Raw genomic sequence first — 71,027 nt, 5'->3', positions numbered from 1 at the left:
CAGCGGCCATGGCTCACGGGCCCAGCCGCTCCACGGCATGTGGGATCTTCCCGGACCGGGGCATGAACCCGTGTCCCCTGCATCGGCAGGCGGACTCTCAACCACTGCACCACCAGGGAAGCCCCTGATGGAGATGTTTTTATTTTGACCTGGGTTTCTTGCTCTATAATGAAAGAATGGTATTTGGTAGCACATAATTATAAAACTTGAAGTTGTCTCCCAATATCAATGGATACTCTAAAGGTGTGTTTTCAAATGAAAAGATTTTTAGTAAAGTCACAAAGCCCTGTTACAGTTCCCTGATGAATAATTTTATAATATTTTAAAATCATATGCATATCCAAATATCATAGAGGGAAATATTTAAGTACTAAAATCCCATTGAAGAGGCATTGCTAAAATATATGCCGGAGGCACAGGTTTCAGAAATGGTTATATTTAATATCTTTATTAATTAGCTAGTACATGACTAAAACAGTATTTTAACGACAGTCATGAGTTTTGTTCCACTGAGAGATGAAGACACTAATGAATACTGAAATTACCCAAGAGATGCACTAATATAGCTCTAAATATGTTACTTATATGCTGTTTTTTTTAAATGTCCGCTATCTTGAGCCACCATCTTGTTTCTCTTTTATTTGAAATCCTTTGAAATACAGCATTTAAGAAAGTAGCTTGCTCAGATCAACGTACTTCTAATTATCTGTACACCCTAAGTCCAAATCACAAGATAAAGGCTGGGTTTGCATTATAGCTTTGCCTAGGAAATTGCTTTAGTTTTTAAATTTATTTGAACTGTAAAGAGGAAAACGGATGTGTGTTTTTAGCTGTACTCCTCTAGACTTCTGCAGGCATCTCTGGGTCATTGCTCTCAGCCCCTGTCTCTATTCCCTGCCTTTGTCTTTCCCAGATCAACTATGTGTGTCTTCTGCAGGAACATGGCCTGCACCAGTTTCTGAACTAAACACTGTAAGAATAGCAGAAAGAATACCAATAACCTCAATCCTAACATCTGGAGAAGTCCAGAATCAGGTCTTTTGAAAGACACAGTACCCTGTACCACTTGGATGAATTGCAGGCACTTGTGTAGCTTCCTTATTACTGTGTTCCCCTGCCACTTCCACTATGTAAAACCAGTTTATAAGATAGAATTTCTCCCTTGTGGTTTCCAAACATTCCCATTCTCCACTGAGCCTGAATACCTACCCTGTAGTCACACCTTTATTTTATTTTTTTTTATTTTTATATTTTTGCGTTACGCGGGCCTCTCACTGTTGTGGCCTCTCCCATTGCGAAGCACAGGCTCCGGACGCGCAGGCTCAGCGGCCATGGCTCATGGGCCTAGCTGCTCTGCGGCATGTGGGATCTTCCTGGACCGGAGCACGAACCTGTGTGCCCTGCATAGGCAGGCGGACTCTCAACCACTGCGCCACCAGGGAAGCCCCACACCTTTTCTGATTAGGTCCCCTACAGCTGGGCTAGCTCTAGCATATTTTCCCCCTGGAGGTTTGGGTACTTACAAAATACTCTCCTTTAAGTAGCTGTAACATAGTAGTATTCTTTGGGAAATTTAGGATGACCCATGTTTAACATGACGCTTAGAGTATGTCTCTCAATGATCAGGCATCTCAAGCAAGTTTTGGATGTGGTTGCATCCTATTGACTCTAAATTGAAATTTTGGAAAAGTATCAAGAGTTGATATTTCATGTCACTTATTAAGGTCTTTGTGCTTTAGATATCATCTTTATTGGCACTAAGGCAGCCATTTTGTTTTGAAAATGTGCCTGGCCGGTCTTCCTGCCCCATCCAAGGGCCACTATACTGTAACTGAAAACATTCAGAAAAACATAAGCTGAGGATCTGCCAGGAACATCATAGACAGCATCTCCAAAATGTTCTGTGTTGAAGTCCTGAGATTCGATGTGAAAAAAAAAATGGCAGGAGGACATGCTTTTCATGGTCAAATATGTTAAGAAAACTCATCATGCTATATTATCCCTCTTGGAGTTTCTCAGTGCGTATTGGCATATTGAGGGCTTTGGGAAGTCTTGCAGTGAAAACAAAACCAGAAACTAAAACTTACTCAACTTTATTTAAATAATTTGCCTTTTTTGGAAGAGCACCTATTATTACTTCACAGGCCCTGTTTTTGAAAATACTGATGTAAACACCACTCCAGCACTGATTAGGGGGTATATTTGATTGCCTGTAACAATGTCTCAGCAAGACATGCAGGCACAGTCTGACGTTCCACCTGTCATTTTTGTCACTCTCTCCCCAATAGGTCCCTGGCATGCCCTCAAACTTGCTTTTCACTGAGTACCATGATTTCTCCAAATACCTCCCATATGAACTGAGAATAATATAACTCCAGAAGAGAGGAACCCCAGAGGCCTGCTGCACCCCTGCCCCGAGACCTGGGAGGCCCAGACAGTTTCAAGCTAAGGACCCTTACTTCGCCCTCAGGTAGGTTTGCCAGACATCCTGTTAATAAAAAAACAGGTCCTATATTTCTTTGTCCAGTGTTATTTTCTCCTCAGACGACTCAAGGAAGTGAGGCCTGAAGGGGATGAATGACCCCAGTTAGGCAGAGGGAGGAATTCCATACTCTGTCAGGAGTCAAGGTGAAGAACCGGCATGAGCGGTGAGGGGACTACTTACCCCAGAAGAGAGGGTGTCCCCCAGAGTCAAGGCCCTGCTGTCAACCTTGGGAGGACCCAGACAGAGGTGACCATATGAGATGTCTCCATCACTTCCTTGTAGGAGTCTCAGAGAGATGAAGGCCTCGATCTGAAGGGAGATGGCCTCAGGTCAGTAGACTGAGTGTCCCAGGAACTGCTAGGAGTCACAGTGAGGACCCTGAGTGAGGACTGAGGGGAATACTCTAATACCAGTGCACCTAATAGAGCCCATTTCTCCCTGCCCTACTGTGAACCCTGGGAAGTCTCCAACTGGGTTGGCCGGCTGAGCTGTGAAATGCCTTCTCAGTTCCTTCTTCAAGTACTTGTGGAACAAACAGGACAGGAGACTTGTGAGGCCCTAGAACACTGCCCTTAGGAAAAGTCTGGTGGAGTTGGCCTTCATCAGAGCAAATAAAATTGAGTTTACCAGCTGACAGCACTTATATCTTCCTCCTCTTCTTTAGCCTGTGGTGGCCCATTGCCATGCCTTCTACCCACACTCCTGCCTACTGGTACCAACAAGAGCGGTCATGCCTCAGTATCAGAAGCAGTGGTGCTGCACGCATGAGCAATGCTTTCAGGCCCTCAAGGAGACCCAAAGACTCAAAGTCAGGAGTGTTCATAGGCATCTCATCAAGCAGGACTCCAGTGGTCAAATAGAGGAACAAAGTCAGAGAACCATACACTTTGCCAGACACTAAGAAGTTGCCCAACACACTCTTGCCTAGAAAGTGGTTTTGGTGGTGAATTCCCTGGTTCTCAGTTATCGAGTTAAAGAGCCCATCACAAAGCCAGACATGGTGAATAATGCCCTAAAAAATGATGAGGAGCATTTCACTTCCTGGGATCCTTAGGGGAGCCTCTGAGCACATGGAGCTGGTCTTTGAGGTTGATGTGAAAGAAGTGCACCACTCCTATGTCCGTCTCAGAAAACTGGACCTCACCTAAGATGAGAGGCTGAGTTATGTAAAGGGCATGCAGAAGATCAGCCCCCTTGTGACTGTTCTGAGCCTATTCATGAAGGGCAAGTGTATCACTGTGCGAGGGATGGGATGTGTCCTGTGCTCTTGTGCCAGAGCAGGAGAACACAGTATGCAAATTAAATGTTTCATTCACATCGTCTTCAGGGAGTTTCTGAGAAATAAGTGTAATTCTCCTTTGAGGCAAGATGGTAAGAAGCCACTGGGCACCTTTGCACTGGGCTGGGAGGGTCAGAGCCCTCTCCTTCAAAAGGGCATTCAAATTAAGTTATCGTGTTTAATCTGATAAACTCTATACGAGTTCTGGGTTTTTGGTGATGGTTAAATTAATGAAAAGAAGGGTAGTTTAGATGGAAGGGCTGCTTGTAGGGAGGGAAGTTGGTGATCCTTGACACAGACTTAGGGGGTTTGTGTTGTATCTAACTGGGAAAGTATATCTTATACCCATATTGAATAATTTATCATGTAATAGGGAAATATTACTTAGCTTTTCTTGCTAATTGGCATTTTGGATGATTGGGTTTTCTTTGTTCTAGGTTGCCACATATTTTCTGGCTTCTCCTGGAGTTTTAAAAAAAAAAAACAACCCCAGCAGAGTGGGTGGTATCATGGGGTCCAAATTAATCATAGTAATAAATGCCACGTTGAAGTCTCAACACAGGCCAGTCACTGTGCCAGACACTTAACACATATTAACCACCTTTCACTAGTTCTACAAGACAGAGCTTGGCAAACCCACTTCATAGATGCAGAGCCCGGTGCTCACAGAGTTTAGTAATGCACCCAAATTCATATGGCTGTTAAGGGACAGGTTTGAAACTAGATCCTGGGTCCGGATTAATCAAGAGCCCACACTATTCCAATTCTCCAAGGCTGAGGCCCACCTTGTGTTTCTTATATTCAGTTTTCCTCTTTCTTCTTAAAAATGCATCTCAGGCAATAAATAAAAGAAAAACTGTGCTCATGCTACTGGGTTGGAATACATTCCCAGAGCAATATGAATACCAATGTAAACGACAGGCATGAATAAAGAAAAGAAAGGTAATACTCAGTGACTGATCATCTTCATATGCAGTGTCAGATAACCTCAAAAGATCAGGGGCTCACAAAATCATCCTGGACAGCCCCTTCCCCATAAAATATAAATCTGTCAGAACAGAATTTACATGAGGCTCTTGGGTCTGGCTGCTGAAGAGAAGGAAAATATCAGTGTATTTTTCCCCTGATACAATACCACCTGTCTGGAACTCCTGCCTTATGCTTTAGCTTCCCCATCTCACATCGCTCCTAAGGCAGGGACCAAGGTTTGCAGAGGGGAAACTGCTCAGGTGTTTGCAAGGATGAGGTATTTCTCAGGAAACCTTTAATCCAAGAGCCAGGAGCCAAGCGGATTGCCTCAATACTAGAGGGCTTAGAAGACCAACACCCCAGAATACAGGGAGTCACACCTAGACAGGCTTCCACCTGCTGTTGGATTTAGAGAGCCTCAGATAGAGCTGTCAGGCTGAGCATGCCCTCACGTATTCTTCAGACTTCTCAGGGACTTAAGAGCCTTGGCCTAAAAACAATGGAAGGAGATAAGCAGAAAGAGTCCCAGTCTTCGATAGATATGAAGGTAGGGACCCTGACTGAGGAATGATGGAAGGACCCAGCCAGAACAGGGGGTTTTCTGTAAAGTCTGACTCAGGCCATCAACCCTTGGAAGTCCAGAACAGTCCTGGCTGGATGCGGCTCATCCTGGCTTCCAGCTGGAGGTCTCCAGAACGGGAGTACCTTGATTTGATGCGAGCAGCCTCAAGTTAGCAGACAGTGGAGTCCCTAGGCTGGTCAGGTATCTGACCAGACTCTGAATGAGAATGAGGGAACCACACACCCCAGAACAGAGAAGTCCCACAAATCCCCCGAATGCTGTCAGCCCTGGGATGCCCAGGACAGATGTTTGAGGTAGAAGAACCCCCTCAGTCTCCCTGAGGAGTCTCATGGAGTTGAGGACCCTGGACTAGTGGGACAGACACTGATCTACAGAGAGAAAACTCAGGCCTAAACAAGAGTCAAGAAAATTACCTGGCTGTTATGAGGGGACCCCCAAAAGCAGAGGGGGCCAAATAGAATTCTGTACAGGTCTTAGCCCTGGGAGACCCAGAAGAGCTACCACTGAGTCATCCCCTCATTCCACCCGTGTGTTGTAGTTTATCTTATGACAGGGCCGAAAGTAAGCTCATCACACGAGATGAATTGTGCTGAAGCACAGAAGTAGAGGGCTGCCGCTCGCTCAGGCAAAACAGCCCCGTCTGTCCTGCTGTGGTAGCTTTTATTAAAGCATTATCTAGGTTTACACTTTAAGACTTGTTTTCTTAACGTTTCAGAAATGCCAAAGCAGCAACCTATGTTTTTATTAATTATACAAGCAATAATTGGCTTTCTTGAGAACCTGCCGTGCTTCGTCCTTGAGCGCAAAAGCAGCACACAGTTCCCACCATTATTTTGATTATACTGAAGTAGCACAAGGACATTTCCTTGTGTTCCCACCACTCTGATTATACTGAGGACATCTCATGGATTAGTGCCCAAAGCACTCAATGCTTCTTCGCAGGCCCCCGGTTTGCCGCGGGGGGGCGGGGGGGCTCAAAGTATTCAGGACTGTTCACAGCTCTGGCTTATTCGCATGCCCCCGGTTTGCCGGGGGGGCTCAAAGCAATCAGGACTGTTTGCAGTTCTGGCTTATTCGCCAGTCCCCAGTTTGCTGGGGGCGGGCTCATGGGTCACGTCTCCTTTCCATGTCCTCACTTATTCCACTACACCGTGTGATCTCAGGGAGGGAAGGGCCTCATCTAGCAGGATCGGACTCCAGTTCTGCAGAGGGGGACGTCTTGGCCATAACCACAGTCAAGGTGAGGACCCTCAGTGCTAATGAGGGGGTCTCTCCCCCAAGGAGGGAGGCTCACAGGGTGGCGCCCGTCTTGTCAGGCAGAGATGGTCGGAGCAGCGCCCTGACTTACCCCCACTAGGGCCTCGGGGAGGTGAGGGCTTGGTTCGGAGGCTGGAGGACCCAGGACCGTAGAGGGAGGGGTCCCGGGCTCTGATGGACGGCACCGACAGGACGCAGGGACCGTTGACCCCTGAACAGTGGGCATCCCCGCAGAGTCCCGCCCCTGCCGTCAGCCCTCGGAGACCCCACGCAGCGCCGGATGCGGCTCCCCCCGACTTCTGCTTCGGAAGCGAGGAGCCCGACCGGGAGCCGCGGCGTTTGTTCGTCCGAGCGTGGATTTTCAGGACTCGTCCGGAGCCACGGTGAGGACCTGAATGTAGCCTGAAGGGACCTTCCCTCCCCTCTCCCCACTTAACAAAGGTAACCCCCCCGCCTCCCGCCCCTGCCTGCCATCAGCAGCGTGGGACCCTGATCTGACGTATATGCCAGAGGAGTTGCCGTCTGGAGGGCCTCAGAGAGTGGAGGGCCTTTGTCTGGAGGGGCCGGCTTCTTAGGCAAAGGGTGTAGTCTTGTCCCCAGCAGGTGGAAAGTGGGACCTTCAGAGCTGACGAGGGTCCCTCCTTCCGAAAGGCGTGACTGCACGGGGCCCCCTCCCGCCTTCACTCGCGCGATGCTCTAGAGTAATTCAGGCTGAGAGAACCCCTCATTTCTGCCTGGGGTGGGAAGTGGGGTTGGGGGCTAGGGGACGTTCGGGTAGAGAAAGGCCTTTATGGGAAGGGGGCAGGACTTCCCTGGCGGTCCAGTGGTTAAGACTCCTCGCTTCCACTGCAGGGGGCACACGTTCGATCCCTGGTGGGGGAACTAAGATCCCACATGCCACATAGTGGGGCCAAAAAGAAAGGGCGGGGGCGTGGACCAAGAGGGTGTTCTGTACTCTAAGTGAAATAAGTCAGACAGAGAAAAACAAATACTGTATGATTTCACTTACACGTGGAAGCTGAAAAAACAAATGAACAAACAACAGAACAGGAACAGTTATAGACACAGGAAACAAACAGGTGGTTGGGGGGAGGAGAGAAATTAGGTGAGGACAATTAAGAGATACAAACTACCAGTTACGAAGTAAATGCGTAAAGGGTGTGAAATGTAAAACAAGAGGTAGTTGGATGGATGGATGGATGGATGGATGGATGGATGGATGGATGGATAGATAAGGCAATCCCATTAAGCTTAGGGAGGAGACTTGGCCCTAAAAGAAGCAGAGGTAGGACCATCAGTGTTAGTAAGCAGACCTCTCGTGAAAACAGGGAACTGCACAAATCAGCAGCCCTGCTCTCAGACCTGGGAGTCCCCAGATAAGGTAGCCGGGATGTGGAGCCCCCGACTTCTCTTCTAGCTACTCAAAGAGGTGAGAGCTGCGGTCTGAGGCATGTAGATTCGGGTCAGTGGAGGGAGGAATCCCAAACCCTACCCGGACTGGACACCAGAGTCCTGAATGAGGACTGAGGGAGCCACCAACTCCAGAACAGTGGGGTCGGAGAGTCCCACCCTTGCTGTTACCAGGCGTAGCCGAGCCCCAGATCAGCTTTGGCAGAATGAGGCTCACTCTGACTGTAAGCTCAGGTCCCAGGAAGATGAGGACCTTTTCTGACGGTCATGGGCTCACGTCAGCAGAGGGCAAAGTCCCAGGCAGGGTTCAGAGTCAAGGTGAAGATCCTGAGTGAGGAAATGGAGACTGCTCCATACACAGTGGAGAGAGCTGCATCTCATGCCGCCCCTGCCGTTAGCCCCGGGAGGCCCAGGGCAGAGCTGGCAGGCTCAGGTGCCCCCTAACTTCTGCCTGTGGGGTCTGAGGGAGATGAGGGCCTTGGTTTAAGGGCTGGCTCCCCGGTTCAGCAGAAGAAGAGGAGTCCCAGGCCATGATCGATGTCAAGGCACAAATTCTATGTGAGGAATGAGACAACCGACTCCCCCAGAACAGAGGACACCCCACAAAGTGCCACGTCTGCCTTCGCCCTGGGAAGCCAGGTTTAGAGCTCTCAGGCTGAATTGCCCTCTCAGTTCCTCCAAGGGTGGTCTCAGGGACGTCAGGGTTTGGGTCTAATGGGAGAGGCCTCATTCAACATAGGGAAGAAGCCTGGTTCCTAACGAGAGTCAAGGTGGTAACACCGAGTGAACATGAGGGAGCCCCACCCAGAAAGAAGTGAACCACATAGAATCTCATCCCTACTCTCAAACCTGGGAGGGAGACTCAAGCATGGTGACCTGATGAATATCACTCATGTTTTCCCGGACCATGGCAGGGAGGTGAGGAACCTCCTTGATGGGAGTATGGGCTCAGGTGAGCAGCCAGAGGATTTCCAGGTAATGCCAGGATCCAAGGAGAGGACCCTGAGAATTGAGGGGACCACCTACACCACAATAGTGAGGGCCACAGAATCTCTTCCTGCCTGTCAGCATTGCAAGTCCACACACAGTTGTAGCTTGAGAGACAAGAAAATTTTCTTTCTAGCGGGTCTCGGGGAGTTGGGGGCCTTAGTGTGAGGGGATAGACGTCAAGTCAAGACACAGAGGATGTCCAAGTCCTGCTGTGCGTCAGGGTGAGGACACTGAGGGATGATGTAGATGCAGACCCACCCAAAGCAGCGGGGGCCCACAAACTCCCACCCCCCTCAGCCCTGGGAAACCCCAGGTAGAGGTAGCCTGATGTGTCACCCCTCACTTCGGGCCCCAGGGACCCAGCCAGATGTGGGCCTTGATCTGAGGCCAGAAGACTCAGGTGGGCTGAGGGAGGAGCGTAGATGCCGTCTGAGTGAGGGCGAAAGAGGCCAACGATGCCGCAACAGTGGGGTCCCGTGGAGTCCAGCCCCTGCTACCAACCCAGGGAGGGCATGGACGGGGATGACTGGCAGTGGCTCACCCTTTCTTTCATCTTGGGGATCTCAGGAAGGTGAGAATCTTAATGTAATGCAAGCGAACTCAGATCAGCGGAGGGAGGATGTCTGGGATTTGCCAGGACTCACGGAGAAGATGCTGAGGACTGTGGGGGGAAGTCCACCCCGTGCCAGCGGGGACCGCGCAGAGTCCCTTTCCATTGTCGTTCCTAGAGGCGCCCCCGGGCACAGATGTGAGGCACAAGTGCCCATCAGTTCCCCACTCGGAACTCACAGGGAAGTCAGCATCTTGGTGTGATGGGTCAGCAGAGGGAGGAACCGTAGACCCTCCCCTGAGTGAGAAATGGGGACCGTGAGGGAGGACCACACGTTATAGGGCCTCAGCCTGCCTGCTGCAGTTTTCAGCCTCTGGAGACTAGGGGCGCTGTGGCCAGATAAGGCCATCGTCACTTCCACTGTTCGGTCTCAGGGAGCTGTGGGCCGTACTGTGAGGAAATGTCCTCAAGTCAAGAGAGAAAGGAGCCCCCAGATCCTCCCAGGAGACCCAGTGGGGACTGTGAATGACGACTGAAGGTAGCACACCCCCCTTCCACCGAATCAAAGGCATAATAAAGAGTCCTGCCCAGGCCTCTGCTCAGCCCTTGAAGGCCCAGAGCATGGTTGTCAGGCGGAGGCTCCTCATTTCTTTGTATCATTTCTAAGGGAGACGAGATCCTTCGTCTGAAGGTGCCGCACCAGGGGCAGCAGGAGGGGTCCCAGACCCTTGGTGTCGACAAGATGAGAACACTGAATGGTTGAGGACCAACGAGTTCAGGACAGAGCAGGCCCCACAGAAGTGTCAGCGCTGTGCACCCCGACAGTGTCCATGACTCAGTTCCTTCTCGTGGGCCCCAGGGAGCTCTGAGGTGTCACCTTTAGAGCAGCACAGGAAAGAGGTCCCGGCCCTACCAAGAGTCGATGTGACAATCCTGTTTGTGAACGAAAGGGCCCCTTGGAACCCAGAGAGGGCCTACCCTACCACGATCTGTGGTCACCGCCGTCAGCCACAGGCAGGGCTGGCAGGCTGTAGCCTGAGGCTCACTCACTCTCGCTTCTTACCCTGGGTTCTCGGGACAGGCTGACCAAGAACAAGAGCCTAGTGGTTCCTAGAGCAGTGCCCTCAAGGAAACGTGCAGAGCGGCCTTCTTCAAGTCAGGGTGGGACCTCCCTGCTGAAGGTGCTCACACCCTCTCACCTTCCCTCCTCCAGGTTCCAGCATCACCTGCTCTCCTGCCCACTCCCCCGCTTGCTGTCCCTGCCCATAGTCATGCCTCGGGGGCAGAAGAGTAAGCTCCGTGCCCGTGAGAAGCGCCACCAGGCCCGGAGGGAGACCCAGAATCACGGGGGTGCTCAGGCCACTGCAGCACAGAGAGAAGAGTCGCCCTCGTGCCCCTCTTCTCCTTCTCAGGGTACTCCCCCGAGCTCCCCTGCTGCTGGCACTCGCCAGGAGCCTCAGGGAGCCCCAGCCACTAGCTCTCGTGCTGCAGGGGTTTCAGGCCCAGGATCTGATGTGCGCGCCAAGGGCCCGGTTCAGGCAAGGAAAAGTTCCTCCCGCGCCTCAGCCTCTGGTGAGAGCTTTCAGAGAGATCCTCTGATCAAGAAGGTGGGAAGGTTGACAGAATTCCTGCTGGAGAGGTATACAGTGGAAGAGCCCATTATAAAGGCAGACTTGCTGAAGCTTGTGAACAAAAGGTACAAGGGGAAGTTCCCTGAGATCCTCAGGAGAGCTGCTGAGTGCGTTCAGCTGATCTTTGGTCTTGAGTTGAAGGAAGTCAAGCCGGGTGGTGATTCCTATACCCTTGGCAGCAAGCTACATGTCAGCGACGATGGGCGTCGGAGCAGTGGCTGGCGGTTTCGGAAGAATGGGCTTCTGATGCTTCTACTCGGTGTGATCTTCTTGCATGGCGACCGTGCCTCTGCGGAGGAGATCTGGGAATTCCTGAATGGTTTGGGTGTTTATGTTGGAAGGTGTCACATAATCTTTGGGGAGCCCAGGAAGCTTATCACAGAAGATCTGGTGCAGGAAAAGTATCTGGTGTATCGTCAGGTGCGCGACAGCAATCCCCTGCGCTATGAGTTCCTGTGGGGCCGGAGAGCCCGCGCTGAAACCAGCAAGATGAAAGTCCTGGAGTTTGTGGCCAGGGTGGCTGGTACCGTCCCCAGTGCCTTTCCAGTCCATTATGAAGATGCTTTGAGAGATGAGGAAGACAGAGCCCGATCCCAAGCCAGAGCTGCAGCCAGGGCTCTAACTCGTATCAAGGCCAGTGCGCCTTCCAAGGTCATGTCTAGCAGTTCCTCCCACCCTTAGTGAGGTCTGAGGCAGCTTCTTCACTTTGTGTTTGACCAACGCTGCCAACCTTTTCAGTAGTGAGAGGCTAAGCTGGGGCTGGAAAGATCATAATATATATCTTCTTTGTGTTCCTGTTTTACACTAGTATCTTTCAAATGTTTCTTTTAGTAGAATGTTTCTTTAGATTCAGAATCCAAGTTTATAAATGACATGGATCACATATTTGTTGTTGTTTATCAGGTTTAAGCGTAAGAGTTTAGGTACTGTGTAGTACGATGTGAAAACTCCTTGCATCTTTCTGGGGTTGGGGTTCTGGACTGAGATAATATGGCATTGGAATAGGAATTTTCTTGGAAATGTGAAAGAATGCTGTGGTTTTAAAATGAAAAGCAAAGTAAAGTTTAGTCAAATTTTGGTTTGTCTTATTCACCTTTGTCTTTCTCTTTGTAAAATTCAAAGATATACACCTAGATGTCCTTAGCTTATTCAAGAATGCCGACAAAATTGGATAGTAATAAGTTACATTCCTCACTCAGTGCCTAATTGATTCGCATCTGTAATTGAGCATCTGCTCTTTGGAAGGTTCTGTGCTGGTAGTGATAATGCTAAGATAAAAAAGACCCTGCACCTGCCTGTAGATGTTGAGAGTATAAGAGCAGCTATTATATAAGGAAGGTGGTGTGATGGAAAAACCCAGTGAGGATGGTGGGGAGAGAGTCCAGATGAGAGCAGTGAAGTATAAATTCTCTTAGCCAGAACACTTTCAGGTTTAGGTTATTTTGCAAATCCCTCCTTGGGAGGTAATTTTAAGTTGGCTGCATGGTGGGCTAGATGAGGCTGTGATAATGGTGAGCAGGGGTCCAGTGCTTTTGCCCCGGTGCAGGTGAACACGGTGCCCAAACAAACCAGGTGTTTTATGCAGATTGTCTCCTTTGTGGTGGGATGCTGAGAAGCCCCTGTGCTGGCACTCTGTGCCCTGGGCTGGAGGAGCCCCAGCCCGCTCCATTAATTAGTTATCGGGTTTTTTTAATTGGAGTATAATTGCTTTACAATGTTGTGTTAGTTTCTGCTGTGCAACGAAGTGAATCATCTACACGTATACATATATCCCCTCCCTGCTGGACTTCCTCCCACCCATCTAGGTGGTCACAGAGCACCAAGCTGAGCTCCCTGTGCTGTACAGCAGGTTCCCACTAGCTGTCTATTTGACACATGGTAGTGCACGTAGGTCAATCCTAATCTCCCAATTCATGCCACCCCCCCTTCCCCCGTGTCCACATGTCCGTTCTCTATATCTGCATCTCTGTTCCTGCCCTGCAAAGAGGTTCAACTGTACCAGTTATCTAGATTCCACATATATGCGTTAATATATGAGATTTGTTTGTCTTGAGTGTAATCTGGCAGAACTCCTAAATGGGCCCAGATTTTGGTGGTGATGAAACACATGAAAATCGGCGGGGTTTTGGGAGGCAGGGGAATTATTGGTCCTTGACACAAATTCTATAAGGTTTGATTTGCATCCTGGTGGAACCCCTGCCTCCACAAATGAAACAACATATTCTCTGATAGGGAAAATGTACTCAGGGTTACTTGCTAAGGAGCACTTTGGTTAATTCATCTTTCTTTGTCCTAGAGGCCCGCATAGTCTCTGACATCTCCTGGATAAAATGAAAAATTCCTAGAGATGAGGGTATCTCTAGGACAGAGAAGACCAGTCTCTTCTGGTATGAAAATAAGCATCATAATAACTGCCATGCATGAAAGACCCAGACATCGCCAGCCACTGTGCCAGGTGCTTTACATATATCACATATGTTCCGACAGTTCTATAAGAGGAGGCTTATCAGACCCACTTGGCAGACAAAGAACTTGCAGTATTCTCCGGACTGGTAAAGTGACAGAACCGGGAGTACAGCCCGGTCTGAATTCCTCCAGAGCCCATACTGTTCCACTCCTCCCAGCCTGAGGCAGCCCTTCTGTCTCTTAATCCATTTCTCCTCTCACTGCTCCGTGACGTCTCTCAGGCAATAAGAAAGAGGAACTTGTAGCCAAAATATTAAAAGCAGGCCTAAAGAAGGAAGGTGAACATGAGAACCAGACACCATTTGGGGATTGTCTGTGGGCTTCATTTACCTAGGATCCTCCTGCCCCTCGCCCCAGGCTTCCCTGAGAGCTGATTGCCCCGGTCCCGGCACGGGGGTCCAGTCCCAGCACTTTGCGGCATCACAGCGCCCTGCCCCTGGGTCTTCCCCAGTGTGCCCTCGTGTCCAGACTGGAAGCTGACCTGCTGGCCAGCTCTTCTCTGCATCTTCCTCTGGAGGCTGCACTCAGCTCCCGGAGGAACGGACAGCCCATATGCCCTGCCCTCCCCTGACTCGGAGCATCCCGACTCCCCGCAGATCCCGTTCGTCACCGTGGACCCCTGGGACAGCAGCTGCCCTTTCCATGTTTCTGTTCACTTCAGACAGTGACGTTTACACACCTCCTCATCCCCACTGGGTGCCTCCAACACATTCTCAGTGTTTGCAAGCCTGCTGGTGACGAGACTCTGATTTGGTATGGACTCTACAGGGCCTTGGCTTATAACCCCAAGGCTAGGGAGGCCTTGTTTGAAACAACGTGATATTTGCAGTAGGATTTTAATGAAGTGTCTTCTTTGAATCTGGCCACTGAATCCATACACTGATGAGTGAACTTAATTAAGGGGTCCAAAACCAAAGCCTTCTTCCTAAGTGGTAAAGGAGGAGGGACCAAGGAAATCACTGTGTAAACAAACATCTGCTGAGGCTGAATTCCGAAAAACCCATCTTGGAGTCCTTCTTGGAGGTGGAAAATGGTTCTTTGGCAGACATGCTAGCTTTGAATAACAAGGAAAAGTAATTCACCATCCTCCCAGTAATCCTTGTCTGTATCGGTCCCAGGGGAGATGCTGTTTGTTCAATATGCTTAATGGCACCTGTTCGGGTGTTCAGGTATGTTCAGTCAGGTGGTGGGTGGCTATGATTTTGACCATGCAACCAGAAGTTAGGAGAAAATTCCCAGCCTACTGAGGTTACACAGGTTATTGCAATTGGCAATGCAGAAAGGTACTGGTGAAAGCCCTCTCTGCTGAGATGTACAGGGTACTTTTGGAAATTAGATGGAATCCTGTATTTGAAAACATGTCTTACATAGTATGCACAAGAAAAACTTGGTGAATTTCAAGGTAAATTTGGCCTTCTCAGAAACTCCTCCAACTAACTAAGAGGGTTGTTGTCATAAGCAATTGCAGTAGTTGCTCTTTATTGAGCACATACTATACACCAGTTTATGGGAGACTGCAAACCTCATCCACATCCTGTCTTGCTCTCCTTGGGTTCCTGGGGAGACTATATTCCCAGTCCACTATATGTAATTAGGAAGGGTCACCTCCAGACCAAGGCACGAGGGAGTCAGTATGGCACCTCTGTGCTTTCTCTTCCATTCAGCAGCAAACAGAGAGAGCCCGTGTTGAGGTGTGGAGCCACGCGACGTACATAGCCGGGATCTCGGAGTCATCTGTGAGCGGTGAGCCTCTGCCAACCTTCATCAGATTTTATGTGCACAAGAAACAGACTTTTGTAGTGTTAAGTCATTCAGATATCAGGTTTTCTCTGTTGCATCAGTTAGCAGTTACTTAATCCGAGTGATACACAACTACTATTTCTTCTCTTAGGCTCATTTAAATGTTTTAATGACAGAGCTAATCATAGCATATATATTCTTCTTATAAAAACTTCTTACACACATAAATCACAATCTCCCCCCTTACAACATTGCTCGAAAATTCAGCCCCCTTTTCAAAAGTAACCACAATTAACTGTCTGGTGTGTGTCATTCTAAAGCTGATTTGAGGCTTCTTTGTACATAGATGTGCTACAAAAATATGTTGAATTTTTAAAAACACAGGGGCCACAGTGTACATATAGTTCTGTGACTTGCTCTTGTAACTTAATGGAAGTGAATGCAAGATCTTTCTGTGACAGCTTGTAAGACCCACCTCACGTTTTAAAACTGTCATCACCATTAGAAAAGGTCCCAGCCAGCCCTCTGGTCCTAAGCTACAGCGTGAAGTAGAGCCCCTCAGCCAACCTGTAGATCTGTGAGAACAAACAGTTGTTGTGTTAGGATGCTACGTTTTGTGGCTCTACATTGGGCAGTGGAAGTTTACTAATAAGTACATTAAGGGCTAGCAGTTCATATTTTAATTTTTTATGTTCTTTGTCTTCCACAGGGAGCACATACTATTCCTAAAAATATTTTTAAGGTTAAGAAAAATAAACTTCAAAAGGCATGGGAAATTCTAATTTCAGACGTTAGGGAAGCCTTTAAAATGGGAAAAATAAGCAAATAATTTACAAAAGAAGAGTGAAGTGACGCATGATTATTTCTCCTACAGAATGAAAACAAAAAGATTACCTATAGACTATTCTCTCTCCAGCTGGTGGATTGATAAAGAGAAATTTTATATCAGAGGATAAGTTCTAGTTCATGAGTTTCAACATAGTTCTGGAGCACGTTTATCTCGCACCATCTAGAAAGGCGATATGTAGTACGTAAGAGCGTGAGATTCTGGAACCAGACACCTGGTCTTTCAATCCCAGCGCTACCATTTACTAGTTGTGTAATCTTGGGTAAATTCCGTAACCTCTTTGTGCCTCTTTTCTTATCTGTAAAATTGTGATGGTAATAATACCTAACTATAAGATTATTTTGTGAATTAAGTGTAGGGCATTCAGCACGGTGCCCACGAATTCATAAGCGTTATATATGTGTTAACTATTATTTTATTATCAAAGCATTTTGCTGAGTTTTCATTGAAGGATTAATTGACATTTAATACAGGAAGAATATGGGCCCTATAGATAACCTTAACACTTAAAAACTACAATGTAGAAATACTAACCTCTGAGAGGGAATCTGTCACCTCTGTAGTCCCTAAAGCACTATCAGATGATTTCCATTAATATTAATTAGGTCAATAAAAAGTATTAATGTTTAAATACAAGCCATGGTTATCAGAAAAACTTATTAGCCTTAATACTTCACTCCCCATTTGTATAGGATAAATGAGGTAATTCAAACGAGAGAGATTTTATTTTTTATCATTAGTAAATAGCTAAGCAGTGAAGAACTGAGGAACTCAGCTTTGACCACATCTTGGACTAAGTGAGATTTAAGGATTGTTTGGTATCCAAGGATACCTCTTAATGTAATTTCTGTAAATCTGAGAAGAAAAGAGATTGTGATGGTCTCATTTGAGAGTAATATGTGGAAGAAGGACCAGAATACGTTGGAAATGCTGCCTAATCAAAGCGTTGTTTTCATGTATATTTTATAGTTTTTAAGTGATTTTTTTAGCTTAATGTTTTGTAGCTGGAACATTTTATGTCATAATTACTAGTCTCATCAGAGATTTCATTTTTATTTATACAGATATGTGGAATCTATGATTAGATGTGTGCATTTAGGCCAGTTGGACCTCCTTTATTTTACATCAATGTACTTTTGGAATTTGGAATTCTCCTTTTTCAAGTATAATGCATGTATATCTGGCACAGCTTCCTGCTTGACTCTATTGTTGTGCCTTATGTAAAATGACATTTAGTTTGCTTCTCATTGATTAGAATCAATAACATAAGTCATAATTATGTCCTGGAATAATATGCATTTCTAGTCTGGCTGCACTGTAGGTGGTGGGATATGGCCTGGGAAGCTAATCATCCTTTATCATTTCTTTCCACTTGGGAGAGGACACCCAGAACGCTAAACAGTCAACTTCGTAACTGAATATATAGGATAAAGTTGTTTATAAATTGGGGTCTCTTGTACTAAGGGGAAATATTGAGACCACTCTTTTTGCAAAACATAAATGGAGAACTAAGGCAAAGATAATTCAATCAGAATTTGTGTCATCACCTCAAGATTTCAAGCCAAACCACAAGACTAGTACACTGAAATGTGTATATGTGTTGTGATGTCAATGTCCAATTCAAGTTAACTCTACATTTTATTGATCTGATGAGCACATTTGTTTGCTAAAGCCAAAAGACAATGCAGGTTCCCTGTCAGACTGTTATGATTGAGAGACCCCCTAAATTGTTTGGACTTATTGGCTTAATTATTCCACATTTGGGAATCCATGGAAGGGTCTCTGTTCTGGAACACTGATGCATGTGAGACTGTTGTGACTGTTCTCTCCTTTGCAAAATATTCTGCTGCCTTGGCTTCTGTATTAGTCAAGATAAGCTAGGTTATGTTAGAGTGTCAAATTAATCCTGAAATCTCAGTGTTTTACCACAACAAAGGTTTATTTCTCAACCACACTACATGTTCAATGGGTATGGGGGAGGGAGGGGCATTTGGGGGTTTTCTCTGGGGCTTACCTATTCACTGAGGCAGGGGAGAGTGGGCAGAGAGTCTCTAAAGGGCTCTTCTCTGATTCAGCCAAACCCATCACTTCTTCTCCCATTTCATTGGCTGAAACCAGTCATAAATCCTCGGTTAGCCTCAAGGGGTCTGAAAAATGGAGTTTTCCATGTGCCTGAGAAGAAGGAATATAGAATTGGGTTTGGCGAGCACAGCACTGTCTGCTACAGTTTTTAAGACACTGCCCTGTCCTGGTTCTTCTGCCTCTCAATCTGTTTTTTCTCTGCCTCCTCAATGGACTTCTTTTCCGTCACCCCTTGGGGAACTGGTGCTCCCCAAGTTACCATATCCGGTCCACTATTTTTTTTCTCCCCACAACTATCCCCAGGTAACTTCATCCACTCCTCCAGTTCTAACTGCAAACTATCTGCTGCTAACTTCCAGATCTATTATCCCAAGCCCTGACCTACCCACAAAGCTTTAAACATAAATCCAACAATGACTGATTCAAGGATATCTCAAACTCAATGTGAAAAAAGATAAACACATTATTTTTTTTTCCCAACCTCATTCGTCCTCTTCCTGTATTCTTTGTCCCAGTTAGTGGCAGCATCGTATTTCCAAGTCTAGATTTCTCCCTATCATTCCCACCTCTTAATTTTGTACGCCATCTTAGCTAGGCTGTGCTGCACAGTTGTTTAGTCAGTTATCAGTCTAGATGTCCACTGTAAGGTATTTTTTAGATGTGATTAATAGTTACATCTGTAGGCTTTGAGTAAAGCAGATTGCCACCCATAGTGTGACTGGGCCTCGTGCAATCAGTTGGGGGCCCCAAGAACAAGGACTGAGGTTTCCTGAAGGAATTCAGCCTCAAGAGTGCAACACAGGGACTTCCCTGGTGGTCCAGTGGCTAAGACTCCGTGCTCCCAGTTCCGGGGGCCCCGGTTCGATCCCTGGTCAGGGAACTAGATCCCACATGCATGCTGCAACTAAGAGTTCCCATGCCGCGACTAAAGATCCCGCATGCCACAATGTGGACCAGGCGCAGCCAAAATAAATATATAAATATTAAAAAAAAAAAAGACTGCAACACAGAAACCCTGCCTGAGTTTCCAGTATGCCTGCCCTGCTATACAGACCTTGGACTCAAGACTGTAACATCTGAGTTTCTAACCTGCTGGCTTGCTCTATGAATTTTAGCGCCCTGACTTCCCCCAGCTAGGGCCTCGGGGAGGTGAGGGCTTGGTTCGGAGGCTGGAGGACTCGGGACCATAGTGGGGGGTTCAAGGCTCTGATAGACGGCACCGGCAGGATGCAGGGACCGCTGACCCCTGACCATTGGGCGTACCGGCAGAGTCCCGCCCCTGCCGTCAGCCCTCGGAGACCCCACGCCGCGCCGGATGCGGCTCCCCCCGACTTCCGCTTCGGAAGCGAGGAGGCCGACCGGGAGCCGCGGCGTTTGTTCGTCCGAGCGTGGGTTTTCAGGACTCGTCCGGAGCCACGGTGAGGACCTGAATGTAGCCTGAAGGGACCTTCCCTCCCCCCTCCCCCCATAGCAAAGGTGACCCACCTGCATCCCACCCCTGCGATCTTGTTCTTGGAGGCCCCAGCAGAGCTATCGGGCTGAATTCGGCCTAGGATGTCTCAGGCAGAAGGCCTTGGTCTGTGAGAGTAGCGCTGATTCTACAAATGGAGAAGGTCTAAGTCCTAGATGAGGGCCCTGAGTGCTAGTGAGCAGACCTCGACCCACAAAGCGGGCCACAGTGAGCAGCGCCCCTGCTCTCAGCTCTAGGAGGCCCTAGCAGGGTAGACAGATGTTGAGTGACCTAAATTCCCCTCTAGTGATGAAGGGAAATGAGGGCTACCTCATGACTCCTAAACTCAGGAGAGGAGGCTCCGGGCGGAGCTGGCAGGCTGTGGTGCCCCCTCATCTCCTCTGGAGATGGTCTCAGGGAGATGAGAGCCTTGGTCTAATGGAATAAGCCCAATTCCGCAAAGGGACCTAGTCCTCAACAGCATTCATGGTTGTGACACCGAGTGAGGATGGGGGCCCCTCCCACAAGAAACGGGGCAGCATAAAGCACCAGCCCTGTTTTCAGGCTTGGGAGAATTGGGTATTTTGACATGAGTTGCATTCACTTATTCCCAGGACATCTCAGGGAGGTGAGAGACCAGGTCAAAGGGGGCAGCCTCGGGTTGGCAGGGGAGGATTTCAGGTTATGCCAGGTGTCATGGTGAGAACCTTGAGGACTGTGGGGATGTCCCACATGAAAGCATTCAGGCCACAAAGAATCCTCACTATTAGCATCCCTGGGAGACCTCAAGCATAGATGTCAGGCAGAAACGCCCATCAGTTCCCACTACAGGCTAACAGGGAAATAAGGGTCTTGGTCTGAGGAGAGTGGTCCCATGTCAGCAGAGGGAGAAATCTTAGACCCTATCAGGAGGCACATTTAGACCTTGAATTGGGATCTTGTGTGGGACCACAAGGACTTCAGCCTGCCTGCAACAGCTTTCATTCTTGGGAGACCACGTTTAGTTAGATACGGTCATCTTCACTTCCTCCTATTGGGACACAGGCTGGGTTGGCTCTTACTATCATATAGGCATCAATTCAGGCAAAAGTTGAGCTTCTCTACCAGGAGCCCAATTGAGGAACCTGAGTGAGGACTCAAAGTGTCCAGCCCAACCCTTGGATTTCAGCCCAAGAAATCTCTGGGAAGGACTGTCAGGTAGAGCGTCTGCTTCACTTCTTTATATCACGTCTAAGAGAGGTGAGGTCCTTAGTCTGAAGGTGCATCCACCAGTCAGCAAATGGAGAGTAGTGGTTCCAAGCCTTTAAAGGAGCCAAGGTGAGGACCTTGAATGATGATCGCAATGAACTCAGGATAGAAAGGACCCTACTGAACTCGCAGCTCTGGTGTCCCCTGGCAGGGAGGTGGACTGAGGCACCCCTTCACTTCCTTCTCCTGGATCGCAGGGAGGTTTGAGGTGTCACCTTAAGAGTAGCAGCGGGGAGGGTGCCCAGGCTCTGCAGAGACCTGACATGATAATATTGAAGATGAACCGAGAGGACCCCACTGCCAGCACCTGTTGTCACCTGAGTAAATCCAAGGCAGGGCTGATAGGATGTAGAGTAAAACTCTAAGGCCTCTGTGTTTCCTCTATGGGATTCTGGGAGGACAGGCTGACCGGGAAAACAGGAACCTTGTGGGTTCCCAGAGCAGTGCCCTCAAGGAAACTTGCAGAGGCAGCCTTTGATAAAGCCAAGGTGGAATCTCCCTACTTTAAGGTGCTCACGTCATCTCATTCTCCAGCCTCCAGGTGTCCAAATCACCTGTCATTGGCCCACACTCCTGTCTGCTGTCCCTGACCACAGCCACCATGCCTCGTGGTCAGAAGAGTAAGCTCCGTGCTCGTGAGGAACGCCGCCGTAACAGAGGTGAGACCCAAGGTCTTAATGCTCAGGCCACCACAGCAGGGGTAGAAGAGACCACTTCCTCACCCGTTTCTGTTTCTCAGGGTACTCTCCCGAGCTCCGCTGCTGCTGGCACTCGCCAGGAGCCTCAGGGAGCCCCAGCCACTAGCTCTCGTGATGCAGGGGTTTCATGCCCAGGATATGATGTACGTGCCAAGGGCCAAGTTGAGGAAAGTAAAAATTCCTCCCAGGCTTCAACCTCCAGTGATCCTGGAAAGGATCTTGTAACCAGGAAGGCAGGGATGTTGGTGCAGTTCATGCTGTGTAAATATAAGATAAAGGAGCCCATTAAAAAGGGAGAAAAGCTGAAGATTGTCAACAAAAGGTATAGGGAGCACTTCCCCGAGATCCCCAGGAGAGCCTCCGAGTGCATGGAGCTGGTCTTTGGCCTAGAATTGAAGGAAGTCAAGCCCAACAGTCATTCCTATGCCCTTGTCGGCAAGCTAGATCTCACCGATGATGGGCATCGGAGCAGTGGCGGGCGGTTTCGGAAGAATGGGCCCCTGATGCCTCTCCTCGGTGTGATCTTCTTGCATGGCAACCGCGCCTCTGAGGAGGAGATCTGGGAATCCCTGAATGTTTTGGGTGTTTTTGATGGAAGGAGGCACTTCATCTTGGTGGAGCCCAGGAAGCTTATCACAGAAGATTTGGTGCAGGAAAGGTGCCTGGAGTACCACCAGGTGCCCAGCAGCGATCCGCCATGCTCTGAGTTCCTGTGGGGCCTGAGAGCCCGCGCTGAAACCAGCAAGATGAAAGTGCTGGAGGTTCTGGATGCGGAACCAGAACCGTATCTCCATGGATCTGGAGATCCACGATACGGTCCCCACTGCCTTCCCACCCCACAATGAAGAGGCTTTGAGAGATGAGGGAGAGAGAGCCCGAGCCAGGGCTGCAGCCAGGGCTGGCACTACTGCCACTGCCGTGCGCATTCCAGGGCCACATCCAGCCTCTCCTCACACCCCTAGTGAGGTCTGAAGCCCACCCATTCTTCACTTTGTGGTTGGAAAAGCCTGTTAACCAGTGTTCCTGATATGCTTAAATAACTTGTTGACTTTTTTCCTGCATTTTAAATTGGTGTTCCTTTCAACAGAAAGTTTATTTAGATTCAGAATATAAGTATATGAATGACATGGATCACACACTTATTGCTGTTTGTCAGATTTAGGAGTAAGAATTCTGTTGTTTGAAATACAAATTGGAAATCCTTAAATCACTTTTGTGGTCCAGAACAAGAATAACATCACTTTAGGATAAGAATATCCTTGGAAACATGAAAGAACAGCACGCTAAAATAGGATCAGAAGATAGCTAGGTAGCTAGATGGAGAGATAAGATAGATAAGACAGATAGAGAGCTAAAGGCAAAGTTGATCAATTCTTCGTTTGCCTTACTCCATTTAGTCTTTCTTTTGTAAATTTAAAAGATATATCCTGGATTTGCTTATGGTTTTCAAGAATGTTTGAGAATACAAATTATAGCAAATGATTTGTTCATGACTCTTATTTTACACAAACATTAACTGAGCATCTGCTCTTAAGAAGTCTCTGTGCTCGTACTGGGGATGTTTAATCAAAAAAGTCCTAGCCTCTGCCCATGCAATTACAGTTTCTCAGAGAAGCTATTATTGTATGGAAAAGGGTGAGATACTCTCTACTTCAAGAAGAGCAAGTAAAAAAGCAGGGTAAAGAGAGGGTGGAGAGAACATATTCCTTAGTTTTCATTGTTAAAAGCAGAATTTTGGCTGATTGGGAGGATTTTTTCCGGCTAGAATGCTGCATATTCTCTGACATATCTTAGATGTAAAAAAAAAAAAAAAATCCCAGCTGGATTGATGGTAACGTCTGAGGTCAAGATAATCATAGTAATAACCGCCATTCCCTAGCGTCTCAATACAAGACAGGCACAGTGACAGCTGCTTTCCATACATTACATATATTCCACCAGTCCTACAAGACAGGTCTTATCAAACTCACTTCACAGTGAAGATCCTGAGGCTCATAGAGTTAGAGTTTGGTCATGTGCCAAAATTCATAAGGCTAGTAAATGACAGGGGTGGGACTAGACTCCTGGTCTAAATTACTGTAGAGCTCGTACTGGTCTACTCCTCCTACCCTGAGACACATCCTGTGTCTTTTATTTCAGTTGTTTTCTCAGTACTTCAAACTTTGTCTTAGGTGATAAAAAGAATGGCCTTGTGCTCAAACTACTGGATTGGAATACGTAGCCAGAGCAGTAAGAATACCAAAATATTTGAGAGGTATAAATAAATGAAAGAGACAATATTCGGTGACAGTATAAGCATCTACGTTTGCGATGTTAGATAACCTCAAAAGACTAGGGGCTCTCAAAATCATCCTCACAGTCTCTTCCCTGTAGAAAGTAAATCTATCAGAACAGAAGTGACGTGGGAATCTTCATCTGGCTGATGAGATAGAATAGATCAGTGTACTTTTTTTCCCTGACAGGCTACCACCACCTGTTCTGGGACTCCTGCCTTGTGCTACAGCTTCCCCATCTCACATTACTCCTGGGCCAGGGACCCATTCTCTGTAAGGTTTGCAGAGCGAAAACTGCTCAAGAGTTTGCAGAGATGTGGAATTTCCTAAGCAGGCTTTAATCCAAGAGATAGAAAGCAAGATGAGGGCCCCGTGTAGGAGGACTGAGGAGACCAAAGCCCAGAATATTGGGGGGTGGTCATTGGGACACCAGTCCTGTCTGCTATCAGACACAGAGGGTCTCAGGCAGACCTGTTAGGCTAACCGTACCCTCACTTATTCTTCAGGCTTCTTGGGGCCATAAGAAATTTGTCTAAGGGCAGAGTTCTCAGGTTGGTAGAGGAGAGAGTGTGAGTCTCTCACAGAAATGACAGTGGTAAACCTGAATAAAGACCCAGCCAGAACAGTAGGATCCCATAAAGTCCCATCCCCTTTGGCAGCCCCTTGAGGTGCAGAACAGTCCTGGCTGCTTGTGACTAACACTTTCAACTCAGGTCGCGGGAAGGTGGGGACTCTGGGGATCAGCAGAGCCCTCAGCCTTAGATCAGCAGAGAATGGAGCCCCAGGAAGTGTGCAGAGTCATAGTGAAGACCCTGTCTGTGGACATGGGGACCACTCAGTCCACCACTGTCAGGGCTACACTTAGCCCCTCCTCTGCTGTTAGCCCTGGGAGGCATAGGCAAGAGCTGGCAGGGTCAAGTGCCCCCTGACTTCTGCCTGGAGGGTGTCAGGGAGGGGAGGACCTTGGTTTATAGGCTGGCTGTTCAGCAGAGAGTGGAATCCCAGGCGTGACAGTGTCAAAGTAAAAGTCCTGTATGAGGAGTGTGGCAACCAACTACCCCGTTACAGATACATCCTTAGAAAGTCCCGTGTCTGTAATTGGCCTGGGGAGGCAATAGACAGGGCTTTCAGACTAAGTTTATCCCTTATTGCCTGAAGGAAGATGGTTTCAGGGACTTAAAGTCCTTGGACTGATGGGGGAGGCCTCATTCAGCAGAGGAAGGGTACCCAGTTCCTAACAGGAGTCAACATGATGACACTGACTGACAATGAAAGGATCTCTCCCAGAAAGAAGGGGACCACATAGAGCACTGTCCCTGTTGTCAGACCTGAGGCTGTGTCACTTAGGCATGGTGACATGATGCGTCATACTCACTTCCTCCCAGAGCTCTCATGGAGGTAAGGAACCTCATTAAAAACCAGTGTGCTCAGTGGCCCTCCTTAGGATCTCAGGGAATTGTTCCCTGTACATTTTGTTGACAACCTTCAGCATGTCTGCCTCCATAATGGGCTCTTTTATATTTCTGCAGTAGGAATTGCCTGCCGATGCAGGGGACACGGGGTCGTGCCCCTGTCCGGGAAGATCCCACATGCCACAGAGCGGCTGGGCCCGTGAGCCATGGCCGCTGAGCCTGCGCGTCCCGAGCCTGTGCTCCGCGACGTGAGAGGCCACAACAGTGAGAGGCCCGCGTACCCGAAAAAAAAAAAAAAAAAAGCTCATATTTTGTTTTATTTGGGGTTGTAGTCAGAGCATAGTGCATAGTATACAGTAGGTACCTTATATTTAATCAATAAAGGCCGAAAGAAAGACTATAAATAAGGGAAAGATCGTCAATTTGTGGTTTGCCTAAATCCTTCTCATGTTTCTTCTTGTAAAAGTAGAAGTCATACACCTGGATTTGCTTAGATTATTCAGGAATGTAGGATAAATTAAATTTTAATGGATTAGGCCACATGCTTACTCCTTTTTAATTTCCCAATCATTAATCGAGAATGAGCTCTTAGGAAGGCATCATACTAGTACTGTGGATGCTTCCCCCCGCCACCCCCCAGAAAAAGCCCCCAAACAGCAACCACCACAAAAACAAGATCTAGCCCCTGCCCATTGAATTTTAGAGTCTAGGAGCTGCTATTATATAAAAAGATGGTGGATGCGCTCTATGACCTAAAGAACAAGTAAACAGTAGGGTTTAAGAGGGCAGGCAGTTGGAGCTGAAAGCAATCAAGTGTAAATGGCCTGAGGCAAGGCAGTTTGGCGCCTTAGGAAAATGCAAAGCCTTCAGTGAGAAGTAATTTCAAGTGAGGTTGCCTGGTGGGCTAGATGAGACTGTGGGAGTGGTGAGCCCCGCCAGAGCCTCAGATGGAGGGCCTCAGAGAATCCAGAATCCACTGGGCTGGCAGTCTTTACCCTGGGTTGGGGGAGCCAGAGACCTCGCCATTAAAAGCGTACTCAATTATTCTATCTTGTGTGTAATTTGGCAAATTCTAGGCAAGTTCTAGATTTTTGTTGGTAGTTAAATAAGTGGAAATAATGGTTATTTAGAAGAAAGGGTAGCGGGGAGGGAAGATACTGGTCAAGGACAAAAATTCTAAGGACTTTGAGTTGTTTCCAACTAGGAAAGATTCTCCCACAAGCGCATTATGTATTATATCCTCTGGTGTGGATATTACATGATTGTCCTTGCTAGGCAGCATTTTAGTTAATTGTGATTTCTTTGTCTTGCTGTTTGGTTAATGTGCTCAAGCTCACGGGGCTAGTGAAACAGCAGGTAAAACAATTGATCAGCTTAAACTGGTTTTGCCTCCTTAAATAGGTTGCTGATTAATCAAACCTTGTGTTATTTTACAGAGACAGAACTGCACATCTCCAGGAAGCAACCCATGACCCCAGGATGACCCTGGAACCAAGATCTTCAGTCTGCAGAACTCAGAGAACAGAAATGTTGCCTGGAGAGCCCGTGACAATCCTTCAATTAAGGAAAATCTGGCCTCCAGCAGCATGAGTAGCTTATATGGACTAATTCAAGACTAGCCAATTAGCTTCCAAGTTTGAAATTACCCTGACCCCTTAAATTTCACCCAGACCGCTGGATTGAGGTGAGATTTGAGAGCCTTGTCTCCTGTGTTAGTCAGCCTTGCAGTAAAGCTCTTTTCTCAAAAACTGTTGCCATAGTGTTGGCTTCTGTGCACACAGGGCAGTGAGCCCTTGTTCAGTAAGTTTTGGCAACCCAGGTGAGATTTAGGTCTTGTGACTGCCTGCCTGAGGCACTGTAGCCCCTGGCAGAGTGTGGGCCCTCAGCACCAACCTTGCGTAGCCACCTAGACTGAATTTGTCTAGAAGGTCGGCTCTTGGGTTCCTGCTTCCCCGCCATGGCACTCCAGGCTCCTCGGGCTACTTTCACTTTTGAGAAAAGAAACAGCTCCTGGATCAGACGTCTTTTGGGTGAGTAACCTTGTTAAAATGTGCCTGTACCTAAATTGTCTAATAATCTCATCGGAATTGTGGGTTAGAGTCCTGCCTGGGGGAGTTTTTTTTTGCTCGGGATAGAGTCCAGGTTAGAGTCCTAAGGCTAGGATCGTGGGCTAGAGTTCCACCCTAAGAGAGACAGTACAAAAGGTTACAGCTGCTGAGGTACTCAAAGGATTGGGTTAAAGTCCCAGGCCTTTGGATTTGTTTGCCTATGTTTGTTTAGGTCTGACTGTTATATCTGTTAGGATTGGCTAATGGGAGTTGGCTATTGGATGACTGTGGCAAAACTTTATTAAACCTGATTGATATTAATGAGGGTCCTCTGACTCAGGAGATAAAAGACCTTGCTCCTGGACTGGAAACCTTGCTTTACAGGGTGATGGGGTTTTTCACCCATGCGTAAGATGATTGCCCGGAGGTGGTGTTACACGTGTATATTCCTTTTTTGTTTTTTTGTTGCTTTATTGGAGAATAGTTGATTTACAATGTTGTGTTAGTTTCAGGTGTACAGCAAAGTGAGTCAGTTATACATATACATATATTCATTCAGATTCTTTTCTCATACAAATTATCACAGAATATTGAGCAGAGTCCCCTGTGCTATACAGTAGGTCCTCGTTGGTTATCTGTCTTATATATAGTAGTGTGTATGTTAATCCCAAGCTCCTGACTTATCCATTCCCCCCCGCCCCACGTTTCCCCTTTGGTAACCATAAGTTTGTTTTCGATATCTGTAAGTCTGTTTCTGTTTTGTAAGTAAGTTCATTTGTGTCATTTTTAAAAATTAGATTCCACATATGAGTGATATATGATATTTGTCTTTCTGTCTGACTTATTTCACTTAGTGTGATAATCTCTAGGTTCGTCCCCGTTGCTGCAGATGGCATTCTTTCTTTCTTTTTTTATGACTGAGTAATATTCCGTTTTATATATGTACCACGTAGTTTTTATCCATTCCTCTGTCGATGGACATTTAGGTTGCTTCCATGTCTTGGCTATTGCAAATAGTGCTGCAGTGAACATTGGGGTGTATGTACCTTTGCAAATTATGGTTTTCTTTGGATATGTGCACAGGAGTGGGATTGCTGGATCACATGGTATTTTTTATTTTATTTTATTGGAGTATAGTTGATTTACAATGTGTTAGTTTTAGGTGTACAGCAAAGTGATTCAGTCACACATATACGTATATTCGTTCATTTTCAGATTCTTTTCTCATACAGATTATCACAGAATATTGAGCAGAGTCCCCTGTGCTATACAGTAGGTCCTCGTTGGTTATCTGTCTTATATATAGTAGTGGGCGTGTTAATCCCGAGCTCCTGATTTATCCATTCCCCCCCACCCCATGTTTCCCCTTTGGTAACCATAAGTTTGTTTTCGATATCTGTAAGTCTTTTTCTGTTTTGTAAATAAGTTCATTTGTGTCATTTTGTTTTTCAACACATTTTTTTAACATCTTTATTGGAGTATAATTGCTTTACAATGGTGTATTAGTTTCTGCTTTATAACAAAGTGAACCAGCTATACATATACATATAGCCCCATATCTCTTCCCTCTTGTATGTCCCCTACATTGGCAGGCAGATTCTTAACCACTGCACCACCAGGGAAGTCCCGGAATAAAGTTTTTATCTCAAAAGGCAGTGTGATAGTATTGGCTTCTATGCATGTCAGGCAGTGAGCCCTTGCTGGGTAACACTAGTAAATGACAGGCCTGGGACTAGACTCCTGGTCTGAATTCCTCTAGATCTCACACTGTTATACTCCTCTTGGCCTAAAGCAGAGCTTGTATTCCTTGACACTCAAATAAATGTATCTTGGGATAAAGATAAGGACTGTGTGGCTAAAGAACGGGATTGGAATCTATCCAAAGCATTGAAGAATACCTCAGTAAATGCCAGTTAGGAATAAGAAGGAGGAACAGGAATAAGGAGAAGAAACAGATGCTGCTCAGTGACAATAGGATCATCTCTATATGCAGTGTCACATAACCTCAATCAGGGGAAGCACAAAACCATCCTGGACAGCTCCTTTCCTTTAGAAGTATGCGTATATCTCAGACACTGTGGGTTGGGTTCTAGGTCACCGCAATAATGCGAATATTGCAATAAAGTAAATCGCACGAAATTTTGGGTTTCCCAGTGCTTATAAAAGTTGTTAATCCTATTGTACACGTACTAGACAGTGTCTAAAAAAATGTACACATCTTAATTTAAAAATACAAAACAGTGGGCTTCCCTGGTGGCACAGTGGTTGAGAGTCCGCCTGCCAGTGCAGGGGACACGGGTTTGTGCCCCGGTCCGGGAAGATCCCACATGCCACGGAGCGGCTGGGCCCGTGAGCCATGGCCGCTGAGCCTGCGTGTCCGGAGCCTGTGCTCTGCAATGGGAGAGGCCACAACAGTGAGAGTCCCGCGTACCGCAAAAAACAAACAAACAAAAAAACAAAAAACAAAAACAGTTACAAGAATAACAAAGATAACTGAGCAGAGAACCATAAGAAAATAATGAAAAAGTTTAAAATATTTCAAGAATTAACAAAATGTGGCACAGGGACCCCACGTGAACACATGGTGTTGGGAAAACGGCACCCATTCACATGTTCAATGCACGGTAACCACAAACTTACAATTCATAATAAAACAGAATATCTGTGAAGCATGATTAAGTGAAATACGATAAAAAGAGGTATGCCTATAAATCAATTAAAACAAGTCACAGAAGAGGCTAATTCTGGCTATTGAAAAGGACAGATTAGCATTATTTTTCTCTGGGAGCCCACCCCTGTCCTGGGCCCCCTGCCTTATGTTGCATTTTCCCCATCTCACGTCAAGTCTGGGACATGAAACTACAAGGTTTGCATTAGGTACGCTGCTCAAGAGTTTGCAGGGATGTGGCATTCCCCAGGAACCTTTTAATCCAAGAGATAGACAAAAGGAACACCCCCCCCCCCCGAAATGAGTGAGGACTGGAGAGACAACCACGCCAAAATATAGGTCATTCAGAGACCTGCCCAAACGTGCTCTCAGACCTAGAATGCCCAGGCAGGGCATCCTCTCTTATAAGTCTCATAGTTTTCAGTGAGGTCAAAGTCTTGGTCTAAGAAGAACAGCCTCAGTTCAGTAGAGGGAGAAGCTCAGGTTGGAGGGTCAGGGAGGATCCGGTCCCGGGACTGGCCAGGAGTATGGTGGGGTCCCTGAGTGAGGAAAGAGGTATCACTAGACCCACAAATGAGGGGGCTTTACAGACCCCTGCCCCCATTCTTAACCACGAGAGGCCCCAGGCAGAGCCATAGGGATGAGAAGCCTCCTCATTTCTGTCTGTCTGGTCTCGGCGAGGGAAGGGCTTTGTCTATCAGGATCAGGTCCCAGTTCTGCAAGGGAAGGGGTCTTGGCCATAACCAGACAAACCAGGGTCAAGGTAAGGACCTCAGTGCTAATGAGAGCGTCTCTCTCCCAAGGAGGGAGGCTCACAGGGTGGCGCCCTTCTTGTCAGGCAGAGATGGTCAGAGCAACGCCCTGCCTTCCCCACTAGGGACTCGAGGAGGTGAGGGCTTTGTTTGGAGGCTGAAGGACTCGGGACCACAGAGGGAGGGGTCACGGGCTCTAATAGATGGCCCGGAGAGACCCGCGAGGGAGGATCATGGGACGGCTGACCTCTGAACCCCGGGATCCCATAGAGCCCTGCGCGTCCCGTCAGCCGTTGGAACCCCGCACGAGGCAGCCGCAGCCGGTAGTGGCTCCCACACTTCCGCTCTGGGGGCGGAGCCGGACGGTTGTTCACAGCGTTTGTTCGGCCAAGGGCGGATTCCCAGGACTGCTCTGCAGTCAAGGTGAGGACCTGAATGCGGACCCAAGGGATCCTTCCCCCCTCCCATAACAAAGGTTACCCCCACAAATCCCGCCTCTGTGATCGAAAGTGGAAGGTTCCTGAAAAACTGTTAGGCTGAGTTCTGCCTGGAAATTCTCAAGGGGGAAAGCCTTAATCTAAGAGAGAATTTCCTGATTCTGTAAATCAAGGAAACCTAGGCCCTAACTGAAGTCAAGGCGGGAGGTGGGGTGGGGGGCGGGGGGAGGGGCGGGGCCTGAGCGCTAATGAGGGAGTAGAGATGGCAACAAAGCTGCACCCATGCACTCAGTTCCCGGAGCCTCCAGGCCGGGGTGGTCATATATAGCAGGCCCAGACTTCCCCCCCACCCCCAGGAGCTCAAGGAGGTGAAACTTGTGGGCACAGTTCAGTAAAGGGAGGAGTCCCAGGCTCTGACAGATTCCAAGATGGGCACCCTGTATGTAGGACCTAGGGACCACCGGCTCCAGAACACTGGAGTACCACAGACCCCCGCCCCTGCTGTCAGCTGTCAGAGACCCTGAGTAGTTGTGGCCGGATGTGAGTCATCCTGACTTCAGCTTCAGAGGTTCCAGGAAGTGAGAACTTTCATCTGAGGGCCATGCCTCCGGCGGCCAAGAGAAAATTTCCAGTACTGGTCTGGAGTCAAGGTGAAGACTTTGAGTGGGGAGTGAGAGGTGCCACTCGGCCCATAACAAACTGCACTAAGTCTCGCTGCTTCTGTAGGCCCTGGGAAGCCCCAACAGAGCCATCAAACTGAGTTCTGCCTGAGATGTCTCGGGGCTGGGAGGGCCTAGGTCTAGGGAGTAGCTCCATCTTGCAGATGGAGGATACCTAGGTCCTAACTGAGGTGAAGGTGAGGGCCCTAAATACTGATGAGGGGGCCTCTCCCCATTTAGGGGTGGCATCACAAAGCAGCACCCCTACACTTGTGGGAGGCTCCAGCCAGGGGTAGTCATATATGTAGGACCCTGACTTCCCCCTCTAGGGACTCAGGGAATTGAGGGCTTTGCTCTGAGGCTGGACTACCCAGGTTATTGGTGGGAGGAGTCCTAAGTCCTACACAGAGTTCAGGTCAGAGACCTGAGGGAGGACTAAGGTGAACACCGACTCTAAAATGTAGGGTCTCATAAATTCTGCCCGTGTTCTGAGTAGAAACCAAGAGTATCTGTCAAGCTGAAGCACTCTTCTCATTTGTCTGGAGAGTTCAGAGATGTGAGGGTGTTGGACTAATTGAATAGCCTCAAATCTGCAGAGGGAAGAAACCCAGGGCTTTATAGGAGTCAGGGTGAGGACCCTGAAAGAACAGTGATGATACCACTCACCCACAAACAGAGGAGACAACAGGGATTGCCCCCCTCCTTGCTTGCAGCGCTGGGTAGCCCAGGTATGGAAGTCAGGTGTGTGTGAGCCCTCCTTTATTTCTTTTTTTTTTTAATATCTTTATTGGGGTATAATTACTTTACAATGGTGTGTTAGTTTCTTCTTTATAACAAAGTGAATCAGTTATACATATACATATGTTCCCATATCTCTTCCCCCTTGCGTCTCCCTCCCTCCCACCCTCCCTATCCCACCCCTCCAGGCGGTCACAAAGCACTGAGCGGATATCCCTGTGCTATGTGGCTGCTTCCCACCAGCTATCTACCTTACGTTTGGTAGTGTATATATGTCCATGCCTCTCTCTCGCTTTGTCACAGCTCACCCTTCCCCCTCCCCATATCCTCAAGTCCGTGCTCCAGTAGGTCTGTGTCTTTATTCCTGTCTTACCCCTAGGTTCTTCATGACATTTTTTTTTCTTAAATTCCATATATATGCGTTAGCATACGGTATTTGTCTTTCTCTTTCTGACTTACTTCACTCTGTATGACAGACTCTAGGTCTATCCACCTCATTACAAATAGCTCAATTGCATTTCTTTTTATGGCTCAGTAATATTCCATTGTATATATGTGCCACATCTTCTTTATCCATTCATCCGATGATGGGCACTTAGGTTGTTTCCATCTCTGGGCTATTGTAAATAGAGCTGCAATGAACATTTTGGTACATGACTCTTTTTGAATTATGGTTTTCTCAGGGTATATGCCCAGTAGTGGGATTGCTGGGTCATATGGTAGTTCTATTTGTAGTTTTTTAAGGAACCTCCATACTGTTCTCCATAGTGGCTGTACCAATTCACATTCCCACCAGCAGTGCAGGAATGTTCCCATTTCTCCACACCCTCTCCAGCATTTATTGTTTCTAGATTTTTTGATGATGGTCATTCTGACTGGTGTGAGATGATATCTCATTGTAGTTTTGATTTGCATTTCTCTAATGATTAATGATGTTGAGCATTCTTTCATGTGTTTGTTGGCAGTCTGTATATCTTCTTCGGAGAAATGTCTATTTAGGTCTTCTGCCCATTTTTGGATTGGGTTGTTTGGTTTTTTGTTATTGAGCTGCATGAGCTGCTTGTAAATTTTGGAAATTAATCCTTTGTCAGTTGCTTCATTTGCAAATACTTTCTCCCATTCTGAGGGTTGTCTTTTGGTCTTGTTTATGGTTTCCTTTGCTGCGTGAAAGCTTTGAAGTTTCATTAGGTCCCGTTTGTTTATTTTTGTTTTTATTTCCATTTCTCTAGGAGGCAGGTCAAAAAGGATCTTGCTGTGATTTATGTCATAGAGTGTTCTGCCTATGTTTTCCTCTAAGAGTTTGATAGTTTCTGGCCTTACATTTAGGTCTTTAATCCATTTTGAGCTTATTTTTGTGTATGGTGTTAGAGAGTGATCTAATCTCATACTTTTATATGTACCTGTCCAGTTTTCCCAGCACCACTTATTGAAGAGGCTGTCCTTTCTCCACTGTACATCCCTGCCTCCTTTATCAAAGATAAGGTGACCATGTGTGTGTGGGTTTATCTCTGGGCTTTCTATCCTGTTCCATTGATCTATCTTTCTGTTTTTGTGCCAGTACCATACTGTCTTGATTACTGTAGCTTTGTAGTATAGTCTGAAGTCAGGGAGCCTGATTCCTCCAGCTCCGTTTTTCGTTCTCAAGATTCCTTTGGCTGTTTGGGGTCTTTTGTGTTTCCATACAAATTGTGAAATTTTTTGTTCTAGTTCTGTGAAAAATGCCAGTGGTAGTTGGATAGGGATTGCATTGAATCTGTAGATTGCTTTGGGTAGTAGAGTCATTTTCACAATGTTGATTCTTCCAATCCAAGAAGATGGTATATCTCTCCATCTATTTGTATCATCTTTAATTTCTCTCATCAGTGTCTTATAATTTTCTGAATACAGGTCTTGTGTCTCCTTAGGTAGGTTTATTCCTAGATATTTTATTCTTTTTGTTGCAATGGTAAATGGGAGTGTTTTCTTGATTTCACTTTCAGATTTTTCATCGTTAGTGTATAGGAATGCCAGAGATTTCTGTGCATTAATTTTGTATCCTGCAACTTTACCAAATTCATTGATTAGCTCTAGTAGTTTTCTGGTAGCATCTTTAGGATTCTCTATGTATAGTATCATGTCATCTGCAAACAGTGACAGCTTTAGTTCTTCTTTTCCAATTTGGATTCCTTTTATTTCCTTTTCTTCTCTGTGGCTAAAACTTCCAAAATTATATTGAATAAGAGTGGTGAGAGTGGGCAACCTTGTCTTGTTCCTGATCTTAGTGGAAATGCTTTCAGTTTTTCACCATTGAGGTTGATGTTGGCTGTGGGTTTGTCATATATGGCCTTTATTATGTTGAGGAAAGTTCCCTCTATGCCTACTTTCTGCAGGGTTTTTATCATAAATGGGTGTTGAATTTTGTCAAAAGCTTTCTCTGCATCTCTTGAGATGATCATATCGTTTTTCTCCTTCAATTTGTTAATATGGTGTATCACATTGATTGATTTGCGTATATTGAAGAATCCTTGCATTCCTGGAATAAACCCCCCTTGATCATGGTGTGTGATCCTTTTAATGTGCTGTTGGATTCTGTTTGCTAGTATTTTGTTGAGGATTTTTGCATCTAGGTTCATCAGTGATATTGGCCTGTAGTTTTCTTTCTTTGTGACATCCTTGTCTGGTTTTGGTATCAAGGTGATGGTGGCCTCATAAAATGAATTTGGGAGTGTTCCTCCCTCTGCTATATTTTGAAAGAGTTTGAGAAGGATAGGTGTTAGCTCTTCTCTAAATGTTTGATAGAATTCTCCTGTGAAGCCATCTGGTCTTGGGCTTTTGTTTGTTGGAAGATTTTTAATCATAGTTTCAATTTCACTGCTTGTGATTTGTCTGTTCATATTTTCTGTTTCTTCCTGATTCAGTCTTGACAGGTTGTGCGTTTCTACAAATTTGTCCATTTCTTCCAGGTTGTCCATTTTACTGGCATAGAGTTGCTTGTAGTAATCTCTGATGACCTTCTGTATTTCTGCAGTGTCAGTTGTTACTTCTCCTTTTTCATTTCTAATTCTGTTGATTTGAGTCTTCTCCCTTTTTTTCTTGATGAGTCCGGCTAATGGTTTATCAATTTTGTTTATCTTCTCAAAGAACCAGCTTTTAGTTTTATTGATCTTTGCTATTGTTTCCTTCATTTCTTTTTCATTTATTTCTGATCTGATTTTTATGATTTCTTTCCTTCTGATAACTTTGAGGTTTCTTTTTCTTCTTTTTGTAATTGCTTTAGGTGCAAGGTTAGGTTGTTTATTTGAGTTGTTTCCTGTTTCTTAAGGTGGGCTTGTATTGCTATAAACTTCCCTCTTAGAACTGCTTTTGCTCCATCCCATAGGTTTTGGGTCGTCGTGTCTCCATTGTCATTTGTTTCTAGGTATTTTTTTATTTCCTCTTTGATTTCTTCAGTGATCACTTTGTTATTAAGTAGTGTATTGTTTAGCCTCCATGTGTTTGTATTTTTTACAGATCTTTTCCTGTAATTGATATCTAGTCTCATGGCGTTGTGGTCGGAAAAGATACTTGATACAATTTCAATTTTCTTAAATTTACCAAGGCTTGGTTTGTGACCCAAGATATGATCTATCCTGGAGAATGTTCCATGAGCACTTGAGAAAAATGTGTATTCTGTTGTTTTTGGATGGAGTGTCCTATTAATATCAATTAAGTCCATCTTGTTTAATGTATCATTTAAAGCTTGTGTTTCCTTATTTATTTTCATTTTGGATGATCTGTCCATTGGTGTAAGTGAGGTGTTAAAGTCCCCTACTATTATTGCGTTACTGTCGATTTCCTCTTTTATAGCTGTTAGCAGTTGCCTTATGTATTGAGGTGCTCTTATGTTGGGTGCATAAATATTTACAATTGTTACATCTTCTTCTTGGATCGATCCCTTGATCATTATGTAGTGTCCTTCTTTGTCTCTTCTAATAGTCTTTATTTTAAAGTCTATTTTTTCTGATATGAGAATTGCTACTCCATCTTTCTTTTGGTTTCCATTTGCATGGAATATCTTTTTCCATCCCCTTACTTTCAGTCTGTATGTGTCTCTAGGTCTGAAGTGGGTCTCTTGTAGACAGCATATATATGGGTCTTGTTTTTGTATCCATTTAGCCAATCTCTGTCTTTTGGTGGGAGCACTTAGTCCATTTACATTTAAGGTAATTATCGATATGTATGTTCTTATTCCCATTTTCTAAATTTGTTTTGGGCTCGTTATTGTAGGTCTTTTCCTTCTCTTGTGTTTCTTGCCTAGAGAAGTTTCTTTAGCATTTCTTGTAAAGCTGCTTTGGTGGTGCTGAACTCTCTCAGCTTTTGCTTGTCTGTAAAGGTTTTAATTTCTCCATCAAATCTGAATGAGATCCTTGCTGGGTAGAGTAATCTTGGTTGCAGGTTTTTCTCCTTCATCACTTTCAATATGTCCTGCCACTCCCTTCTGGCTTACAGAGTTTCTGCTGAGAGATCAGCTGTTAACCTTATGGGGATTCCCTTGTGTGTTATTTGTTGTTTTTCCCTTGCTGCTTTTAATATGCTTTCTTTGTATTTAATTTTTGACAGTTTGATTAATATGTGTCTTGGCGTATTTCTCCTTGGATTTATCCTGTATGGGACTCTCTGTGCTTCCTGGACTTGATTAACTATTTCCTTTCCCATATTAGGGAAGTTTTCAACTATAATCTCTTCAAATATTTTCTCCGTCCCTTTCTTTTTCTCTTCTTCTTCTGGAACCCCTATAATTCGAATGTTGGTGCATTTAATGTTGTCCCAGAGGTCTCTGAGACTGTCCTCAGTTCTTTTCATTCTTTTTTCTTTATTCTGCTCTGCAGTAGTTATTTCCACTATTTTATCTTCCAGGTCACTTATCCGTTCTTCTGCCTCAGTTATTCTGCTATTGATCCCATCTAGAGTCTTTTTCATTTCATTTATTGTGTTGTTCATCATTGTTTGTTTCATCTTTAGTTCTTCTAGGTCCTTGTTAAATGTTTCTTGCATTTTGTCCATTCTATTTCCAAGATTTTGGATCATCTTTACTATCATTATTGTGAATTCTTTTTCAGGTAGACTGCCTATTTCCTCTTCACTTGTTCGATCTGGTGCATTTTTTTTTTTTTTGCGGTACGTGGGCCTCTCACTGTTGTGGCCTCTCCCGTTGCAGAGCACAGGCTCCGGACGTGCAGGCTCAGCGGCCATGGCTCACGGGCCCAGCCGCTCTGCGGCATGTGGGATCTTCCCAGACCGGAGCACGAACCTGTGTCCCCTGCATCGGCAGGTGGACTCTCAACCACTGCGCCACCAGGGAAGCCCGATCTGGTGCATTTTTATCTTGCTCCTTCATCTGCCGTGTGTTTTTCTGTCTTCTCATTTTGCTTATCTTGCTGTGTTTGGGGTCTCCTTTTTGCAGGCTGCAGGTTCGTAGTTCCTGTTGTTTTTGGTGTCTGTCCCCAGTGGCTAAGGTTGGTTCAGTGGGTTGTTTAGGCTTCCTGGTGGAGGGGACTAGTGCCTCTGTTATGGTGGATGAGGCTGGAACTTGTCTTTCTGGTGGGCAGGTCCACGTCTGGTGGTGTGTTTTGGGGTGTCTTTGGCCTTATTATGATTTTAGGCAGCCTCTCTGCCAGTGGGTGGGCTTGTGTACCTTTTTTGCTAGTTGTTTGGCATAGGGTGTCCAGCACTGTAGCTTGCTGGTCGTTGAGTGAAGCTGGGTGCTGTTGTTGAGATGGAGATCTCTGGGAGATGTTCCCCGTTTGATATTATGTGGAGCCTGGAGGTCTCTTGTTGACCAGTGTCCTGAAGTTGGCTCTCCCACCTCAGAGGCACAGCACTGACTCCTGGCCGCAGCACCAAGAGCCTTTCATCCGCACGGCTCCTCAGTTTGGGATGATTTGTTGTCTATTCAGGTATTCCATAGATGCAGGTACATCAAGTTGATTGTGGAGATTTAATCCGCTGCTCCTGAGGCTGCTGGGAGAGATTTCCCTTTCTCTTCTTTGTTTGCACAGCTCCCGGGTTTCCCCTCCTTTATTTCTGATGGTATCAGATTGGTGAGAGCCAAGGCAAGGACCCTGAATGAGGACTGAGGACCCCAAGGAGCCCAGGACAGAGTCCCATAGAGCTGTCAGCTGTGGGTGCCCCCTGGCAGGGGTGCTAGGCTGAGGTGCCCCTTCACTTCTTCTTAAGGTATCCCAGGAAGATGAGGATCTGGGTCTGAGGTATAAATTTAGAGCAGCACAGAGGAGGGGGCCCAGGCCCTGCCCAAAGTTGATATGATGGTCCTGCATATGAACTGAGGGGACCCCAATGCTCCAGAGTAGAGGGGGCTCCACAAGGACTAGATAATTGCACACTGCTGCTCTCAGCCCCAATAAGCACCAGGCAGGGCTGGCAGGCTGCAGCCTGAGGCTCACTTTAATTATTTCCACAGGGTTCTTAGAGGAGAGGACAGGGTGATCAGAACAGGAGTCCTGTGTGTTCGTAGAGCAGGGCCCACATGGAAACCTGAAGAGCGGCCCTCTTAAAGGCAGGGTGGTACCTCCCTGCTGTAGGCACTCACACCCTCTCATCCTCTCGCATCTCTGCCAGATCACCCCACTGTCCTACCTGCGTTCCTGCCTTTTGTCCCTGACCACAGTCACCATGCCTCGGGGGCGGAAGAGTAAGCTCCGCACCCGTGAGAGACGCCGCCAGGCCCAAAGTGGGACCCAGGGTCTGATGGGTGCTCAGGCCACTGCAGCTGAGGAGGAAGCCGCCTCGTCTTCATGTCCTTCTCTTGGGGTTACTACTCGGAGAAAGCCGGGTGCTAAGTCACGTAGCACTCTCAAGAGTCCTCAGGGGGCCCTAGCCACCACCACTAATCCTGCAGGTGTTTCTCCCACAAGATCAAACAAAGGAGCCAAAGGCCAAATGAAGAAAAAGCACAGTTCCTCTCAGGCCCCCGTCTCCGCCGTGCGGTCTCGAAAAGGCCCTCTAAGGAGGACAGCGAGTGTGTTGGTGCAGTTCCTGGTGCACATGTATAAAATGAAAAAGCCTGTTAGGAAAGCACATATGCTGAAGTTTATCGCTAAGAAGTACCAAAATCGATTCCCTGAGATCCTCAGAAGAGCTTCCTTCAGCATGGAGATGCTATTTGGTGTTGACTTAAAGGAGGTCGACCGTACCAAGCATACTTATACCTTTGTCAGCAAAATGGCTCTCCCCAACGATGGGACCATGAGCCGTGGCAGCGGGTTACCCAAGACCGGTCTCCTGATGTACATTCTGGCTGTGATCCTCATGAAGGGCAACTGCGCCACAGAGGAGAATATCTGGGAATTCCTGAATAAGATGAGAGTCTATGCTGGGAAGAGGCACTTCATATTTGGGGAGCCCAAGAAGCTCATCACCCAAGATTGGGTGAAGCTGAAGTATTTGGAATACCGGCAAGTGGCCAACAGTGATCCAGCGTGCTACGAGTTCCTGTGGGGCCCGAGAGCCCATGCCGAAACCAGCAAGATGAAAGTCCTGGAGTTCCTGGCCAAGGTCAATCACACCGTCCCCAGTGCCTTCCAGTCTTGGTATGAAGAGGCTTTGAAAGATGAGGAAGAGAGAGCCCAAGCCAGTGGATGTTCCAGTGTTCTGTCCAGCTCCTCCCACACAGAATCTGAGGCAAATTCTGCACTTTGTGGCTGAAGAGAGCATTCAATATTTCAAGTAGTGTAGGGCTGGGTGTGACAGAGGGAACACTGTATAATACCTTTGTGTTCCTGTTCTGTATGGGGAATTTGGAAATACGTCTTTGTTTTTTGCTGTTTTTCAAACGTTACTCCTAAATGAAATTTTATTTAGCGTTAGAATGTAAGTTTATGAATTACATCAGTCATACTTACTGTTGTTTATCAGGTTTAAGAATAAGAGTTTTGCTGTTTTGTAAAACATATTGGGAAAACTTCCATCTTATTTAGTAATTTGGTGGAAGATAACATGGCATTGCAATATGCAATTCCTTGAAAATGTGAAAAAGTTAAGTATAGTATAGTATACTGTATGTAGTATAGTATAGAAAAAGTAAGATGGTCAATATTTGGTTTACTAATTCCTTTTACTCTGTTTTATAAAATTAGAAATAACAGTATGTGCTTGGCTCATTCAAAAATGTAGAATTAAATCATAATAAATTAGACCTCATGCTCACAGGCTCGTTTATTCCCCAAACATGAATTGAGCATCTGCTCTTAGAAGGCTCCTTGCTAGTACTGTGAGAGCTGAGAAGAAGGAGACCTAGCCACTGACCATAAAATTATAGAGCCGAGAAGCAGCTATCATATAAAGAAAATGGTGATGTATACTCTAAGACCAAAAGGTCAAATGAAAAGGCAGGATAAGAAAGGAGAAGGGGTGGTTTCACATGATAGCAGTCAAATGTAAATTCCCTGATGCAAGGCAGTGGTGGGCCTTGGGAAAAATGTAAGTCCTTCAGTGGGAGGTAATTATAAGTTAGGTGCGTGGTGGGCTAGATGAGACTGATAATTTTGAGCAGGGGCCAGATCCTCAGATGGTGGGCCGTACAGTTGAAAGACAAAGCCTGGAATGGGAAACTGCCCTTAGCAGTTACAGGCACACTTCATTTTGTTGCGCTTTGCTTTATTGTATTTCACAGATAGTGCTTTTTCTTTTCTTTTTTTAACAAATTGAAGGTTTGTGTCAACCTTGCTTCCAGCAAGTCTTTCAGTGCCATTTTTCCAACAACGTATTCTCACTTCATGTCTCTGTGTCACATTTTGGTAATTCTCACAATATTTCACACCTTCCACCAGCAAAAAGATGGACTCGCTGAAGGTTCAGATGATGGTTAGCATTTTTTAGCAAAAATGTATTTTTTAATTAAGGTATGTACATTGTTCCTTGACATAATACTATTGCACGCTTAATAGACTGCAGTATAGTGTAAACATAAATTTTGTAAGAGCACTGGGAAACCAAAAAATCCTTGTGACTCACTTTATTGTGCTATTCACTTTATTTTGGGGGTCTGGAACCAAACCTGCAATATCTTCGAGGTCTCCTTTTACTTTGGGGTTGTGGGTAAATCAGAGAGAAATCACCTGAGGCAGGAATAGAATGTGTCCTGTGCTCTTGTCCCAGTGCAGGTGAACACTATGCAAATTAGATGTTTTATTCACGCTGTCATGTCTCCAGGGAGTTTCTGAGAAATAAGGGTGGTACTCCCCTGAGGGGTGGGGGTGCCCAGAAGCCACTGGTCTGGCACTCTTTGCCCTAGTTGGGGGAGCCAGAGCCCACTCCACGAAAAAAAATCATTCAAATTAAGTTATCTTGATTGTAATTTGGCAAACTCTAGGCAAGGAATAGATATTCGTGGGTGGTTAAATGAATGAAAGTGGGAGTGGTTTATAAAGAAGGGCAGCTGAGAGGGAGGTACGTTTTAGGTCCGTGAAACATTTTAGAGCTTCGTGTTGCATCTACTGAGGAAGTCTACCTCATGTTGACCTTGAATGACATACTCTAACAGGGAAATACTAGTTTTCCTTGCTAAGCAGGATTTTGCCTGATAGGGGTTTCTTTGCCCTAGAGCCCTGCTTATTCTCTGGCATCTCCTGGATTGAAAGTTAAATCTCAGTGTAGTGGGTTGAAACTCCAGGGGACAAATTAATCATAGTAAGAACTGGCATCCTTGAAAGTCTCAGTACCGGCCAGGCAATGGGCCAGGCACTTCACAGGCATTATATAAATTCTATCAGTCCCCAAGGCAGAGCTTCTCAAACCCATTTCACAGATGAAAAGACCGAGGCTCACAGAGTTTGGTAATGTGTTCAGTTTCACACAGCTGTTAAGTGACAGTGTTGGAACTAGACTCCTGGCCTAACTAAGTCTGACGCCCACACTTTTCCATTCCTCCCAGCCCGAGGCCAACTTTGTGTTCCTTAATTCACCTTACTTCTCACTCACTACAAAATATATCTCAGGTGATAAAAAGGAGGACTCTGTGCCCAAAACACTGGATGGGAATACATAAGCACAGCAATAAGCGTCTCAAAATAGTTGAAAAGGGTGAAGAAAGCAGAGGAAGATATTTAGTGACAGTATGATCATCTACATATCCAAAGTCAGATAACCTCAAAAGATCAGGGGCTCAGAAAATCATGCTGGACAGCCCTTCGCATTTGGAAGTTAAATCTATTCAAAGAGAAGTTACATAAAAGGCTAAGTCTTGCTGGTAAAGAGAAGGGAAAAACCAATGTATTTTTTTTCTTTGACAGCACATCCATCCTGCCTTGTGTTACAACTTCCCTACTTCACATCACTCCTGGGACGGAGACCCAGTCTCTGAAGGGTTTGCAATAGGGAAACCGGTCAAGAGTTTTCAGGGATGGGCCCTTTCCCAGGAAGCCTTTAATCAAGAAACAGGAGCCACGATGAAGGGCCCCTTACGGGTGGCCTGGGGAGAGCAACATGCCAGGCAAAGTTGTCAGCCTGAGCATGCCCTCACTTACTCTTCAGGGTTCTCAGGGACTTGTGAGTCCTACCTAGGAGGATGAGCTCAGGTCAGTAGAGGGAGGAGTCCCAGTCTCTGCCACATGTGGTGGTGAGGACCCTGAATGAGGAATGAAGGAAGCACACCCGCCACCCCCGAACAGTGTGTCCCATGGACTCCTGACCCTGCCGTCAGCCCTCAGAGTCCCCAGACAGCCTTGTCAAGATGTGGCTGAACCTGATTTCCACGTAAGAGGTTGAGAAAGTGAAGACTTTGGCCTGAGGTTGGCCAACTCAGGTCAGTAGAGATAGGATTTCCAAGGTGCGCCAGGAGGAAGGTGAGCACCCTGAAGAGTTCAGGGCCCACCAAACCCATATCAGCGGAGACCTCACAGAATCCTCCCTGTTGCCGTGACAGATCCTGGTGTAAATGTCAGGAAGAGACGGCCTCATATCCTTCTCGGGGATCACAGAAAAGTGCGGAACTTGGTTTGAGGGGGAGGTCCCAGGGCAGCAGAGGGGGGAACCTTAGGCCTTCACATGAGTCAGATTTAGGGTACTGAGTTAGAACCCTGAGTGGGATCACCATCATATGGTCTCAACCTGCCTGATACAGTTGTCACTCATGGCATGGCAGGTGTGGCCAAGTAAGGCCACCCTCACCTCCTATTGGATCTCAGGGAAATAAGAGCCTTTCTCTGAAGAAATGTCTTCAGGTCGAGAAAGAGGGGAGCCTCAGGCCCTGCCAGGAGTCAAATCAAGGAAACTGAGTGAGGACTGAGAGGCCCACCCACTCTTGCATAGAGGGGAAAACTGGCCCTGCACCTGCACTCAAGACTTAAATCCCCAGGGAAGGGTGTGAGGCTGAGCAACAACCACCACCCCTCATCAGTTTTTTTCTTTAGTTCACTTTATTTTTTTTTAAAGCAGTTTTAGGTTCACAACAAAATGGAGCAGAAAGTACAAGGAGTTCCCATGTACCCTCTTCCCCGACACAGCTCACACCTCCCCCACTATCAACATCCGCCATCAGAGTGGGCCGTTTGCTACGATCTATGAAGCTACATTGACACATCATTAGCACACAAAGTCCAGAGTTACATTAGGCTTCATTCTTGGTGGTGTACACTTTGTGGGTTCTGACGAACGTATGATGACTTGTATCTACCATTATAGTGTCATACAGAGTAATTTCACTACCCTAAAAATTCTCTGTGCTCTATTCATCCCTCCCTGCCCCCAACCCCTGGCAACCACTGGTCTTTTTGCTTTTTCTATAGTTTTGCCTTTTTCCAGGATGTCATGTAGTTGGAATCACGCAGCATGTAGCCTTTTAAGATTAGTTTCTTTCACTTAGTAGTACACATCTAAGGTTCCTCCATGTCTTTTCATGGTTTGATATTTATTTCTAGCACTGAACAGTATTCCATTATTTATCCATTTACCTGCTGAAGGACACCTTTGTTGCTTTTAAGTTTTGGCAATTATGAGTAAAGCTGCTATAAACATCGGTGTGCAGGTTTTTGTGTGGATGTAAGTTTCCAACTCATTTTGGTAAATACCAAGGAGCATGATTACTAGATTGTATGGTAAGAGTATGTTTAGTTGTTTTTTTTAAAAAAAAACAATTTATTGAGGTAGGATGGGCATACAAAAACCGTACATATTTAATGTATACAAATTGATGAGTTCGGAGATAAGTATCCACTTGTGAAACTATCAGTTACCGCAGTTTATGCCATAAACATATCTATGACCTCCAAATGTTTCCTCCCACCCTTTTTATTTTGTGTGTGTGATAAGAACACTTACCATAAGATTTAACCTGTTAGAAAGTGTACAATATAGTAGTCTTAACTGTAAACTCTATGCTGTATAGTAGATCCCTAGGATTTACCTTGCATAACTGAAACTTTGTAACTTTTGATTAAAACCTTCTCATTTTCCCCATCTCCATAGCCCCTGGCAACCACCACTCTACTCTCTGCTTCTCTGACTTTGACTATTTTAGATTCCTCATATAAATGACATCATGTAGTATTTGTCCTTCTGTGTCTGGCTTATTTCACTGGAACATAATGTTCTCTAGATTTATTCACGCTGTCATAGCTGGAGAAGTTTTAGCTTCTTTTTAAAGCTGAATGATATTCCATTGTATGTATACTTTACACTTTATCCATTCATCCATCGGTGGACATTTAGGTTGCTTCCATAGCTTGGCTATTAGGAATAATGCTGCAATGAACATGGGAATGCAGATATCTCTTCAAGGTTCTGATTTCAATTCCTTTGGATAGTAGTGGGATTGCCGACAATATCATATGTTATTTTTGATTTTTTTTTTTTTTTTTTTTTTTGCGGTACGCGGGCCTCTCACTGCTGCAGCCTCTCCTGCTGCGGAGCACAGGCTCCGGACGCGCAGGCTCAGCGGCCATGGCTCACGGGCCCAGCCACTCCGCGGCACATGGGATCCTCCCGGACCCGGGCACGAAGCCACGTCCCCCGCATCGGCAGGCGGACTCTCAACCACTGCACCACCAGGGAAGCCCTATTTTTGATTTTTTGAGGAGCCTCCATACTGTTTCCCATAGTGGCTGGACCAATTTACATTCCCACCAACAGTATAGAATATGTTTAGTTTACTGAGAAGCTTGCAAACTGGCTTCCAAAGTGGCTGTACCATTTGCATCACCACCAACAATGAAAGCGTTCTTGTTGAATCCCATCCTCACCAGCATTTGGTGCTGTCAGTCCTCTGGATTTTGGCACGTAGTGGTTTCTGGTTGTAATTTTAATTTGCAGTTCCCTAATGGTACATGATGGTGAGCATCTTTTCATATGCTTGTTTGCCATCTGTATATCTTCCTTAGTGAGGTATCTGTTCATATCTTTTGTCCATTTTTTTAATCGGGTTGTTAGTTTCCTTCTTATTGAATTTTAAGAGTTCTTTGTATATTTTGGATAAAAGCCTTCATCAGATCTGTCTTTTGCAAATATTTCCTCTGAGACTGTAGCTCATCTTCTTGTTCTCTTGATGGTGTATTTTTGCAGATTAGAAGTTTAAGGGAATGAAATCTAGCTTATCAATTATTTCTTTCATGGATCCCCATCCCATTTTTTATGAGTTCTGGAAGGAGGTGAGATCCTTGGTCTGAAGGTCCAGCCCCCAGTCAGCAAAAGGAAGAGTCCATGACCCTGTGCGGTATCCAAGTGAGGACTCCAAATGATGACTTAGGATCTAACAAGCTCAGGACAGAGAGGTACCCACAGAGCTTTAACTACTGGGTTCCCCCTGATAAGAGTGGTGGGCTGAGGTGCCCCTCTCACTTCCTTCTTGTGGGTCCCGGAGAGCTTTGGGGTGTCACCTTTAGAGTAACAGAGAGGGGAGTTTCCAGGCCTTGCCAAGAGCTGTCATGATAATCCTGAAACTAAACATAGAAGACCCCCTACACTGAAAAACACAAGTGGCCCCACTATCAACCATGCTGTCACCCTAGTCAGTAAAACACAGGGCAGGCAGGCTGCAGCCTAAGGCTCACCGTTTCTCCACTGGGTTCTCAGGGACAGGTTGACCAGGAGAACAAGAGCCCTGCAGAGTCCTAGGGCAGTGCCCTCAAGGAAACCTGCAGAGATGGACTTGGTTAAAGCTTACGTGGAATCTCCCTGCTGAAGGTCCTCACACCATCTCATTCCCCCTCCTCCTCCCTCCTCCAAGTGCGGGCATCACCCACACTCCCGCCTGCTGTTCCTGATCACACTCATCATTCCCTAGGGTCACAAGAGTAAACTCAGTGCTCGTGAGAAATGCCAGCATGCCCGGGGTGAGACCCAGGATCTCCAGGGTGCTCAAACCACTGAGCAGGGAAGAGTCCCCCTTCTCTTCCTCTCCTGTTTTGGGAATGTTTCCTTGGACTCCCCGGTGGCTGGCATTCCTAGGAGCCTCAGAGATCCACATCCACCATCGTTACTTCTCAGCTATTTCATGCACAATGTCTGAAAAAGATGTCAAGAGCCAAGATGAGAAAGTGCACGTGGCTCTAAAGCCTCAACCTCCACTGAGAGCTTACGGAAGGACCTTCTAACCATGAAGGCAGGGATGTTGATGCAATTCCTACTGCAGAAATATAAAAGAGCCCATCATGAAGGTAGACATGCTGAAGGTTGTCAACAAAATGTACAGGAAACAATTCCCTGAGATCCTAAGGAGAGCCACTGAGCACATGGAACTGGTCTGCGGCCTTGACTTGAAGGAAGTCAAGCCGAGTGGTGATTCCTATGCCCTTGTCAGCAAGCTAGATCTCACCGATGATGGGCGTCGGAGCAGTGGCGGGCGGTTTCGGAAGAATGGGCCCCTGATGCCTCTCCTCGGTGTGATCTTCTTGCATGGCGACCACGCCTCTGAGGAGGAGATCTGGGAATTCCTGAATATTTGGGGTGTTTTTGATGGAAAGAGGCACTTCATCTTGGTGGAGCCCAGGAAGCTTATCACAGAAGATTTGGTGCAGGAAAATACCTGGTGTATCATCAGATGCGCGACAGCGATCAAGAGCCCAAGCTGAAACCAGCAAAATGAAAGTCCTGGAGTTTTTGGCCAAGGTCGATGATAGGGTCCCCAGTGCCTTCCCATCCTGGTATGAAGAGGCTTTGAGAGATGAGGGAGGGAGAGCCCGAGCCAGGGCTGCAGCCAGGGCTGGCACTACTGCCATGGCCAGTGCACATTCCAGGGCCACATCCAGTCGCTCCTGTCACCCTTAGTGAGGTAGAGGCCGATTCTTCACTTTGTGGTTGGTAAAGCCTGTTAACCAGTGTTCCTGATATGCATAAATTCCTGTTGGCTTATTTTTTTGGTAATTTTCAAGTGATCTTCTTTTCAAAAGAAAGTTTATTTAGATTCAGAACAAGCTTATGAATGACATGGGCACACACTTATTGCTCCTTATCAGATTTAGAAGTAAGAATTTTGTTTTTTGAAATACAAATTGAAAATTTTTAAATCATCGATGTGATCCAGAGCAAGACTGCATGGAATTGGAATAGGGATATCCTTGGTAATGTAAAAGAACTCCCCAGTAAAATAGGATAAGAAGATAGAGAAAACAAATTAAAATTGTTCACCTATGGGTTTGGTGTACTCCATTCAGTCTTTCTTTTCCAAAATTTAAAAGATATACACCTTTTAAAGTCAGGAAAAGATATATACCTTTTGCATTTAGGATGTGCTTAAATTATTCAAGAAAATATGAGTTTATGGGACTGTAAATTGATGCAGCCACTATGGAAAACAGTATAGAGGTTCATCAAAATATTGAAAATAGAACTACCGTGCGATCCAGCAATTCCACTCCTGGAAATTTATCTGAAGGAAAAGAAAACAACAACTTTTTTGAAAAGATATCTGCACCCCCCCCATATTCATTTATTTACCATAACCAAGACATGAAAACAACGTAAGTGTTCATTGATGGATGAATGGATAAAGAAAATGTGATACACTCACACACACAGTCATACTCTCACTCTCCCTCGGATATTATTCAGCCATTTAAAAAAAAAAAAGGAAATCCTGCCATTTGCAATAACACAGAGAGACACACAAAAACAAATACTATATGATCTCACTTATATGTGGAAATTAAAAAAAAAAAAAACAGCCAGAGAACAGATTGGTGGTTGCCACAGGTGTGGGGTGGAGGATGGATGAAATGGGTGTAAATGGCCAAACGGTACAAACCATTTACAAAATAAAGAAGTCCTGGGGCTGTAATGTACAGCATGGTGACTATAGTTAATAATACTGTATTGTATATTTGAAAGTTGTTAAGAGAGTAGATCTTTCTTAATTGAGGTATAGTTGATGTACAATATTTTATAAGTTTCATGTACACAACAGAGTGATTCACAATTATTAAAGTTATATTCCATTTACAGTTATTATAAAATATTGGCTAAATACCGTTTGTTGTGCAATATATCCTTGTAGCTTTTTAATTTTTATTTAATTTTTATTTTTTTGCAGTCCGCCGGCCTCTCACTGTTGTGGCCTCCCCTGTTGCGGAGCACAGGCTCCAGACGCACAGGCTCAGCGGCCATGGCTCACGGGCCTAGCCGCTCCGCGGCATGTGGGATCTTCCCGGACCGGGGCACGAACATGTGTCCCCTGCATCGGCAGGCGGACACTGAACCACTGCGCCACCAGGGAAGCCCACTTGTTTATTTTATACATAGTATTTTGTATCTCTTAATCCCCATCCTTCCCTGCCCCTCCCCCTTCCCTCTTCCCACTGGTAACCACTAGCTTGTTCTCTATATCTGTGAGTCTGTCATATTTCCCTAGTTTGCTTTATTTTTGAAATTCTCCATATAAGTGGTATCATACAGTGTTTTTCTTCCTCTACCTCACTTATTTCACTTAGCATAATACCCTCTAACTCCATCCATGTTGTTGCAAAATGGCAAAAGTTCATTCTTTTTTATGGCTGACTAGTATTCCATTGTGTGTGTGTGTGTGTGTGTGTGTGTGCGCGTGGAGTGTGTGTGTGTGTAAAGAAGATGTGGTATATACATCTTGGCAATTGTTGGTAATGTTGCTATGAACATTGGGGTGCGTGCATCTTTTCGAATTAGTGGTTTTTTCCTTTTTTAACAGTAATTTAAAGTTTATTCTGGCTATAATGCAGGTTATTCTGACTTTAAGGTAGCATACCTGGCATACTTCTGAGTCCGTTCCGAGAAATTCTTTTGTACTTCTCTCTCTCTGTTTTATAGATCCATGCAGTCTATGGCACTAGGGGGGGTCATCTGGGTTTGGATCATATAGCAGTGAACAAATGGATGAAAGAACGTTAGAAACGATTAAAGGAGGAGACCACTGTGATCTTAGAATATTGAGACAAATGCTGCCATTAGTGTTAATGTCTGAATGATAAATTCTTGTTGCAAATGCAACCTTAGGTAGTTTGAAGGGGTAGTCTGTAGGAAAATGAATTGTCAAAAGGAATACACCACCTTGATATGGGTTTTCATTAGCTTCCATAATTGTGGCTTGCCAGTGAAACATATTATCCCCAGCTGGACCTGCAGAGCAGTGTGCTGGAGGGTCACGGGCCAAATCACTAAGTTCCTTATTAATCCCTTTCAGCACCATAGTCTGTGCTTTTCCTCTGGCCCCTCACAGTCCTGGTGTGTGCTCAAAGATCCGGTCAAAACTCTTGATTATCCGGGCTGCTGGGAAGGACTGTCTCTTCATCCTATCCTGGCTCTGCCAGACACAGGCACCTTCTTACTAAACAGAGAGGTTGGACTGTGAGGGTGGGGTCAGAGGCATGTAGACGAAGCTGGGGGGAAGGGTAGATGAGCGGTGGAAACCCTTAGACTCAGAGAACCATTGAGAACCTGAAGGAGACCATCCAACTTAGTGAGGGGGTGGGGTTGTTGTTTTTTGTTTGTTTGTTTGTTTCTTTGGGATACATACCCAGGAGTGGAATTGCTGGGTCATATGGTAGCTCTATTTTTAGTTTCTGGAGGAACCTCCATACTGTTTTCCACAGTGGCTACACCTATTTACATTCCCACCAACAGTGTACAGATCTCCACGTGCTTGCCAGCATTTGTTATTTCTGTTCTTTTTGATGATGGCCATTCTGATAGGTGTGAGGTAATACCTCATGGTAGTTTTAATTTGCATTTATGTGATGATTAATGATGTTGACCATCTTTTCATTTGCCTGTTGGCCATCTGTATGTCTTCTTTGGAAAAATGTCTGTTTAAGTCTTCTGCCCATTTTTTCGATTGGGTTATTTGGTTTTTTTTTTTTTAACTGTTGAGTTATATGAGCTGTTATATATATATATTTTGGATGTTAACCCCTTATTGAGCATATCATTTTGAATTATTTTCTCCCATTCCACAGGTTGTCTTTTCATTTTGTCAATGGTTTCCTTTGCTGTGCAAAAGCTTTTAACTTTAATTATATTCCATTTGTTTGTTTCTGCTTTTATTTCCTTTGCTTTAGGAGACAGATCCAAAAAAATATTGCTATGATTTATGTCAAAGAGTGTTCCACCCATGTTATCTTCTAGGAGCATTATGGTTTCCACTCGTATATTTAGGTCTTTAATTGGTTTTGAGTATATTTTTGTATGTGGTGTTAGAGAATGTTCTAATCTCATTCTTTGACGTGTAGCTGGACAGCTACACGTCAAAGAATGAGATTAGAACATAAACAGAATTTGGTGATACAACAAAAGGAAATATGCATTTACATTTGAGCCAGTAACTCCAATTTTTCAGAAATTAACCCCGAAGGCACATCCACAACAATGTGAAAATACTGCAATGTCCGTGAATATATTAATTGATAAAAACATGGTATATTCACAGAGTGGAGCACTATACTATGTAGCTATAAAAAAGAATGAGCATGATCTTTGTAAACTAATATGGGGTGCTTCCAGGATAGTTATGGATATAGATATATAAAAGAATGTGTGAGTTTGGGGCTAATGTCAGTGATACCAAGCCCAGTGCCTTCCCATCCTGGTATGAAGAGGCTTTGAGAGATGAGGAAGAGAGAGCCTGAGCCAGAGCTGCAGCCAGGGCTCATACTGCTACGCTGGCCAGTGGGTGTTCCAGGGCATGTCCCAAAGCTCCTCCGGTCCCTAGTGAAGGCTGAGCGGATACTTCACTTTGTATTTAAAGAAAGCAGTCAGTCTCCCAACTAGTGGAGGGCCAAGGTGGGGCTCATGGGAACACAACATATATTTGTGTTCCTAGACAATATGCACAAATAGGAGATTTTTCTTTTTTCTATTTTTAAATGTTGTTCCTTTCAATTAAAGATGTGTTTAGCTTCAGAGTCTAAGTTTATTAATGACATGACTCACACATTTAGTGCAGCTTATCAGGTTGAGAAATAAGAATTTTGGTATTATGTAACACAAACTGGAAATCCTCGAATCATTTCTTGTCATTCAGAACATTGGAATATGGACTTTTTGTGAAAAAGGAAATTATTCCACAGTAAAGTCTGTGTGATCATGAGATACAGAAAAAAAAACTGAAGAGGTATTCACTTCTTGGTTTGTTTTATTCCTTTTAGTCTTTCTTTGTAAAATTGAAGTATATATACCTGGATTCGGTTAGCTTATTTAAGAATGTGGGAGAAGTGAAATCACAGTATTTTGCCTTCTTGCACACGTGCTCTTTTTTTTTAATTTATTAATTTTTAGCTGCGTTGGGTCTTGGTTGCTGCAAGGGCTTTCTTCAGTTGCGGCGAGTGGGTCTACTCTTCATTGTGGTGCGTGGGCTCCTCACTGCGGTGGCTTCTCTTGTTGCAGAGCACGGGCTCTAGGCACGTGGGCTTCAGTAGTTGTGGCACGTGGGCTTCAGCAGTTGTGGCTCGCGGGCTCTAGAGCACAGGCTCAGTAGTTGTGGCGCACGGGCTTAATTGCTCCGCGGTATGTGGGATCTTCCCGGACCAGGGCTTGAACCCGTGTCCCCTGCATTGGCAGGCGGATTCTTAACCACTGTGCCACCAGGGAAGCCCTGATCTTTAATTGTTCAAATATCAATTTAGCGTCTGCTCTTCAGAAGGCTTTTGGATGGTACTGGGGATGCTAAGAAACATAGACCCAACCCCTGCCTGTAGAATTCTAGAGTCTAAGAGCAGCATTCATAGAAAGCAGCTGGTGAACGAAGATCTAAAGGCCCAATAAAAATCAGGGGTAAGAAGTGGGGGTTGAGGGGTTCCTCATGAGGAGTCTAGTGTAAATGTCCTGATGCAAGGCACTTTGAGACTTTAGGACAATATAAAAGTCCTGCAGTGGGAGATAATTTTAAGTTAGGCCGTATGGTGAGCCAGCCAGTGAGGCTGTGGAAACACTGAACAGGGGCCAGACCCTCAGATGGTGGGTCTCAGAGTTGAGAGACTTAAGCCTGGAATGGAAAACTGCCCTTAACAGTTACTTTGAAACCATGAGTAAACCAGAGAAAAATCTCCACCCGGGGCAGGGATGGAACGTGCCCCATGCTCCTGTCCCAGTGCAGGTGAACACAGTGCACAACCTAGGTGTTTTATGCACATCATCTCCAAGGAGTGTCTTTGAAATAAAGGTGACAGTAGTCTGAAACTGGAAACTCAGAAGCCAGTGGGCTGATACTCTTTGCTGGGGGACAAGGAGTCAGAGCCCATTCTATTAAAAGGGCATTCGCATTCAGTTTTGTTTTTTTTTTTTTGGTTGTAATTCCGCAAAGTCTACGAGAGGTGTAGATTTTCGGTGACGGTAAAATTAATGACGATAGGGGTTGTTTAGTTTAGATGAAAGGGCAGCTTGGAAGGAAGAAAGAGTCTTGGAAGCAAATTCTAGAATATTTGAATTTCATTCAGTTGGAAGGAAAATATAATTTTCATATTTGATTTATTGGGGAAATTAAAGATTCTTTGTAAACAGCATTTTGGACTGATTTGGTGTTCCATGTCCTAGAATGCCACATATTCTCTGATATCTCCTGGATTTAAAAATTCCTTCAGGGTGGGTGGTATCGTCTGCAGCCAAAATAATCATAATCATGGTAAAAACAGACATTGTGTAAAGTCTCAATGTGGTCCAGGCGCTGTGCCAGGTGTTTTACATACATTACCTGCATGCCACTAGCCCTGCAAAATAGGGCTTAACAAAGCCACTTCACCTGAGGCTCACAGAGCTTGGTGATGGACCTGAGTTCACACAGCTAATAGGTCACATGGCTGGGACTGGACCTCTGGTCTGAATTTGTCCAGAGGTTGCGCCATTCCACTCCTCCCAGCCTGAGGCTGATCATGAGTCAGTTAATTCACTGTCTTCTACCACTTCGAAATGTATCTTGAGTGATGAAAAGAAGGACTCTGTGACCAAAACACTGGATTGGAATACATACCCACAGCAGTACAAATACGGAAATAAACAAGAGATATGAATAAAGGAGAGAAAGAGATAATGCTCGGTAACAATATGATCATCTGCATGTGCAAAATCAGATACCCTCAAATGATCAGGGGCTTACAAGATTATCTGGCTCTATCCTTCTATGTAGAAAGTAAATATTTTAGAACTACCCTAAGTCTGGCTGGTGAAGAGAAGGAATATATCAGCTTTTTTTCTCTGACAGCGTAACATCTGTCCTGAGGTCCTTAATTTGTGCTGCATTTTCCTAATCTTACATCACTTTCGGGACAGAGACCCATTTTCTCCCGAGATTTGCAATAGGGTAACTGGTCAAATGTTTGTAGGAATATGCGTTTCCCAGGAAGCCTTTAATCAAGAGACAGAAGCTGATATAAGAACCCCCATGAATGAGGACCGAGGAGACGATCACCCCTGAATATAGGAGTTATCCAAAGACTAAGGAGAGCGACCTCAGTTCCGTAGAAGGAGGAGTGCCAGGCTTTGTTAGATGTAGTGAGCATGTTGAGTGAGGAATCATGGAAGGACCCAGCCAGAACAGTGAGGTCCAATAGAGTTGCATCCCTGCTGCCTGTTCTTGGAGGCCCCAATGGACTATGGTCATATGAGGATCACCCTGACTTTCAACTTGGAATTCTTAGGAGAGTAGGACCTTGATGTAAGACAAGCAGCTTCAGGAAAGCAGAGAGTGGAGTTACAGGATTGATCATGTGTCAAGGTGAGGATCTGAATGTGGACTAAGGGTAGCACGCACAGCATAAAAGGAGGCCCCGGAAAAATCTCTGATGCTGTCATCCCCGGGAAGCTCTGGCCATAGATGTCAGGTTGATTTCAGCCTGGAAAGTCTCAGTGAGGTGAGGGTCTCTGTCTAATGGGGTTGGCCTCAGTTTTGCAGAGAGAGAGATAGAGACCTGAGCCCTAACAAGAATTCATGTGACGATGCTGAGTGTTATGAGGGGACCCCCAAAAGCAGAGGGGGCCAAATAGAATTCTGTACAGTTCTTAGCCCTGGGAGACCCAGAAGAGCTACTGCTGAGTCATCCCCTCATTCCACCCGAGTGATCTCAGGGAGGGAAGGGCCTCATCTAGCAGGATCAGACTCCAGTTCTGCAGAGGGGGACGTCTTGGCCATAACCAGAGTCAAGGTGAGGACCCTCAGTGCTAATGAGGGGGTCTCTCCCCCAAGGAGGGAGGCTCACAGGGTGGCGCCCGTCTTGTCAGGCAGAGATGGTCGAAGCAGCGCCCTGACTTCCCCCCACTAGGGCCTCGGGGAGGTGAGGGCTTGGTTCGGAGGCTGGAGGACCCGGGACCATAGAGGGCGGGGTCCCGGGCTCTGATAGACGGCACCAGCAGGACGCAGGGACCGCTGACCCCTGAACAGTGGGCGTTCCCGCAGAGTCCCGCCCCTGCCGTCAGCCCTCGGAGACCCCACGCAGCGCCGGATGCGGCTCCCCTGGATTTCCGCTTCGGAAGCGAGGAGCCCGACCGGGAGCCGCGGCGTTTGTTCGTCCGAGCGTGGGTTTTCGGGACTCGTCCGGAGCCACGGTGAGGACCTGAATGTAGCCTGAAGGGACCTTCCCTCCCCTCTCCCCACTTAAGAAAGGTAACCCCCCCGCCTCCCGCCCCTGCCTGCCATCAGCAGCGTGGGACCCTGATCTGACGTATATGCCAGAGGAGTTGCCGTCTGGAGGGCCTCAGAGAGTGGAGGGCCTTTGTCTAGAGGGGCCGGCTTCTTAGGCAAAGGGTGTAGTCTTGTCCCCAGCAGGTGGAAAGTGGGACCTTCAGAGCTGACGAGGGTCCCTCCTTCCGAAAGGCGTGACTGCACGGGGCCCCCTCCCGCCTTCACTCGCGCGATGCCCTAGAGTAATTCAGGCTGAGAGAATCCCTCATTTCTGCCTGGGGTGGGAAGTGGGGTTGGGGGCTAGGGGACGTTCGGGTAGAGAAAGGCCTTTATGGAAAGGGGGCAGGACTTCCCTGGCGGTCCAGTGGTTAAGACTCCTCGCTTCCACTGCAGCGGGCGCACCTTCGATCCCTGGTGGGGGAACAAAGATCCCACATGCCACATGGTGCGGCCAAAAAGAAAGGGCGGGGGCATGGACCAAGGGGGTGTTCTGTACGCTAAGTGAAATAAGTCAGACAGAGAAAAACAAATACTGTATGATTTCACTTACATGTGGAAGCTGAAACACAAAACAAATGAACAAACAACAGAACAGAAACAGTTATGGATACAGAGAGCAAAAGTGGTTGGGGGAAGAGAGAAATTAGGTGAGGACAATTAAGAGATACAAACTACCAGTTACGAAGTAAATGCGTAAAGGGTGTGAAATGTAAAACAAGAGGTAGTTGGATGGATGGATGGATGGATGGATGGATGGATGGATAGATAGATAGATAAGGCAACCCCATTAAGCTTAGGGAGGAGACTTGGCCCTAAAAGAAGCAGAGGTAGGACCATCAGTGTTAGTAAGCAGACCTCTCGTGAAAACAGGGAACTGCACAAATCAGCAGCCCTGCTCTCAGACCTGGGAGTCCCCAGATAAGGTAGCCGGGATGTGGAGCCCCCGACTTCTCTTCTAGCTACTCAAGGAGGTGAGAGCTGCGGTCTGAGGCATGTAGATTCGGGTCAGTGGAGGGAGGAATCCCAAACCCTACCCGGACTGGACGCCAGAGTCCTGAATGAGGACTGAGGGAGCCACCAACTCCAGAACAGTGGGGTCGGAGAGTCCCACCCTTGCTGTTACCAGGCGTAGCCGAGCCCCAGATCAGCTTTGGCAGAATGAGGCTCACTCTGACTGTAAGCTCAGGTTCCAGGAAGATGAGGACCTTTTCTGACGGTCATGGGCTCACGTCAGCAGAGGGCAAAGTCCCAGGCAGGGTGCAGAGTCAAGGTAAAGATCCTGAGTGAGGAAATGGAGACTGCTCCATACACAGTGGAGAGAGCTGCATCTCATGCCGCCCCTGCCGTTAGCCCCGGGAGGCCCATGCCGCCCCTGCCGTTAGCCCCGGGAGGCCCAGGCAGAGCTGGCAGGCTCAGGTGCCCCTTAACTTCTGCCTGTGGGGTCTGAGGGAGATGAGGGCCTTGGTTTAAGGGCTGGCTGCCCGGTTCAGCAGAAGAAGGGGAGTCCCAGGCCATGATCGATGTCAAGGCACAAATTCTATGTGAGGAATGAGACAACCGACTCCCCCAGAACAGAGGACACCCCACAAAGTGCCACGTCTGCCTTCACCCTGGGGAGCCAGGTTTAGAGCTCTCAGGCTGAATTGCCCTCTCAGTTTCTCCAAGGGTGGTCTCAGGGACGTCAGGGTTTGGGTCTAATGGGAGAGGCCTCATTCAACATAGGGAAGAAGCCTGGTTCCTAACGAGAGTCAAGGTGGTAACACCGAGTGAACATGAGGGAGCCCCACCCAGAAAGAAGTGAACCACATAGAATCTCATCCCTACTCTCAGACCTGGGAGGGAGACTCAAGCATGGTGACCTGATGAATATCACTCATGTTTTCCCGGACCATGGCAGAGAGGTGAGGAACCTCCTTGATGGGAGTATGGGCTCAGGTGAGCAGCCAGAGGATTTCCAGGTAATGCCAGGATCCAAGGAGAGGACCCTGAGAATTGAGGGGACCACCTACACCACAATAGTGAGGGCCACAGAATCTCTTCCTGCCTGTCAGCATTGCAAGTCCACACACAGTTGTAGCTAGAGAGACAAGAAAATTTTCTTTCTAGCGGGTCTCAGGGAGTTGGGGGCCTTAGTGTGAGGGGATAGACGTCAAGTCAAGACACAGAGGATGTCCAAGTCCTGCTGTGCGTCAGGGTGAGGACACTGAGGGATGATGTAGATGCAGACCCACCCAAAGCAGTGGGGGCCCACAAACTCCCACCCCCCTCAGCCCTGGGAAACCCCAGGTAGAGGTAGCCTGATGTGTCACCCCTCACTTCGGGCCCCAGGGACCCAGGCAGATGTGGGCCTTGATCTGAGGCCAGAAGACTCAGGTGGGCTGAGGGAGGAGCGTAGATGCCGTCTGAGTGAGGGCGAAAGAGGCCAACGATGCCGCAACAGTGGGGTCCCGCGGAGTCCAGCCCCTGCTACCAACCCAGGGAGGGCATGGACGGGGATGACTGGCAGTGGCTCACCCTTTCTTTCATCTTGGGGATCTCAGGAAGGTGAGAATCTTAATGTAATGCAAGCGAACTCAGATCAGCGGAGGGAGGATGTCTGGGATTTGCCAGGACTCACGGAGAAGATGCTGAGGACTGTGGGGGGAAGTCCACCCCGTGCCAGCGGGGACCGCACAGAGTCCCTTTCCATTGTCGTTCCTAGAGGCGCCCCCGGGCACAGATGTGAGGCAGAAGTGCCCATCAGTTCCCCACTCGGAACTCACAGGGAAGTCAGCATCTTGGTGTGATGGGTCAGCAGAGGGAGGAACCGTAGACCCTCCCCTGAGTGAGAAATGGGGACCGTGAGGGAGGACCACACGTTATAGGGCCTCAGCCTGCCTGCTGCAGTTTTCAGCCTCTGGAGACTAGGGGCGCTGTGGCCAGATAAGGCCATCGTCACTTCCACTGTTCGGTCTCAGGGAGCTGTGGGCCGTACTGTGAGGAAATGTCCTCAAGTCAAGAGAGAAAGGAGCCCCCAGATCCTCCCAGGAGACCCAGTGGGGACTGTGAATGACGACTGAAGGTAGCACACCCCCCTTCCACCGAATCAAAGGCATAATAAAGAGTCCTGCCCAGGCCTCTGCTCAGACCTTGAAGGCCCAGAGCATGGTTGTCAGGCGGAGGCTCCTCATTTCTTTGTATCATTTCTAAGGGAGACGAGATCCTTCGTCTGAAGGTGCCGCACCAGGGGCAGCAGGAGGGGTCCCAGACCCTTGGTGTCGACAAGATGAGGACGCTGAATGGTTGAGGACCAACGAGTTCAGGACAGAGCAGGCCCCACAGAAGTGTCAGCGCTGTGCACCCCGACAGTGTCCATGACTCAGTTCCTTCTCGTGGGCCCCAGGGAGCTCTGAGGTGTCACCTTTAGAGCAGCACAGGAAAGAGGTCCCGGCCCTACCAAGAGTCGATGTGACAATCCTGTTTGTGAACGAAAGGGCCCCTTGGAACCCAGAGAGGGCCTACCCTACCACGATCTGTGGTCACCGCCGTCAGCCACAGGCAGGGCTGGCAGGCTGTAGCCTGAGGCTCACTCACTCTCGCTTCTTACCCTGGGTTCTCGGGACAGGCTGACCAAGAACAAGAGCCTAGTGGTTCCTAGAGCAGTGCCCTCAAGGAAACGTGCAGAGCGGCCTTCTTCAAGTCAGGGTGGGACCTCCCTGCTGAAGGTGCTCACACCCTCTCACCTTCCCTCCTCCAGGTTCCAGCATCACCTGCTCTCCTGCCCACTCCCCCGCTTGCTGTCCCTGCCCATAGTCATGCCTCGGGGGCAGAAGAGTAAGCTCCGTGCCCGTGAGAAGCGCCACCAGGCCCGGAGGGAGACCCAGAATCACGGGGGTGCTCAGGCCACTGCAGCACAGAGAGAAGAGTCGCCCTCGTGCCCCTCTTCTCCTTCTCAGGGTACTCCCCCGAGCTCCCCTGCTGCTGGCACTCGCCAGGAGCCTCAGGGAGCCCCAGCCACTAGCTCTCGTGCTGCAGGGGTTTCAGGCCCAGGATCTGATGTGCGCACCAAGGGCCCGGTTCAGGCAAGGAAAAGTTCCTCCCACGCCTCAGCCTCTGGTGAGAGCTTTCAGAGAGATCCTCTGATCAAGAAGGTGGGAATGTTGATAGAATTCCTGCTGGAGAAGTATACAGTGGAAGAGCCCATTATAAAAGCAGACTTGCTGAAGCTTGTGAACAAAAGGTACAAGAGGAAGTTCCCTGAGATCCTCAGGAGAGCTGCTGAGTGCGTTCAGCTGGTCTTTGGTCTTGAGTTGAAGGAAGTCAAGCCGGGTGGTGATTCCTATGCCCTTGTCAGCAAGCTACATGTCAGTGATGATGAGCGTCAGAGCAGTGGCGGGCGGTTTCGGAAGAATGGGCTTCTGATGCTTGTCCTCGGTGTGATCTTCTTGAATGGCGACTGCGCCTCTGAGGAGGAGATCTGGGAATTCCTGAATGGTTTGGGTGTTTATGTTGGAAGGTGTCACATAATCTTTGGGGAGCCCAGGAAGCTTATCACAGAAGATCTGGTGCAGGAAAAGTATCTGGTGTATCGTCAGGTGTGCGACAGCGATCTCCCGTGCTATGAGCTCCTGTGGGGCCGGAGAGCCCACGCTGAAACCAGCAAGATGAAAGTCCTGGAATTTATGGCCAAGGTGGCTGGTACCGTCCCCAGTGCCTTACCAGATCTCTATGAGGAGGCTCTGAAAGATGAGGAAGAGAGAGCCCGAGCCCGAGCCCGAGCCGCAGCCAGGGCTGGTACTCGAGTCAAGGCCAGTGCGCCTTCCAAGGTCATGTCTAGCAGTTCCTCCCACCCTTAGTGAGGTCTGAGGCAGCTTCTTCACTTTGTGTTTGACCAACGCTGCCAACCTTTTCAGTAGTGAGAGGCTAAGCTGGGGCTGGAAAGATCATAATATATATCTTCTTTGTGTTCCTGTTTTACACTAGTATCTTTCAAATATTGTTTCTTTCACTAGAATGTTTCTTTAGATTCAGAATCCAAGTTTATAAATGACATGGATCACATATTTGTTGTTGTTTATCAGGTTTAAGCGTAAGAGTTTAGGTACTGTGTAGTACGATGTGAAAACTCCTTGCATGTTTCTGGGGTTCTGGACTGAGATAATATGGCTTTGGAATAGGAATTTTCTCGGAAATGTGAAAGAATGCTGTGGTTTTAAAATGGATGAAAGCAAAGTAAAGTTTAGTCAAATTTTGGTTTGTCTTATTCACCTTTGTCTTTCTCTTTGTAAAATTCAAAGATGTACACCTAGATGTCCTTAGCTTATTCAAGAATGCCGACAAAATTGGATAGTAATAAGTTACATTCCTCACTCAGTGCCTCATTGATTCCCATCTGTAATTGAGCATCTGCTCTTTGGAAGGTTCTGTGCTGGTAGTGATGATGCTAAGATAAAAAAGACCCTGCACTTGCCTGTAGATGTTGAGAGTATAAGAGCAGCTATTATATAAGGAAGGTGGTGTGATGGAAAAACCCAGTGAGGATGGTGGGGAGAGAGTCCAGATGAGAGCAGTGAAGTATAAATTCTCTTAGCCAGAACACTTTGAGGTTTGGTTATTTTGCAAATCCTTCCTTGGGAGGTAATTTTAAGTTGGCTGCATGGTGGGCTAGATGAGGCTGTGATAATGGTGAGCAGGGGTCCAGTGCTTTTGCCCCGGTGCAGGTGAACACGGTGCCCAAACAAACCAGGTGTTTTATGCAGATTGTCTCCTTTGTGGTGGGATGCTGAGAAGCCCCTGTGCTGGCACTCTGTGCCCTGGGCTGGAGGAGCCCCAGCCCGCTCCATTAATTAGTTATCGGGTTTTTTTAATTGGAGTATAATTGCTTTACAATGTTGTGTTTCTGCTGTGCAACGAAGTGAATCGTCTACACGTATACATATATCCCCTCCCTGCTGGACTTCCTCCCACCCATCTAGGTGGTCACAGAGCACCAAGCTGAGCTCCCTGTGCTGTACAGCAGGTTCCCACTAGCTGTCTATTTGACACATGGTAGCGTACATAGGTCAATCCTAATCTCCCAATTCATGCCACCCCCCCTTCCCCCGTGTCCACATGTCCATTCTCTATGTCTGCGTCTCTGTTCCTGCCCTGCAAAGAGGTTCAACTGTACCAGTTATCTAGATTCCACATATATGCGTTAATATATGAGATTTGTTTGTCTTGAGTGTAATCTGGCAGAACTCCTAAATGGGCCCAGATTTTGGTGGTGATGAAACACGTGAAAATCGGTTGGGGGGACGGGTTTGGGAGGCAGGGGAATTATTGGTCCTTGACACAAATTCTATAAGGTTTGATTTGCATCCTGGTGGAACCCCTGCCTCCACAAATGAAACAACATATTCTCTGATAGGGAAAATGTACTCAGGGTTACTTGCTAAGGAGCACTTTGGTTAATTCATCTTTCTTTGTCCTAGAGGCCCGCATAGTCTCTGACATCTCCTGGATAAAATGAAAAATTCCTAGAGATGAGGGTATCTCTAGGACAGAGAAGACCAGTCTCTTCTGGTATGAAAATAAGCATCATAATAACTGCCATGCATGAAAGACCCAGACATCGCCAGCCACTGTGCTAGGTGCTTTACATATATCACATATGTTCCGACAGTTCTATAAGAGGAGGCTTATCAGACCCACTTGGCAGACAAAGAACTTGCAGTATTCTCCGGACTGGTAGAGTGACAGAACCGGGAGTACAGCCCGGTCTGAATTCCTCCAGAGCCCATACTGTTCCACTCCTCCCAGCCTGAGGCAGCCCTTCTGTCTCTTAATCCATTTCTCCTCTCACTGCTCCGTGACGTCTCTCAGGCAATAAGAAAGAGGAACTTGTAGCCAAAATATTAAAAGCAGGCCTAAAGAAGGAAGGTGAACATGAGAATCAGACACCATTTGGGGATTTTCTGTGGGCTTCTTTTACCTAGGATCCTCCTGCCCCTCGCCCCAGGCTTCCCTGAGAGCTGATTGCCCCGGTCCCGGCACGGGGGTCCAGTCCCAGCACTTTGTGGCATCACAGCGCCCTGCCCCTGGGTCTTCCCCAGTGTGCCCTCGTGTCCAGACTGGAAGCTGACCTGCTGGCCAGCTCTTCTCTGCATCTTCCTCTGGAGGCTGCACTCAGCTCCCGGAGGAACGGACAGCCCATATGCCCTGCCCTCCCCTGACTCGGAGCATCCCGACTCCCCGCAGATCCCGTTCGTCACCGTGGACCCCTGGGACAGCAGCTGCCCTTTCCATGTTTCTGTTCACTTCAGACAGTGACGTTTACACACCTCCTCATCCCCACTGGGTGCCTCCACCACATTCTCAGTGTTTGCAAACCTGCTGGTGACGAGACTCTGATTTGGTATGGACTCTACAGGGCCTTGGCTTATAACCCCAAGGCTAGGGAGGCCTTGTTTGAAACAACGTGATATTTGCAGTAGGATTTTAATGAAGTGTCTTCTTTGAATCTGGCCACTGAATCCATACACTGATGAGTGAACTTAATTAAGGGGTCCAAAACCAAAGCCTTCTTCCTAAGTGGTAAAGGAGGAGGGACCAAGGAAATCACTGTGTAAACAAACATCTGCTGAGGCTGAATTCCGAAAAACCCATCTTGGAGTCCTTCTTGGAGGTGGCAAATGGTTCTTTGGCAGACATGCTAGCTTTGAATAACAAGGAAAAGTAATTCACCATCCTCCCAGTAATCCTTGTCTGTATCGGTCCCAGGGGAGATGCTGTTTGTTCAATATGCTTAATGGCACCTGTTCGGGTGTTCAGGTATGTTCAGTCAGGTGGTGGGTGGCTATGATTTTGACCATGCAACCAGAAGTTAGGAGAAAATTCCCAGCCTACTGAGGTTACACAGGTTATTGCAATTGGCAATGCAGAAAGGTACTGGTGAAAGCCCTCTCTGCTGAGATGTACAGGGTACTTTTGGAAATTAGATGGAATCCTGTATTTGAAAACATGTCTTACATAGTATGCACAAGAAAAACTTGGTGAATTTCAAGGTAAATTTGGCCTTCTCAGAAACTCCTCCAACTAACTAAGAGGGTTGTTGTCATAAGCAATTGCAGTAGTTGCTCTTTATTGAGCACACACTATACACCAGTTTATGGGAGACTGCAAACCTCATCCACATCCTGTCTTGCTCTCCTTGGGTTCCTGGGGAGACTATATTCCCAGTCCACTTGTAATTAGGAAGGGTCACCTCCAGACCAAGGCACGAGGGAGTCAGTATGGCACCTCTGTGCTTTCTCTTCCATTCAGCAGCAAACAGAGAGAGCCCGTGTTGAGGTGTGGAGCCACGCGACGTACATAGCCGGGATCTCGGAGTCATCTGTGAGCGGTGAGCCTCTGCCAACCTTCATCAGATTTTATGTGCACAAGAAACAGACTTTTGTTGTGTTAAGTCATTCAGATATCAGGTTTTCTCTGTTGCATCAGTTAGCAGTTACTTAATCCGAGTGATACACAACTACTATTTCTTCTCTTAGGCTCATTTAAATGTTTTAATGACAGAGCTAATCATAGCATATATATTCTTCTTATAAAAACTTCTTACACACATAAATCACAATCTCCCCCCTTACAACATTGCTCGAAAATTCAGCCCCCTTTTCAAAAGTAACCACAATTAACTGTCTGGTGTGTGTCATTCTAAAGCTGATTTGAGGCTTCTTTGTACATAGATGTGCTACAAAAATATGTTGAATTTTTAAAAACACAGGGGCCACAGTGTACATATTGTTCTGTGACTTGCTCTTGTAACTTAATGGAAGTGATTGCAAGATCTTTCTGTGACAGCACTTATAAGACCCACCTCACGTTTTAAAACTGTCATCACCATTAGAAAAGGTCCCAGCCAGCCCTCTGGTCCTAAGCTACAGCGTGAAGTAGAGCCCCTCAGCCAACCTGTAGATCTGTGAGAACAAACAGTTGTTGTGTTAGGATGCTACGTTTTGTGGCTCTACATTGGGCAGTGGAAGTTTACTAATAAGTACATTAAGGGCTAGCAGTTCATATTTTAATTTTTTTATGTTCTTTGTCTTCCACAGGGAGCACATACTATTCCTAAAAATATTTTTAAGGTTAAGAAAAATAAACTTCAAAAGGCATGGGAAATTCTAATTTCAGACGTTAGGGAAGCCTTTAAAATGGGAAAAATAAGCAAATAATTTACAAAAGAAGAGTGAAGTGACGCATGATTATTTCTCCTACAGAATGAAAACAAAAAGATTACCTATAGACTATTCTCTCTCCAGCTGGTGGATTGATAAAGAGAAATTTTATATCAGAGGATAAGTTCCTGATAGTTCATGAGTTTCAACGTAGTTCTGGAGCACGTTTATCTCGCACCATCTAGAAAGGCGATATGTAGTACGTAAGAGCGTGAGATTCTGGAACCAGACACCTGGTCTTTCAATCCCAGCGCTACCATTTACTAGTTGTGTAATCTTGGGTAAATTCCGTAACCTCTTTGTGCCTCTTTTCTTATCTGTAAAATTGTGATGGTAATAATACCTAACTATAAGATTATTTTGTGAATTAAGTGTAGGGCATTCAGCACGGTGCCCACGAATTCATAAGCGTTATATATGTGTTAACTATTATTTTATTATCAAAGCATTTTGCTGAGTTTTCATTGAAGGATTAATTGACATTTAATACAGGAAGAATATGGGCCCTATAGATAACCTTAACACTTAAAAACTACAATGTAGAAATACTAACCTCTGAGAGGGAATCTGTCACCTCTGTAGTCCCTAAAGCACTATCAGATGATTTCCATTAATATTAATTAGGTCAATAAAAAGTATTAATGTTTAAATACAAGCCATGGTTATCAGAAAAACTTATTAGCCTTAATACTTCACTCCCCATTTGTATAGGATAAATGAGGTAATTCAAACGAGAGAGATTTTATTTTTTATCATTAGTAAATAGCTAAGCAGTGAAGAACTGAGGAACTCAGCTTTGACCACATCTTGGACTAAGTGAGATTTAAGGATTGTTTGGTATCCAAGGATACCTCTTAATGTAATTTCTGTAAATCTGAGAAGAAAAGAGATTGTGATGGTCTCATTTGAGAGTAATATGTGGAAGAAGGACCAGAATACGTTGGAAATGCTGCCTAATCAAAGCGTTGTTTTCATGTATATTTTATAGTTTTTAAGTGATTTTTTTAGCTTAATGTTTTGTAGCTGGAACATTTTATGTCATAATTACTAGTCTCATCAGAGATTTCATTTTTATTTATACAGATATGTGGAATCTATGATTAGATGTGTGCATTTAGGCCAGTTGGACCTCCTTTATTTTACATCAATGTACTTTTGGAATTTGGAATTCTCCTTTTTCAAGTATAATGCATGTATATCTGGCACAGCTTCCTGCTTGACTCTATTGTTGTGCCTTATGTAAAATGACATTTAGTTTGCTTCTCATTGATTAGAATCAATAACATAAGTCATAATTATGTCCTGGAATAATATGCATTTCTAGTCTGGCTGCACTGTAGGTGGTGGGATATGGCCTGGGAAGCTAATCATCCTTTATCATTTCTTTCCACTTGGGAGAGGACACCCAGAACGCTAAACAGTCAACTTCGTAACTGAATATATAGGATAAAGTTGTTTATAAATTGGGGTCTCTTGTACTAAGGGGAAATATTGAGACCACTCTTTTTGCAAAACATAAATGGAGAACTAAGGCAAAGATAATTCAATCAGAATTTGTGTCATCACCTCAAGATTTCAAGCCAAACCACAAGACTAGTACACTGAAATGTGTATATGTGTTGTGATGTCAATGTCCAATTCAAGTTAACTCTACATTTTATTGATCTGATGAGCACATTTGTTTGCTAAAACCAAAAGACAATGCAGGTTCCCTGTCAGACTGTTATGATTGAGAGACCCCCTAAATTGTTTGGACTTATTGGCTTAATTATTCCACATTTGGGAATCCATGGAAGGGTCTCTGTTCTGGAACACTGATGCATGTGAGACTGTTGTGACTGTTCTCTCCTTTGCAAAATATTCTGCTGCCTTGGCTTCTGTATTAGTCAAGATAAGCTAGGTTATGTTAGAGTGTCAAATTAATCCTGAAATCTCAGTGTTTTACCACAACAAAGGTTTATTTCTCAACCACACTACATGTTCAATGGGTATGGGGGAGGGAGGGGCATTTGGGGGTTTTCTCTGGGGCTTACCTATTCACTGAGGCAGGGGAGAGTGGGCAGAGAGTCTCTAAAGGGCTCTTCTCTGATTCAGCCAAACCCATCACTTCTTCTCCCATTTCATTGGCTGAAACCAGTCATAAATCCTCGGTTAGCCTCAAGGGGTCTGAAAAATGGAGTTTTCCATGTGCCTGAGAAGAAGGAATATAGAATTGGGTTTGGCGAGCACAGCACTGTCTGCTACAGTTTTTAAGACACTGCCCTGTCCTGGTTCTTCTGCCTCTCAATCTGTTTTTTCTCTGCCTCCTCAATGGACTTCTTTTCCGTCACCCCTTGGGGAACTGGTGCTCCCCAAGTTACCATATCCGGTCCACTATTTTTTTTCTCCCCACAACTATCCCCAGGTAACTTCATCCACTCCTCCAGTTCTAACTGCAAACTATCTGCTGCTAACTTCCAGATCTATTATCCCAAGCCCTGACCTACCCACAAAGCTTTAAACATAAATCCAACAATGACTGATTCAAGGATATCTCAAACTCAATGTGAAAAAAGATAAACACATTATTTTTTTTTCCCAACCTCATTCGTCCTCTTCCTGTATTCTTTGTCCCAGTTAGTGGCAGCATCGTATTTCCAAGTCTAGATTTCTCCCTATCATTCCCACCTCTTAATTTTGTACGCCATCTTAGCTAGGCTGTGCTGCACAGTTGTTTAGTCAGTTATCAGTCTAGATGTCCACTGTAAGGTATTTTTTAGATGTGATTAATAGTTACATCTGTAGGCTTTGAGTAAAGCAGATTGCCACCCATAGTGTGACTGGGCCTCGTGCAATCAGTTGAGGGCCCCAAGAACAAGGACTGAGGTTTCCTGAAGGAATTCAGCCTCAAGAGTGCAACACAGGGACTTCCCTGGTGGTCCAGTGGCTAAGACTCCGTGCTCCCAGTTCCGGGGGCCCCGGTTCGATCCCTGGTCAGGGAACTAGATCCCACATGCATGCTGCAACTAAGAGTTCCCATGCCGCGACTAAAGATCCCGCATGCCACAATGTGGACCAGGCGCAGCCAAAATAAATATATAAATATTAAAAAAAAAAAAAAGACTGCAACACAGAAACCCTGCCTGAGTTTCCAGTATGCCTGCCCTGCTATACAGACCTTGGACTCAAGACTGTAACATCTGAGTTTCTAAGCTACTGGCTTGCTCTATGAATTTCAGACTTGCCATATATATATATGTATATATGATCTCTTATTGGTCTGTTTCTTTGAAGAACCCTAACTAGTATACCACCATACACAAATGGAAGAGTCCCGCCAAATATCCTTCCTAAGCACTTCTTCATCCTCTCTGTCCCTATTTACCAATGCTCTTATTCAGAGCTCTGCGGTTTCCATCCTAGTTAATTGAACTTACAACTCTGATATTGACCAGCATCAATATCTTGAAATTACTTATTTCTTTTCCTGATAGTCATAGTTCTTTGTCCCCTTACTTATTGTTAAACTTTGTTTCTCACAATTCTAGCAGTTCCTTCCTGTGTGCTACTTCTAGGTGATCAGCAAATCTGATTTTTTAGATGTCCAGATTTTTTTAGAAGCATATCAAATTAAAATCAAGAGTTTACTTGTGAATCACCTGAATGGTTGTCCTGTGAGTCGAGTGCATTTGTTTTTATACAGGGACACTGGCTGCTCAAAGACCTTGCCTAATTACCTGATCTACTGTAATAGTCCAGCTAGAACCTTGAGACAGATAGAATGCTATTACATTTACTCTTGACCATGCCACGAAATTTTTTAAGTTTATTTTTAACCAGGTGGCCAAGTTACATTAAAATCAGTGGTCTACACTGATCTATCAATTCCTTCACTTTTACTTCTCAACACATCTGTCCATCTTTCTTACTTCTCCACTGAAACTCCTTTCACTACCACCACTAGGGATCTCCTGGGTGATAAATTCATTGGGTACTTTAAAATATACTGTTTATTTTTTCAGCTTTATTAAGGTATAATTGACACATAAGAATTGTATATATTTAAGGTGTACGATGTTTTGTTATATGTAAAATGTCAAAACACTGTGAAATAATCATTACAGTCAATCTAATTAACACACTCACCACCTCACATAGCTACTATTTTCTATTTTTAATAAAAATGATATATGTCCACTACAGTACATATGAAATTTTTAAAAAGTTTAATACAGAAATTGAACTATCACCTATAATTCCATCACCTAAAGATAACAATTAACTACTAACAGTTCAGTTGAATCATTATTAATAATTTGATGCATTTTCTTTCAGAAATACATACATTTATGACAATAATATATATTATAGAATTGCAATAAAGTGCCTGCCATAAAACAGATAGGTCTCTTTCTTTTTAAAATAATACTTTGCAAATATATTACTATGTATTATTCTTCTAATATAAGTGATTACTCTGTACATTGATTTGTGCGTTTAAAAATTTTTTTTATTTATTTATTTGGCTGTGCCCGGTGTTGGTTGTGGCATGCGGGATCTTCATTGCGGCATGCAGGATCTTTAGTTGCAGCATATGGGTTCTTAGTTGTGGCATGTGGAATCTAGTTCCCTGACCAGGGATTGAACCCAGGCCCCCTGCATTGGGAGTGCAGAGTCTTAGCCAAGGGACCACCAGAGAAGTCCCTGATTTGTGCATTTTATATATAACTTTATGAGTGCAACCATTTCTCTAACTTAAAATTTTTATACAAATTAGAGTCTGTTTTATTGATATGTCTATTGTGACACCAATATAATACTGTTTTAATATTAAACACTTAAAATACATTTCAAAATGCAGCAGCTATTTGCTATATTTATTCTTTCAGTTGGCTTTTAAAATTTCTTTGCCAAATTCGAACTGAAAATTCACTTGGATTTAGAGTAGGTTTAAGTTAATCCTACATGTTTTCAAAATGACTTCTTTATGCTATTTAGTCTTTTTAACTCCAAGCACATTTTGATCTTTATCCTACTTTAGAGCATTTGACATGGTTGGCTACCCTTTTGTGCTTGAAATACTCTTCCAGGTTGCTTTTGGAATTCTACTCACCATCAGTTTTACTCTCATCTTTCTGATCTTTCTTCTTATTCTTCTTGTGGTCTTCCATTTTGGGGTCTCATGCTTAAGTATTAATGTCTTTGTCTCTCCTCTGCTTTCATCGTATAAACACTCCTGGAAGACCTCATTCTTTCCCATGGCTTCAACCACTGTCTGGATGCTGATATCTCTCAATTCAAAATTTCCAGACTTTCTAGACCTCACGTCTTATGAGACCAGTCCTGTAGTACAGGGATCTTGGTTGCTTAAATGCCTCACATAATTATCTCTTCAACTGTGATGTTCTGGCAGAATCCTATAAGACACATCCACTTAGATGTCTGTCAGGTACTTAAAATGAAATCTGTCACAAATCTAGACTCATAATTTTATCTTCACCAACCTGCTCCTCCTCTTTCCTTTCCCCTAGGAGAATCCCACCACGATACTATCAGTTACCCATTCCAGAAAGCTGGGAATCACCATTAATCCCCTACATCTCCCTCAGACATTTTAGTCTTTTACTGAGATCTAGCATATCTATATATGTCTTAGTAATCTATCACCAAAATAATGCTGTGTAATAAACCACCCCAAAATGTATTGGCATCCAACAATAAACATATTCTCAAAATCACAGGTGTGTGGGGTTTGTGGACAACTCTGCTTTAGGCTGTGGTCTGTAGATTTGGTTTAGGTCTACCCCACATGTGTTCATTCTGAGGCCCAGGATGAAGTAACAGCAACTTCCCAGGGTTTAGTTTTTCTCATGGCAGATCACTGGAGCCCAGGAGGACCAAGCCAAATACAGCAAGTACATGCCAAGGCTCTGCTCACATAATATCCACTAACATTATATTGGCCAAAGCAAGTCACATGTCAAGCTTAATGTCAGTGGCATCAAAGTACATGCCGCCCAACATGAAGCCATAGGATAGGTGTATATATGTAATTATTTCAGGGAAGTGAAGAACTGAGACCAATTATTCAACCTATCACAGCCTGATAATATTACTCAAATTTACCCCATCCTCCAC

General features: G+C 45.9%; 3 protein-coding genes and 3 pseudogenes across 3 annotated transcripts; 5 read left to right on the top strand and 1 right to left on the bottom strand.

The window, feature by feature from the left end:
• Window positions 1-10,794: 10,794 nt before the first annotated feature.
• On the top strand, window positions 10,795-11,906 carry LOC137216976 (melanoma-associated antigen B1-like). The gene has a single exon (XM_067723124.1). The coding sequence runs from the start codon at window positions 10,795-10,797 to the stop codon at window positions 11,833-11,835; it is 1,041 nt and encodes a 346-aa protein (XP_067579225.1). The 3' UTR covers window positions 11,836-11,906.
• A 9,546-nt stretch (window positions 11,907-21,452) lies between these two features.
• LOC137216868 (melanoma-associated antigen B4-like) lies at window positions 21,453-22,647 on the top strand (annotated as a pseudogene).
• Window positions 22,648-39,323: 16,676 nt separating this feature from the next.
• Window positions 39,324-40,677, top strand: LOC137216888 (melanoma-associated antigen B3-like). The gene has a single exon (XM_067723011.1). The coding sequence runs from the start codon at window positions 39,324-39,326 to the stop codon at window positions 40,353-40,355; it is 1,032 nt and encodes a 343-aa protein (XP_067579112.1). The 3' UTR covers window positions 40,356-40,677.
• Window positions 40,678-44,640: 3,963 nt separating this feature from the next.
• On the top strand, window positions 44,641-47,909 carry LOC137216711 (melanoma-associated antigen B4-like; annotated as a pseudogene).
• Window positions 47,910-49,832: 1,923 nt separating this feature from the next.
• On the bottom strand, window positions 49,833-50,439 carry LOC137216710 (ubiquitin-conjugating enzyme E2 D3 pseudogene; annotated as a pseudogene).
• Window positions 50,440-59,510: 9,071 nt separating this feature from the next.
• On the top strand, window positions 59,511-60,622 carry LOC137216876 (melanoma-associated antigen B4-like). Its single transcript, XM_067722998.1, has one exon. The coding sequence runs from the start codon at window positions 59,511-59,513 to the stop codon at window positions 60,549-60,551; it is 1,041 nt and encodes a 346-aa protein (XP_067579099.1). The 3' UTR covers window positions 60,552-60,622.
• The last annotated feature ends 10,405 nt before the right edge of the window (window positions 60,623-71,027 follow it).

Source organism: Pseudorca crassidens, chromosome X (assembly GCF_039906515.1).
Source record: "Pseudorca crassidens isolate mPseCra1 chromosome X, mPseCra1.hap1, whole genome shotgun sequence".
In the NCBI taxonomy this organism is placed as follows: Eukaryota; Metazoa; Chordata; class Mammalia; order Artiodactyla; family Delphinidae; genus Pseudorca; species Pseudorca crassidens.
Note: the sequence above shows the minus strand (reverse complement) of the source record. Positions and strands in the feature narration are given on the sequence as shown.

Excerpts from the sequence above, each read along its gene's own strand:
- LOC137216976 (XM_067723124.1), top strand. The coding sequence starts at position 10,795 with ATGCCTCGGGGGCAGAAGAGTAAGCTCCGTGCCCGTGAGAAGCGCCAC.
- LOC137216888 (XM_067723011.1), top strand. The coding sequence starts at position 39,324 with ATGCCTCGGGGGCGGAAGAGTAAGCTCCGCACCCGTGAGAGACGCCGC.
- LOC137216876 (XM_067722998.1), top strand. The coding sequence starts at position 59,511 with ATGCCTCGGGGGCAGAAGAGTAAGCTCCGTGCCCGTGAGAAGCGCCAC.